General features: G+C 40.0%; 1 protein-coding gene across 4 annotated transcripts; it reads right to left on the reverse strand.

Annotated features, from left to right (window-relative positions):
* Nucleotides 1–13870: 13870 nt before the first annotated feature.
* Nucleotides 13871–30480, reverse strand: FBXO30 (F-box protein 30). Of its 4 annotated transcripts, none has more exons than XM_032184741.1 (4): nucleotides 30408–30480; nucleotides 26512–26616; nucleotides 17729–19817; nucleotides 13871–16833 (listed from the first exon to the last, which is right to left on the reverse strand). In XM_032184741.1, exons 3-4 carry the CDS (start codon nucleotides 19799–19801, stop codon nucleotides 16630–16632), a joined length of 2277 nt encoding a protein of 758 aa, XP_032040632.1. In that variant the 5' UTR covers nucleotides 19802–19817; nucleotides 26512–26616; nucleotides 30408–30480; the 3' UTR covers nucleotides 13871–16629. The 4 variants fall into 4 exon arrangements, with proteins under 4 accessions (XP_032040632.1, XP_032040634.1, XP_032040635.1 ...); XM_032184743.1 differs by lacking the exon at nucleotides 30408–30480 and adding an exon at nucleotides 28037–28051; XM_032184744.1 differs by lacking the exon at nucleotides 26512–26616.
* Nucleotides 30481–53453: the final 22973 nt, after the last annotated feature.

Below are 53453 nucleotides of genomic sequence, written 5' to 3' on the forward strand. Positions count from 1 at the left end.
AAATATAATTGTACAAGCTGTCTCAAATTTATGACTCTCTCTTTCCCCCCTCCCCCCCCAGTGCTTTTAAATGTATTGAAAATTAGCACCTACAGTTAATTATCCTAGTTAGAGATTCCTTCTTGGTTTCCATTATTTTACATTACCTGTACACGTACATAGGCACAATATTCCCAAGCTAAGATCATTATGGAAAACTTAGTGCTATAAAAATCCTGTTGCCAAAAGCCTCTATGGTTCTGAGGTACATCTAAAGAGAAAAGCTCATAGGCTCACAGATTAGTAACAGGCATTAATTTGACAAAAACTGAATAGTCCTTGAGTATGTCACTCATGACTTCAAACGTTATTACTGTGATTACAGGCTTTTATAAAACCTTACTGATCCCCCTCATTCATACAGATATATAGGTAAGTGAAACTGCTTTCTTAAGTTATCAGAACTAGGTCAAGTTTGAGCAAATTCCTCATCTGGGAAACTTGTAGAATAAATCCTGCTCTGATCTCTCACTTTTCAAGGTCCTATCCCTAAATCAATTAAATGGATTTTTTTTTAAACGTATTTATATGGAGATTGTTGGAACTAGTCCAATGCAAACTTCAAGCACTCTTCAATTGCTGTCAGCCAAGCAACCATTCTTCGTGGCATGCAGTACTTCTTTTACATGCGCACGTAGTAGAATATTGTGTTCCAAGTTCCCAAGAGCTTAATCTTGTTTAAAAAACAGTTCTTTACACTGCATACATTTACGAGTTCTTAATTTATTACTAACTACAGTTATCCCAGTGGTTAAAATATTTTTAAAGAAGAAAAGGGAAAGCTATTAGACTGGTGTGACGGCCAGTCTGAGTTGACAGGGGCAGCACAATGGAGCACTTGATGACAAGCAGTTCCTAGATTTCCTTAGCAAACATCAATATTTAAAATGACTTAAAGTGAAAGCAACAATTAAGCTCTCTATTTTCAATTATACTGTAGGTTTGAATACATAAACAGACTATTTTCTTTTTTTTTTTTTTTTTTTACTTTAGTTATCAGTGATATTGTAAATATTCACTACCTTGACTACATTAAATGGCACACAAAATGAACTATCCCTCAGCATTTCAAAGATCTGAATGTGGTAACTCCATCTGTTGCTTCCATAATGAGAACTTCAGAATATCAGTCCCAACCTAGTGAATATTACCAGTGCTATTACATCGTTCTTCCTCAATCAGGAACAGTGGCAAATTAAGTGAGGTACTGACTCTGCATTCCAAGTATAATAGACTACTTATTGTACCTTTTATCTCTGAACTACCTCATTTTCTCTATTCACTTATTTCCTTCAAAGTATATAAACTCTATTAATATACAGAAATATTTAAACAACCTAAAATAATTGACAGCGTTTTCAACTGTTACCAACAAGTGATTATGCATGTGAAAGGCACATTTAATATTTTTATTTTAATATGCAAGTTCCCTTAGAAACCGTCTATGGATACTTGTTGGTATTTATCAACCATTTGGCTGTAGGATGGAACTAAACAATTTGTCAAAGCTGCCAATATCAACAGCTTTTACAAAAATCAAGCCTGTTGCACCACGCGATCAGTTGAATAATCCATGCTATAGGATGCTCAAAGCCAAGCACTACAGATGAAATGGCAATTGCAGGCTTACCACATTCATAGACGACAATCATCTGAAGGAGAACTTCAGTGTTTTTTTATTCCAGAAAGATCTCTACTGAACAAGCAAGAGCCTTACATCTTTCTAGACTTAATAGTGCAAAAGCTGAGTCCAGTGTTGTTTGCTAACAAACAAAACTAACTGAGTCAAGGTAGCATTTTCTGTTGGAACAACAAAATTAAATTTATTTTCTGATGCTCCTCCTTTTTGTATTCTTTAAGGAGAGTACACAAATTAGCCTTCATGTCATTCTGGTCTTCATGTCTCCATACAAAATGAGGTTCTCTGACATGTTTAAAACACTAAACCTTAGAAGGTGGGTGTTTCTTTCCTCATATTTAAAAAGTGTAAAATGCAAAAATACTGGCTGTCAGTGCCTTCACTTAACAGGAGAAAGATTCAAAGCGACTCTAGGAATAAGCATTCAGATTTAGAAGTCTAAACCTAGGACTTTAAAAATTAGAGGTAACAGATAAAACAGTAACTTCTATCGATTTTATCAGCACATAAAGGATTAAGTCTCTTTAGAAATACAAATTGCATTTTCTAAGTTTTACCCTGTATTTGAGTATTTAACATTGGTGAAAGTTTTAACTTCATGAAAATGTAACTAATTGCTATTTATAAACCTATTAAGTGTTGCATATATGTAATTTAGGTTAATATGACTTCAAATCAGGAGTCCCACTGGGGACAGCCAATGGGATATCATTGTTTAGAACAATGCAAAGTAAAGAACAGATTTTGAAGGAAAAAGGAGTAATGCAAACAAACTGTTCACTGTCTGGACTAGGTAGAATTCAAGAGAGGCCTAGCATTTCCCTGCTGAACTGTCTGCAAAGCTGTATGGGTTTTGTTCAAGTTCGCATATAATCAACTCAAAATTATAAGGGGCTAATGAAATTTCAGCTAGTGATTTGGGTATTATATTTTTTGAACATTTCAAATCCTCTCTGCTTCTCACAAACACTTGCAAATCTAACAGCTTTTTCTTTAGGGACACTTCATCAATCAGAAAAATATAAAGAGAAAGCTACTGAACTCTTTCTTGGCAGCTGACTAGAGCGATGGATGAATTGCACATTATCACCTACAAGAGCTTATTTCAGACTTAGAGAACTACTTTGTGCTAGAACTGAGACACATTTTAAGCAGCAGCCAGTCTGACCTGGATTAGACTGCTTTAAAAACTGCATGGAAATAAATGGAATGCACTCATTTCCTCACAAACACCTCTTTTCTGTGAAAGTACTAATAGAATCATCACGTGCCAAAACATGAAATCGTACAGCACGTATATCCCTGTAGCTAACAAATTAAATACTGTTCTACTGAAACCAAAAATACTCAAAAATCTGTTGAAAGTTTTATTTACATAACAAATCCAGCTGGCATCATTTTTCACTCAAGTACTTCTAAGTCAGATAAACAAGTTGCTGGCAGTCTTTCCCAAGTAAACAGGTTCTGTTAACATTTCTGTGAGTACTGATGGAGAACGATTACTCTTGTCTTACATTTATTTTTCTGTATTAACACTTGTTTTGTGAAGGGAAAGAAGCACACGACTCCAGGCTGGTATGCAACTGAAGCGTTTATTGAGTATGCATTCTTGCTTTTTTATCCTTAGCGTCTTTGCACTTGCCTGTTACACTGCTTGGCAAGCTTGCTCATTGGTGGCTATACTAGTGATTGCGCAACTATCATGCTCTTATTCTGAAGGGATAAAGGACAAGGACTCCTGATGGCTCTTGAACAGGAGACGTTTATTGCCATTTTTCACTATTACATATACTTTCCCTGTAGCCCCGTGCACTGTCCACGCACCCGAATCTGTCATAAAATTGGTTAGAGACCCTCAGACATGCGCCTCATGCCAGCTAGCAATTGGCCACTGCCAAGCTCATCTTTAACACTGTAGCCAAGTTACTTTATCTCGACCTTGCTCAAGTTTTTGTTTCTACTGCTTGTTTCCTCATTATCTCTAATTCAGGGACGTGTGAAACAGCACAAAGCAAATTCCTTTCCCACAATTTCCCCTTTTTTATTTTCAACCAACCAAACACTTTCTATAGATTTTTCTATCAAGCACAGCAGATATTGCAGTAAGCAAGGTACAATAAGCAACAGGGTAAAAACCACAAGCAGAATTATGATTGTAAAGTAGCGTGCCTACTAGAATCTGCAGCAGTCAACAAGCCACTAAGTGCTAGGGATGTTGCTTCGCAGCGATGCTGCTTCTCACTTGCACAGCACAATCACACAATCACGCAATGAGGCCTCTTGCACTTCCCTTTCATACCACAGGAAAATATCACTTAAAATAAGTGGAGGTCCTTGTCTACTCCCGCGGTGAGTGGCTGAGAGAGGAGGCCCCTCCAAGGAAAAAGCTCAGGGTGTACCTAGGGGCGTCCACTCCACAGTCGATCCCACAGCCAAGCAGAGTAGTTCCTAGCAAAAGGAATGATGTTATTATAGTTTTGTATAATTACACCAAAGAGATGCATTGCAATAAGGAGCAACTGAACCTTACACATGCTGTTGCTGTTACACATCCCAGAATATCTAATTCCTGTGGCTCTAGGGGTGCTTGTGGCAAGTAGCCAGTCCAGTCTTTGTTATCTGCTGGGTTCCCCACCAGCCACCAGACATGTCGTAAACGGGTCATTAGCACTAGCCAGGGACAGGCACATCGCTTCTTGTCCTGTCATGTTGGCGAGGTTGACCCAGATGTTGCAGCGTGGTTGGATGGAGACCCAGGGCTGGCGATAGCCAACAACAGTGGTGATTGTAAGGAGGCCAGCCACGGCCTTACTCGCCTTGCTGGTACCTATCTTGGTCCATGACCTGTGGAGACACAAGCATACCCTCGACCCCAAGTTAATAGAGGCTGGGATCCCTCCCAAAGACCTGTATTTAAATTTTTTACCATTACTAAGGCCTGCTCTGATTGCAGCACTGAGGCACCGGGGCAGTCAGGGTCATATTAGTTAGCTGGTCAGCAGCTAGCTGTGTGTTACCCTCTGCGAAAATACCAGGTAATATGGTGTGGCTCCACACGTGAATAATACAATACGGGTGCACTCGCTGCTCCACCAAAAATAACACCCCCTTAAATTTTAGAAACAAGTTGTCCTTTGGGATATGTCTCAAATGTGCCCTCTCAATGCGCTGAGCAACACCTACAGTATATTGCGAGTCCGATACAATATTCAAAGGTACTGTTTTTTTTCTCTTTTTTCTTTTCTTTTTTTTTTTTTCTTTTTTTTTCTTTTTATTTTATCCTTTTTTTTTTTTTCCTGTTTTTATTTTCATATTTTTGTTTTTTTTTTTTTTTTTCTCTTTTGTTTTGTTTTGTTTGCTTTCTGGTTGCATTGCCCTCGATCACTGCATCGATTCATCACAAATCATGCAGTAATCTCCATTTCCCGCACTTCTTCTTGATGACAAACAACATGGTGAATACCATGGGCTGTTTGTCGGAACAGTATGTCCTTGTTGGAGTTGTTCTTGAACCAACTCCTGCAGACTACTGCTCGGAAAAGAATCAGCTGAGCAACTCTAGTTCCCTTTGGTATGAGCACTGGAGGAGGGGGAGTCCATGCCATTGCTTGTATTATTCCTTCATAATCCGCATCAATTACTCTGGGCAGCACAAAAAGACCCGTGGTCCCTTTACACTAAGAGGTATTTTACAGACCCAAGCATCCCAAAGGGTTCGGTTCATTACTGTGGAAACATCCAACCCAGCGCTGCCTCGGGTTTGGGCGGTGGGGGAGTCCATGGTGACATAGTCAGTGGAACCACTGGAGCAGCAGGCGGCTGAGGCTGTAGCCCATCGGTCACCATCCCCCGGGGCCCACCACGGAGGGCCGGGGCACTTGTGTTGTCACGCGGCCCCACCCGGCACCCCGCTTCCCGTTTCCCTTCTGTGGTTTTAAGGTTTGGCCCTCTGCATTATACTTCGAGCGGCACTGGCTGGCCCAGTGCCATCCCTTTTTACAGTGGGGACAGACACCAGGAGGGGCCAAACTACTCGCCACAGAGCCCCCTCCTTTCTGTGGGCAATTAGCGGCAAAATGTCCTATCTGTTGACACCGAAAACATCGCTTATCATTGCCCATTATTAATGCTGCAGCAAACACACTGGCTAGTGCAGTCATATAGTGTTCAACAGACCCCCATGATTGCAAGCCTCTATCATTTGTACCAAAGTTGTCCCATTAGGCATGGATTGCAGAATCTTTTTGCAATCTGTGTTAGCGTTCTCTATCGCCAGTTTCAGTATGAGAGCCTCTTTAGCTTCTTGATTATCTATTTGCTTGTCCAGTGAATCCCTCAATCTATCTATAAATTGCATATAAGGTTCATTGACCCCTTGTCGTATGGTAGTCGAAGAAGGCTGGCTCCTTCCTGCTTCTGGCAGTTTCAGCAAGGCTTGTAATGCCAGTTGGGCTGACTGTCACCAGATGGCATCGTTGAGCCGAGCTTGTAATCATGGGTCTATTAATGGCTCCGTCCCCATAAGCTGAGGGGCCCTGAACCCATAAGAGGGTCGCCTGACGTTCTTTCTAAATTCTGCAGTGTCTCTATCTCACACAGTTCTCTCCATTTCTGTTCCCATAACAATTTTTGAGTCGGGGTGAGGATCATGGTGGCTATTTGGCAACAATCATACGCAACCAGCAACTGACCGGTCATCACATTTTCTAATAGCAATTGGGTGAACGGCGCGTGTAGTCCAGTGTGGTCACAGTCTTCCTTAATTCTTTAATTAGGTCCCATTGGAAGGTGTTATATTCATTTGGACCGTTGGGTTGCACCTGCACCAGGAAAGGCACTCCTACCTGGTCCCCATCCTTCAGCGCATCCCGGTGCACTTGCTCCCATCCTTCCCGCAGGTTGAAAGCTCGGGCCCCCAGAGAGGCGCTACCAGGGGTGGGCGAGGTGGGAGCCAAGGGGGGGCAGTGGGGAGGGGCTCAGCGGCGGTGGTCCACAGCCCTCTTCCTTGTCATCCCCCAAGTATATGAAATTACATTGCTCTGGTGACTTTGCAGGCTCCGATCTCAGTTCGGCTGCTACTACCGCCTGAGCAGCAGCATTCTGTACTTTCTTTTCCACCTGCCACGATATTAAAGCCTCAGTCACCAGCCAACACGTAGCCATCAGTTCGGCGGTGTTAGTATCCCCATTGGACGCTGCCCCTCTTTCTCCCCCTCTTGTTCCCAAGTTTTTACATCAAACACTGCAGAGACTGTCGAAGGGACCCCTTCCTTTTGCAAAAACTTCAAAAGTTTTTATCTTAAATGCATTATATTTCACTCCCCTTTTTGTTAGTAGCTGCGTTAATAGTTTTACTATAGCCTCTTCTTCTGCAGAGAGGTTATCTCCCATGATCAGTGCACAGCCACTCACCTGTCCTTCAGGTGATGTCTTGGGGTCGAAGCTGCAGTCTGGCTGAGAGCTTGATTTGTTCGGCTGGGTTCCCTTTGGATGCTCTGTGCTGCGCTGCTCCTCTACGAATCACGTCAGGGTCACCATTTGAAGGGAAAGAAGCACACGACTCCAGGCTGGTATGCAACTGAAGCATTTATTGAGTATGCATTCTTGCTTTTTTATCATTAGCGTCTTTGCACGTGCCTGTTATGCTACTTGGCAAGCTTGCTCATTGTCGGCTATACTAGTGATCGCATGACTATCATGCTCTTATTCTGCTTGTGGATTTGTTGTCACGTGGAATGTTGGTTGTTTTCTCAACTTCCTAAATTGTTACTTTCTCTTTGACCTTGCACAACTTGTTTTGTACCTTTATCTTGTATTTTTCACTAGCTACTTTATGTCTGTGTCTATAAAGTTCCACTGGCTTCCAGACTGGCCTCCCATAGTTTCACTGTAGCACATCTTTGTTCAAACATTGCCACCTGCATAAATTCAGGGAAATAGAAACTGACATGTTTGGTATATTGATCAAACTAAACATAAAACGAACCCTGCATGAATTTCACAGAATTAATTTAGTCATAGCTTCTCACTTCATTTTACTGTGATTACATCTATGTGCTCCATAGGGAGCAATAAATAAAAAACTATTTTTTCCTCACCCAGGTTGCATTATGGATGAGTTTGTCAGAACATCCCCTTGAAGCATAACAGCAGCTTTAGTACTGGCTTGAAATAGTGTTTTAATAAAATAAATGACTTCTATTATTAATCCCATTTACACTGATGTAGAAAACAACAGAATGGCATTTAATGCCACAGAGGGAAACAGAAATGACAGAGTGAATCTGCATTTGGTTATGACAGGATCACTGACAGTATGAGCTAGATTTTGGCTCTTGGCACATCCCACAGCAACTCCTCGATCACATTATTATGGAGTAATGCGCCATTAGCTGGGTTGTGGTAAATGACCAGATAAATTCCATCAGTCTGCTCCAGCTGCGAAGTATAACATTTGCTGACTGCCATGTTGTCTCAGATCATTAATGAGTAACTCATTATACAGCACTAGCTTGCAATTATAAACTCTGTGGTCACCACAGGTCTGGGAGCAGATAACTAACTCCCTTGTTGTGGATGAGGTCCCCAGATAACAAGGTACAGCCGGTAACATTCTCTGTACTTTCTCCACTCTCTCCACATGTTATTTTCAGCTTGATCACAACTCCAAAACTTTATATCCACAGATGCAAGCAGTCACTTGAACCAGTTGTGCTTTGAAGAAAACACGCTTGTAGACTTCACATCTGGTGCTTACCCAAGTAGCACAGCACACTTCAGTTGGCCATTTGTAACCCGTTTCCTATCTCTGTTAGGCCACCACAACCGGCATGGTATACATGTACTCAACCCCTTTGGTTGTTGTTCTCAGGAACTACCATAATTAACACCAAGTTGTTCATCCAACTGCTGTCAATTAAAAAATGTCTTCAAACAGAACATTAACAAGGCAGCTGTGCCCTAACTGTCTAGAGTAGCACTTGGCAAACCTATTTTTGCTGAGAGCCCACCTGTGGTCACACTAATTTACCATTTACCTTGATTAATTTAGAAATCTTAAGTTATCACATTCTTCACCTATTTTGAAGACTCTTACTGACTATTTATTTCACTTACAGATGTTCTGTGTGACCCTGTAACACACCTATGTGCAGGGTATTTTCCACAGGTTTCTTTTCTGTGTCTTGCTTGCTTTCACAAAAAAAAAAAAAAAAAAAAAAAAAAAAAAAGAGGCAAAAAAACCAAAAAAAAAAAAAATTTCGGTTTTCATTACAAAGTAAAAGGAAAAATTAAACTTTTTTTTTCCCCAAAAACAATTACAGCTTTCCAATTGAATGATATTCGAATTTACATTAAAATACACAACCCACTTTACCCCATCAACACAATGGTTCTGCATCCCTGATGACAAATATAATTAAGGCTTTGAACACCCACTCTGGAACAAAACCCTGAAACAGAACTGTTCAAACACTCAAGTAAAAGGAAACAAGAAAGTTGGCTATTAAAAAGTGAAATCTTTTGAGTAGTGCTATTTTTACTGATTCATACTACAAGTATATATATGCATCCCAAAATTTAGAACCAAACCCTTTTTAGTCTGAGCATGGTCAGGCCCTTCTCTCCCACACGTAGCAGGAATGACGCTCGCCTGTCTTGCTGAGTCACAGGACCCTGCAGTCTCACATATGGCATAGACCAACACAGTAAACCTTGCAATCTCATCCTCCCAAGCCCTTGTAGGTTCCTTCCAAGTCCTCTTGGAAATTGCAGGTTGTAAAGACGCAGATGAATGGCATGTGTCAAGTAACCTCCCAACGACTAGAGTAGTCCTTTTTCTACAGGCACAAGATTTCTTCTGAGTGGAGACAACTACACCTGAGGAAAAAATTCCCACAGACACAAAAAGGAGAAGTGTTTCCTAATGGGTTTTGTCCTTGTGGTGGGTTTGACCTTGGCTGGCTGCCAGTAGCCCACCTAGCTGCTCTCACTCCCCCTCACAGCACACAGGGGGACAGTAAGACAGCTCATGGCTCAGCAGAGGATGACTGGTTAACAGACCAAAAGAACTAGGTTTTTGTTGACATCCGTAGTGGTGTGTAAAGACACACACACACCTCCCTTACTCCCAGAAAGACTGAGGAAGTTTTTCATGATCTCATTGTCCACTAGCTTGACACGTTACAAAGCATTTGCATGTTCATCATTTGTAAGGCAAATCAACAGATAAATGTAACCAGGCACATAAGTCCCCAAGGTCAAACACCTCTTCACAAAGAGAGGGGGGGAAGAGGTAGTACCAGTGTGCTTCACCTTGAGTGGAAAAGAAGATTTTGATATTGGTTGTTTGTTTGTGATACCCATCTGGTGTGTGTTCCAAATTACTTGAGATGCAAACGCTCAAGTATATAGGCAATTAAGTATTCTGCATTTTTTGTTAAAACTTCCCTGTTAAGTAAAAAAGCATTTTTTTTTTTTTTAATGAAACCTGGACAGCACTTAAAACTAGAAAGACATGAAGTACAAAATATTAAATAGGCAAGCACTGACATGAGGTAAGACTTGTAGGTTCAACATGACTCCTAGAAAACTGAAAAGTTTTAAGATGATGCAGATCAGAGCTATCTACAAGAATTGCCCTTCTCCCTGATCTTCAGCTCAGGATTTAGAAGGTTATTGTATTGCCCCTGAAGTGTACAATAACCACCAGAATCTTAGCAATGATCCCCCTACAATCAGAAAGACCATCAATGGTGGTAGCATCTTGTACTTGAAATGGTCTCAGCCTATTACATACCTCTAAAAGCCTGGAGAGATTTTTCTCAGCTATTTGCATGCTTGAACTAGTCAAACAAAATAACAAGCAGCTGGATCAGCAATTCTGACATCATTTAAGCTTCACCTGAAGATCAAAGGGACAATAAAAAAATTAACACTGCCAATCACACAACCTTTGTAAAGAAAAAAAAATCAGTAAAATGATGCACTTTCTTACCTACATGCAGATTTCATAGGAACAAAATAAAGAAATTGAGTTTTTTATTTACTTGTCAGGCTCTCCTACAAATGTTGATGAACACACTTTCTGTAAAGAAAAAGAAATCCATCAAGGAGAATTTCTATTTTCTAAATATTAAATATAAATGCTGCTGTGTTTAACCAAAATTACATCAGCTGAAAAATATGACTACAAGTTGCAACTGCAGTTAACTGAAGTCCAAGTCACAAGTCACTTAGACTGAACATGTTTTATAACAGAATACAGAAGCAATTTTGTGTTGTGTGTAATCCCATCTGCCGGGAAGTTAATCTTCCTGCATTGTTAAATCAAGAACAATCAAGCTGCGTCAAAATCCACGTGCACAGTGAGATACCATATGAAACTCTTCTCGCTATATAAGTAAAGCCAGTTTGCTCAGACAAGGCATCCACTCTGCCCTTACTCTTGAAACAAAAAATGAAGCTGACAGCTGATGCTCATAAACAGCTGCCACACTGCGTAACAGCCGTAGTTTTACCTTAACCAAGGTTCAAATCTCATTAAGCGACCCATTATTTCCTGCTTTGTTTGCTGCCAAGGCCTCCAGAATGACATATTGAACACAACTACATAAACGTAATACTAAAGAGCACACAACACTCAAACAATTACACAGTATGTAACTATCAAATATTAACACTTCCGAGCAAAGTCCAACATATATTCATGCCAGGTCCTTGATTGCTCCTTTGCTAAACAGTCACATAATCAGATTAGTTTTGTCCTGCAGCCTACTGCTTTGTCAGGATGTTCACGTGAAAATACTAATGCAACCCAACTTTCACCTTGCTGAGCAGAATTCCCTCCATTTAAATCACGAGAAGCTTAAAGATACCTTTTTATTACATGTTTGAAAAAGTACCTTAGGAAAAAAAGGTAAATCTTAAGCAAAAAGCATGTATTATAATCTAGTTTTTGTGGTCCACTATTTTAATATTGTAAAATACTCAGTTCAATACTACATTAGTATTGTCAAACTCAATCTTACTTATATTCATTTAATTAAAATTCATAATATATTTTAAACAATTATAATATTATATTCATTTTATGATTTTAATGAAAAACGTCAGCACAGTTTAGGATGAAACTAAGCTGACTAAACAGACCGCTGAAATAGCATTCAGAAAAGAAATAACATTTTTCTGTTTGATTCTACAAATCTTGCTTTATATGAACTGTACCTGAGGACGTCCTAGTTTTTTTTGTTTGTTTGTTTCCTTCTCTGTTTTGCAATTAAAATCATACATGCTTGTTTTACATACATTTTTCCTGTGACCGGAGACTGTTACTAGGTCTGCTTACCTATGCTTACCTACCCCTGCACGTTGCAGAATTTGACTTGTCAGAATGGCAGAGGTGGGGACTTCTGCTGTCACAGTGCATCTAACAATGATTCAAAATGTCTTCTAAATGACCGCTCTATTAGCGAGTTATTAGCAAGTGAAAGTTATCAGTCTTTTTATTTTGCTTCTTCTACTTCCGCATACATTTTTTGTTCCCCTTTTCTGGGAAATACCGATGAAATCAAGCAGATAAGTTCTCTGTATCAGAAGAACCTTATTTTCCAACTATCCTTACCAAATATTGCCACTGACATAAGCATGTAGAACCTACACCAAACACATACCTGCATTCACTAGAGAGAACTGCACTCAACAGAGCAGATTGGGGAATACAGGCAGCACTTGGAGATAGCTTACAATTAAAGCATATAATAAGAGCTAAAGTCACAGCAGGGTCACTCCTGCTATCACAGAAAGACTGATAAATCATCAGTAAAACACAGCTGCACCATGTACAAGCCTGAAACCCTCTGCACCCTCATAAACACAAGCCCTTAGGAAAGACCCTGTGCTGGGAATCGATGCCGTCACTATGTTAAGCCTATTTCTCCATTTGTTTTTCCTCTCCAGTTTGGATTACTGCTACAATATTCACCACATGCAGAACAGTCACACTATGAAAATCCCATTCTTCAAACTGTCTCTGCTTGACATAGTGTAACTCGTTTATACACACTATCTGAGTGCTATTTCCTCTCCATGCTGTAAACAACCACTACATTTTGCTCATCTGAAGATGATCAAAGATGCCTGAACAGACTTTTTGACTGAAAAAAAAAAAAAAAAATTGAATCAGCTGATATTACAGCAAGCATCAATCTCTTCACCTAATTTAAATCTTGATTTGGGAAAGTACACTCACCAGGTAGGACCCAATGAAGAGAGTTTTAGCAGTAGCAGACTTAAAAAAACAAGTTAAAACATTTGAAAGCTAGTAGTGGGCAAACCCTCAGGAATACTTGAGGCGCTATTGCCTTACATAGCAAAATATCTAAATGTAGTTAGAAGAGAGAAAAGCAAAAGGCTAATGTGCGCCTTTGTTATGCTTGTTTAAAAAGTAAACTAGCCAAAAGTTTGTAATGGTGTTTTAAGTAAGCCGTATCATGCCACATTACTCAGCACAGTTTAGATTTATTTATTTTTTAAACTTTCAGATTTATGTAGTACAGCTGCATTTTTATTTTTAAAGACCATCAGTATACTTATTCTAACAAATGGCAGGACAAGAGATCAGTTCCTGGACAGAGTCTTCCATTTTAGTGAGGTTTTGTTTTGTTTTGTGTTTTGTCTTTCCACAAAGGATCTGAACTACAATTACTCTCTAAAAGCCACTCTGCATGTTTACTTCTGGATCATTTTAAGCAACAGTTTTCTACAGGAAAACTTTATCATGAGCCAAGAAACTGAAAATGTTCTTTGCAAACAGTCATCATACATGTATACTATCTTCATCAGATAATCTCTACAATTTATTATTAAGAAAAAAACCCACAAGCGTACCAGGTATGATAAGAGTCAGTGTTGCATAGTTTAACTGTGGAAGCAAATCTACACCACATAACAATGCGAGACAAAAGCAGCAGAAATGGGCCTACAGTCTAAAAAGGAATGCCTGATTTTCATATTAAAGTGAACGTATCTTAATCACTTTCAAGTTATGCAATGTTGAAATGTTTGAAAATAGATTCCTTCATGCAATTCAATTTTTTCAAGTACTTACTGGAATCCTATAGACAGACATTAAGCACCACGCTTGAACACTGAAATGCTGGTGATAAGCTTTAAAAAACAAAAGAGTAGTCATACTAAAAGAGAAACTCCAAAAGTTTTATTAGGATTTTAACAGACATTGCAAAAAAAATATTGCATAATGATTGAAAACATAATATTTTAAACAAAGTAGCAATGTGGTATCAAGTAAAAGAAAGACTGGAACAGCTGTCTATGTATGCTGTAAGGAAGATGTACCAGGAAAGGGATACAACATTTTTAAAATTCAAGGGCAAATGTGAACAAGCCACATTTTGACAGACTGACTATACACTGTAGATGTTTTACAAACTGCATAGCAGTGTAAAGAAATGGTTTTATCCTAACTATACTGTATTCCTGCATTTGCAGCAGTTTACAAGGCAGAGATTTTGTTTACAACATCGATATTTTAATAGCTCTGGATTCTCATAAAAAATGAACTAATTTAACAAAACAAAGCCTGTATCTACATTTGAAAACAAAAGTGCATGTATTGAGAAATAGTGTTATTTCTTAAGAAGAACACTGAGTACTTAAAAAGTTCATTTTAATAGAGCAATAACAGAAACTTTAGATGTAGATCTGCACTGTGCTACAAGTGAGATTCTACTAACACCAGCTCCTATAACTGGATACCCTCTTTTCCTAAGGAACCAAGACACATGCCCACCTATCACTTATGGTTCTGGGTAGTTACAAAGAATGCCAAGTACCAAAACCACCACATTGCTGACTAAAAAAAGTATCAGTAACCCAAGACAGATGTTTTAAAGTAGATTTAGCTGTAAACTCAACCATAAACTCCTCAGCATTCAGGATCCTTCCAGTCACACAACTACTTTTAAACATTGGAGAGCAGCAGTGAGGAGCCATTAGAGCTAAAAGACAAGAACTGATGAACGCCTGTCTCCTGCCTTGTACTGAAGAATTTGTGGGTAATGAGCATTTCGATGAACTGTGAGAAAGGGGTGGTGTTTTTTTTCTTTTTTTCTTTTTTTTTTTTTATTAATATAATTCCTACCTAAAACCCAGTTGGTTTTAACCCCATTTGTCAGATTTGTACACAAATCCAGATCCTTCTTTCCACATAACCGTGGTAACAGCTAAGAATTACCACAAATATTGTTAACTTCTCTAGATGGTTTATTCGTTTCCTCCCTCCAACCAAAAAAAGAGAAAGCATGGAAAGAGCACATCTAGTTTCAAGATCCAGGCAGAGCTTCTGTTTAAGCTCTTGTAATTTCAACTCATGGCACTAAAGGACTAGATTTTTTTTTTTTCTGGGCACCCTTAGCACTCTGGATAGAAAAAGGCAGTGAATGTTTAGCTGGACCAGACCCAGAATGGGAAATGCACAGATACCAAAGTTGTGAACTGCAGCCAGACTAGCCATAAACAACTGTCCAGTACAGAATTTACAAGTAATAAATTTAGCCATTTTTGTAAACATCTCCTCCTTACTAATCTCTTATTTTTTCCTATAATGGAAATACGTACTGTATTTCTTTGTTCCAAGCTCTGGTCTGTTTCTGTTTTAGCTTTGTGGCACAGTTGCTAAGTGCAACAAGCTAGAGACACCAACATTAATACAAACAAGTTGGAAAGTCAGTTCAAGTTATTACAGTTTTGCTATACCAGGGCATTTTTCATAGCATGTATTCTCTATTCACAAATGCTTCGTAAGATCTTTTATTATGGAAGACTGGAAGCAAACTGAAGTTGTTCATTTAACGGATGTGGTTGAACATACATTTCTGATATGCCTTATGCAATTAACAAATGATGTCTCATCTTATGAAGATGATACATTTGATATACATACCAGTAATTTAAAATGCTCCTCAAAAAAAGCAGCATTTTTATAGACAAATTAACAGAAAAGGAGACAGTACATCTCACAATACCATAAAACAAGTAAAGCCCTTTCATTAGCTGCATTATAAATCCGTAACTGTTCATCACATAATTTGAATTTCTGACTGCTCAAGCAATTTAACCCTCAGCCAACTGCAGGACAAGGAGAAACATTTTAAATCAGATGTCATTGTAGGTGTGAGAATAAAAACTAGTATTCCATGTTTTTAGCTCTAAAAGTTTTGCTCCCAAAAGTGAAGTAACTGTTAATAGTCCAGAAGAAAAAAAATAATCATTTTTGACATGTCAAAAGAAAGTTGTACTAAAAATTAAGCTGCTGTAAATCTGAGCTCACTTAGATCATTGCTAAAAAGTTAAAAAAAAAAAAAAGTTTATTCTAGATCACCTTTTAACTAGGAATAGCACTAAAACACTGATTTCATGAGAAAAGACATGCTTAAATGCTGAGTGTTTGAGACATCTACTATAAAGTTTTGAATTCTTCATCGTCTTTCAAATATTTGGATTATAATTTGTTAAGAAAAATAGACCAAATACAGAAAATGTATTTGGTCAGGATTTTGTCTCACTACAGTTCAGTGTTTCCTATCTAAATGTGCATACCATTTAGAGGCCATTTTTGAAATGTTATCAGTCAACAGCAACATGGGCACCAGTGAATAAGAAAACACACCTTAGGATTCCTTTTTTAAATTATATAAGTTAGATAAAACTACCCTGTCCAGCAAGTTCCAAATTTTTCAAACGTTAAGGCAACTTTCATTACTTTCCAGCTAAACAGAATTATAAAAAATAAATGTCACTTCAAACCTTATATACACAGTGACAGAGTAGATTTAGCTAGAAAGTATCTTTAGTACATTAATAAAGTGTCACATAATATTACCGAGGTTATATCAGGTGCTTGAGTGTATGTGCAATTGGAGTGGTTGCAATATTTAAAGTACAGGTTTCAAAACAGAGCGCAGTGAACGTCCTTCTTTAGTGAGTTCTCGTGTTACACACATACATGGCAGTGGAACAGCCTCCTCTCTTCTCTCTACAGCATTATAGCTACATTTCTTCAAGTGGTCAGCCATGCTTATGATGTCTGCAAACTTCCACTCATTCACAGTACAGAAAGCTGTACTGAACCGCCAAACCTAGAAAACAAGTTGTACATAGGCTCAACATCTTTTAAGGTATCTGAACTCAGAGCAGAAAAATAAGTATTTGTGCTATACATTCAGGATGTGCTTTGGATCTATAACAACATGACAAAAACAGGCAATTCTGTATTTTGGATAGTCTCAGGCTGACTCAGATTCCAAGTTAGCTCTGAATACTGGGAAGAAAGGCAGGCTATATACATACATACATACAGATAGATAGATATTTGTCTACAAAGTAGATGCTATCAGAAGTTAAATGACAAAGTATTACATGACCATCAATACTTGTCATGATGGTTACTTTATCAGAAAATAATCCATTTGTGAAACAATCATCTTCTGCAATTCCAAATGATTGCTGCAGATACTCTGCACTTTGGAGGGGGAGCAGGATGCAGGAAGAATGAAAAACCTAATATATAAAGGTCACTTGAAGTTTAAATTTATTTATTTTACATATTTAAGGCATTCAATTCCATGGCAATGGATAGGATCTGAACAGTTGCACAAAAAAGGAAAAATTGCTTTAAACAACATAAAGGCAAGAGACGCAAATTTTAGACAACTTTCTCACTGTCACAGAATATTTAATATTAATGAAAATGAAATAGTAGCTAAAACCTCAAGTTTTCACAAGATTTTAAAAAATTAATTTCCACCAAATAAAAATTGAGCAGACACTACTATTACTTCTTGAAGGGTGTGGAAGACTCAACCAACCTGCTAGCCATTTTGGCTAATTGTTCTATTTGACAATGTATTTCTTGAAGGGGTATTATTTCAAAAATTAGTAAAAGCAATAGTGACGGGAAAATACTAAGAGAAAAAGCAGAAACATAACCAATTAAGTATTTTTATTTCACCATCAAAAGAAAATATAACTTACCTTTTCTTTTATTTGCCAAGAGGAACTTCCATCTGGGTACTTTCTCTTCTCCCAAAGCAGTATCACCATTCCACGTGCTTGAAGCAAGCTTCCACACACATCTCTCATTAAACGTGACACTCTTGAAAGCTGACATAAACTAAAGCCATCTAGAAAACTAGCGATGTGCTGCAGAACCTCAAAAGGTAGACTACTCAAATGGTCATTGTGTAGTCCAATTAAACAGCTTTTTGCTGGTTCTACTAATACTGTAGATATACAAGGCTGAACTCCAAATGACCGTAAGTGGCGGTCATGAATAATTTTTGCCCCTTGTGTTGAAGGACAAAACCTTCGTTGAGAATATGTACACCCATAATAGGCCAAGGGACACCTCTGCTCCATCCAGCCATTAAGGCCAGCATGAATGTCACCATGCACATTCTTAAAATGTGAAGAAAATTCATTCCTCCTAAACAACTGTCCACAAACAAATGTAAACATTGAACGCTGTTTTGTTTGGTATCTAGCCACATATTCTAATACCAAATCCAGTCCAAGGGTCTGGAATGGACTTGGATTTGAGAGCTGTGGGTTGGCATGATCACACGCAGAAGCTGAAGCTATTTCCCCCACCATCGTATTTGTGGCCAATATAGCTGATGGGAGAGAAAATGTTTGGGTCCCAAAGTCAACGTGATACACATCGACAGTGCGACTTTCCGATATCCCCCTACCTCCAGGAGAGTCTCCTAGGCAAAACAACAGAGCTGCGGTGATTAGATCAATCCCCTGAAGACCCATGGGATCTTCTGTTATCTCCAAATCTGATGTATCAACAGCTTTGTCTTCTTTTGGTGCTGACCAATAGTGATTAACAAGGAATTTGTATGATCGATGCCGCATAAGTGAAAATGCATCTACATTTCTCAGTCTTTCCTGCTCCGCCTGTCTCTCTAAAATTTCTTCTTCATTAGCATGGGGAAGTAATATATGATTAACATTACCATTAACTAAATGATCAGCTGGTATTACTTCTTTAAGTTGTGCTGTTACAGGGAAGGAGCTGCAAGACTGCAATGCTTCATCATCACGAGATGCAGTACATTCACCATTTGCTATACTGGATGGTTTTGAATTAGAAACACCGAGATCTTCATTCTGGTCCGACACCTTTGAGCACTCGTTTTCTACATGAAAGCCATTACACAAGAGTGAGGAGTTACTGAGGTTTAGATTTAAGTCATGATTTTGTACTACATCGTAACAAATATCACTAGAACCATTTTGCTCCATTTGTGAATTTTGACTCAGGCTATCCAAGTCAACTCCCCCAGCTGCTCCTATGTTTTCTTCATCTGGATATTCATGATCAGCCTTATTATCCTGAATAACGCCATTAGAGGCTTGTTCTTTAATCTCAGCATCTTCTTTCATTTCATGTGAAGTGCAGAGCTTTGAATTTAACATGCTAATGTCCCTGGTTGCAGTGTTCAGGATATCCAGAGCAGCAGCTAAACTCCTCGTTGTTTCTACAGTAGCTTGATAAAGTGCACCATAGGACTCTTCATCTACAGGTATCAAGCCATTTGAACACACCGTATCTGGGGTGTTTGTTTTGACAGAGGATTGTTCTCTGGATTCCGACATCTGATCAGCTGCTTTTGACATCATAGTTGCTACTTTAAGTGATTCTAGTAACATGCGCTGGTCTTGAAGGGCTAAAGCCATATCTAGCTGCTCCACTTCATCAACGTCTTTACTCAGATTTTCGTAAGATTTTCGGTCTGCGTAACTGACTGGCCATCTATTCCACTCCATGGTGCAACAAACCACGCTTGCAGGACAAACTTCTAGATGATCAGCAATTTTATTACGGGCTACTATGAAGGGACATCCAAAGCCACTATTCAAGCAAGGCACTCTTTCAAGTGGACATAAAATGCGGTGTTCCTCAGCTTTACATGAATGAAAAACTGCTCCACAAACCAGCGGGCAGCCTATCAAATCACAGGAAATGCCAGGCTCTGGTCTGGTCATACAACGACGGCTGACACAGTTTACGCAGTGTACATGTTGCTGATGTTCCTCCATGATTGTAAATCCAATTCTGAGTGAAGAAAAGGGAGACAAAAACACGAAATATTAACTCAATATTGTTAATATTTAACAACAGTTATTTGCAGTTTTGCATTCTTCCGGTATATGGAGAGAGATATATTAACACAACGTAAACTGATCAGAAGCCATTTTTAGAGAACACGTAGGTGATATTTTATCTTAAAGAAATGGTGTTTAAAACTTCTCCCAAAAATTTAAGGTAACATATTTGTATCGGAGTTCAATGCAGTCTATGCACATATTCATAAGATATGAAACACGCAGCTTGGAAAAAAATATGGTATAAACTTCCCTGGGGAAGAGCTCTTTACTCCTGCCTGTTCCAAATAGATGATTCCACTAAAAACAAAGCATGCTCATTGACTATGGCTTATTACCCCAAATCATAAACTACAGAACTTACACTAGAAGGTGGCAAAGGAAGCCAGACTCACTCTCATTTGAGCTAGATCTCCAGATCCTTAAATTAAACAGAGGCATCCTATTGCCTGCTTGCTACCACCTATGCTTCCAACACCTTCTTCATGTACTTCTCCTCAAGGCATGCACCTCAATCTCCATTTGTATCCCATTCTCACACACACACAAATCTAACAGGCAGCAGTCCTTTATAACAGCTCTTCACTGTTTTTATTTCATCTATAGCCTGTAGCTCCTCCATAGTTGTTATAGAAGTTTTTGATTAAATGTAGCAATTATACCACACAATGTATTTCTCTCAAAACCTTTACATCAAAACTATCCTGTCCAACACTGCCCCCTTATCTATACACCTCCAGTTCAATCCACAAAAGGAACTTTTGTTAATCCATCCTCTGACCTGCCCTAATTACAATACCAGCAGTTCAAAGTGTAAGGGTAACATGGCAACTTTACATAACTAGGCCAAACAGCAATAAAAATCCAAATAAAATTTAATTGCATGATCTATCATAATATACTGATGTAAACAGAAACCCAATTCTTCATTGTCATAAGGGGGAAAAAATAAAGATATAGCAAGTGTTACATTTTTGTACCATACTTCAGGAAGCTCTGGAACTCCTCAGAAGGTCACAAGTGCAGACCAACTCAAAGGACCAATCCTTCCTCCCCCTGGGCTCCAACAAACTCCCTTGCAGAAGTGATACCACTGGGATTACAGTTCAGAGATACCAGAGTGATTTACACGGAGCCAAACCTCAGAAGATTGTTTCAAAAATGCATTGCTCAACTCCATCTTTTCCTCACTACCTATACTCCAAAACAAAGGTTTTTTTTTTTTTTTTAAATATAGAATAAAGTGCTTGCAGAATTTAAATTTAATTTAAAATTTATTTAAAATTTAATTTAAAATTTATTTATTTAAAAAATTAGAATTTAAAATTGCTTTTTAAATATAAGAATAAAGTGCTTGCAGAATCAGATTAATAGAACAAAAACAGTTCCTTATTTTATTCTGTCTCACAAATGTACTCATGCAGTGTTGTAAGACTAAACACTTCAGTTGTAATTTATTAGAACTTCTCAAACTAAAAATAGTCTAAGCTGTAAAAATAAAACTGATTAGTATTATTCCTTTTGTTAAAACTGAAGGTAAGAGGAAAGAAAACTGCCTTTCAGACACTCCACATTGATTTATTTAAAGCATTTAAATAGATTTTTATGCAATGCTTCACTCAGTTGTATTCTTTCAATGCTTTGAAATTCATGCCAACTTTAAGTACCAATCAGCCCTCATCCCTCCATCCCTCGTAATCTGGATAACTCAAATGTTTTAGCCACCCACTCTCCTGAACACTAACAAAGAAACATATGTGCTTAGCAGGCAAAACACAGCTGAATTTTCCCCACCATACCTTAGTATTTGAGTAACAAATAAGTTGCTTCATCACACATCATCAGGTGCGCCAATCGCTGAACTCTGTGACTGACTGATCTGCTAAATGTTTTAGCAAAACCTTCTGGCGCACAACCCGCTTTAACCTTGCTATTAAGTCAGGTGGCATCTACTGCAAAGAGCCAAGAAAATGTTCAGAAAAGAATCAAAAAAAGGGAAACTTACTGGACTGGGAAGGCAATTTAATTTGTAGTTCTTCTACCAAAGTCCTCTTTTTAAGTCATTCCTGCCAAATACAGCAGCCTAACCGTTGCTAGACCAAAAAAAACTTTTGGAATTTTGCATCAAAGCTAAAACCAAATTCTAACGTTCCTGGAGTCAACAGGTGAGCAGAGATCAGAAGGAAGCTCTCAGGTTATGTGTGAGCTTTAAAGTGCTTGACACAAAATGGAGATAGCCTTGAAAAAGACAAATGCTGGTTGATAATGCAAAAGCCTTCAAGAAGCCCTGCCCTAGCTTCATATGTCTAAACACAGTCATAAAACAAACAGGTAGCAGCAAGGCTTAATTTGATCAGTGACCCACAATTACGTTTAAAATAAATAAATTAAAAAAAGATCTACTTTGCAAAAATCTATGTCCCTGCTCATTTTAAGATGGCCAGAGCTGAGCCGTTCCTAGACCAGGAGGCAGGTTTGCCAGCTAGAGCACACCCCTGTGCTAGCTCTGACTGCTGCCTTGCTTCTGGGCCAAAGCTGGCTCACGCTCAGACTGCTCAGAACGCAGTCAGAGCTCGTGTTTGCTGCACCATTTGTGTAGACATACCCTAAATTAGTCAACCATCATTAAATACTACCTTTAAATAGCCCATGTGAGCTTCCACAGAGGAACATTCTATTAAGACAGTAAAACATCCTCCTCCCTAGCACACTATCTTCGTCTGCAAGCCAGATTGTGAAACCCGAGTGGTGTGATTATACTGGCTTTTCTCAAGCTCCAAGACTCCTTTCACACACAAACTAATATTCATCGAAACTTAATCATCTTGTACAAGCAAATGAAACTTCAAAGAGCAAGAAAAGGAGAGAGAATCTGGTAAACACATTATGAAGACTGTATCAGACACCAAAAGACCATGTTTTACCAATAGATGGATGCTAATTTAGATCTATAACAGATGTTTGCAGTTGTTTGTTTCTTTATGAAGTGGTTATGTGTGTGATCACAGAAATAGCTGAGATAACCTATCCTCTCACTTCTTTGTACATGCAAATGTAATTAGTCTCTAAAAAAGGAGGATATTACATGTTGTTTCCCTTAAAATTCAAATCCTTTGGCTCCTTAATTAAATGTATGATCTTTCTGGACATCAGTAGACCATCAGCAGGACATTCACTAAAATTTTGCATCCTGCACAAGCCTTCACAGCACCTACTGCAGAACTTTGATTTAGTCAGAATATCATATTTATTTATAGCTTCTTATAGAGACCATACACACACACACAAATAAAATGTGCTTTTCATGCATTTTTCAATTTGAGTACCTGGCTTTCAAACTCAATGAATGTTTTGGGCATTAATGAGTTCTGGGACTTTCCATGAGGCTTTCAATATAATTCAATTACCAAAACATAAAGGAAAACCAAAGGAAAAAAAATCAACCAAACTACCCTATCAAACTGGATAAAACCTCATGAATGAGCATATTTATTTACCAACAAATAGTCACTTCTCACTCGATTTTGTAAGCTAACTTTGTGAACCACTGAACTTAGCACCGCCTTGATGCAATAAAAAGGGAAGACAAACAAGTTTTTTGATACAAAGAAGTCCAAAGCTTTTAAATTACTCTGATACTCAAAATCCTAGAAAAACACCTGTCATTAAAACACATATCAATAAGATTTACTGTCTATACCCCATTGTGTTCCTTGCCACAATTTGGTGAGAATACAGAAAGTCACATCCATGACTACAGCAAGAAGGAACAGCTGTCCTTTTCTGATAGCACAGTGTCAGCAACTAGGTTCAGTTCATATGAGATGCTTAAGTACACACACTTGACTGTTACTAGCAGAGAAACCTAAAAATACATCCAGTTCCAATGAGGTGACCAGTGCTCTCAGAATTTGTGCAATCACTTGATGTTATTGTACATACTATACAGTCAGCTGACCAAATCAGCCAGAACATGCTTTGAAAATCTGTCATAATTAAAAGGATTAAAATTCCAGCTGCTACAGCCACATGATTTTCAGTTGCTGTTTTAACACAAACATTAAAATAGCATAATAAGAGTTTCAAACAGACACTGCACAATACTTCAGCTGTGGGGGCTCTGTCTCCTGTACCACAAAGCATGAGGATCTGTACTCAGTGTTACCAAACCCAAAGTCTGCTCACTTATTCTCCCCCTACATGAACTCTTTGGGATGAATAAAATAGGAAATAACAGCAACTATTCCCACAGTCAGATGCTTTTCATTCACCAAACCTATAAAAGCTTAACTATCTTTGAACCCCTTCCCTCTATCAAATTTGACTAAATAATAGTCCAACAGGTTCTTAAATTACTGGTTCTAGGAAGTAGAACAGAGGTACACAAGCAGTACTACAGGTTTAAACTCCTAGGAGCATCCAAATCCACCCACAAGCAGCCAAATACATGCAAACCATTCTAAGAAATTCCCTGTTGTTTTGGAGATCATACAAGACAACCCACTATTCCTGAACCTTCCATCTTTTACCCAGGTCTGTGGCTAAAAGAGTAGGTAAGTCTGGTAAGATGTGGAATCTGCATTTCAGAGAGTAAAGTGCCAAGTGAAATGGAGATAAAAGATATTAAATAAGAAAGAGGAAGAAAGCAATATAAAAAAGAGCTTTAGAATATTCTACTAGAATTTGTAGTACTATAGATAACTACTGAAAAAAATATTTTAGTTCTATATCCTACCATGCATGGGAGAAGTATGTCATTAATCCTGACTAATAAATCTAACTACAAAATATGTTACCTTCTTGAAGACTGAGAATTGTGCAAGCTTTTCTTCTCACAGCTACCTTGTACAAGATGTGTAACAATTTTCCTATCTACAAAACAGCCGCATTAACTTTGTTATACGCAGGTCATGCTCACTTTTTTTTTTGTGGGTGTTTTTTTCTTCTTGGTTAGCTTTAGGATTTGATGAATATTTTTTTGTTTTGTTTTTGGGGGGGGAGAAGGGAAGAAGGATGTATTGGTTTTCAAATAACCAATGGATAACATGAACTAGGGGTTCAGCAAGATCTCTTCTGATGCCATTTCAGTCAGGGGAATAGCAGTTGCCACCACTACTCGTTGCCATTCCTGCTTGAGGTGAGCAACAAAAGGCAGCTCTGACTCTAACCATCAAAACTCCATAAAGGCTAAGGTTAAATAGCCCCATTCTCAGGCTTCTCCAAAAACAGTACAGCCTTTATCCTCATCTTAGGGAGCTGGGTGCCTCAAATCTTACTCTAAATGTCTCTCTACAGCAACAATGGACAACAGAGCAAAGTTAATCTAATGCTACACCAATTTCCAACTACATTTTCAAGTGGCAAATTCAGAAGCACAACAATAGACATTACAAACTGCTAGTTCCTCATTTGACTAACATGACTAACATGTGACAAATTTAGAAGGTACGTACCTCTGCTGCAAAGGTAACAGAGTAGTACATGTGGCCATCTTATAAAGTCTTACATATGGGGCAATAGTTCTTTTTATTGTTTTTCTGATGTCAGAGAAATTCCTGACATGGACTTTATGAACCCTTATATTTCTTCAAACTGGTTTACATCACAGACACTTTCAGGAAGCAAAGTTCTTTCAGATGCCACACTTAAAACATCGACCTTATGGGATACAAATACTTCTGATTATTTTGTTAATCACTGAATACATAACAAGAAGCTTCAATTACTAAAGCTGAAACTACTCGACAAGTAGGATGTTCCTTTCACCATTATCATCACAGGCTATGGCAATTTACACATATTACACAAAGGAGGCACCAAAAGGTCAGGCTCAAAACATGGCTTCTAATTGCAAGGAAAAACACAGGGCATACATATTCCTGCAAGATCCTAGTTTTATCAAGAGATCATCTAGGATCAAAGGAACAAGCAAAACCTTGGTATGTACCAACTGCTTTGTGAAGCATAATTCAGTTACCCATCTACCTCAAAAAATAAAATAAAATCAAACTAAAACAAATAGTAGTGAGCATTAGAACTATAAAAAAATTGCAACTTTTTACATGCCAACCTTACCTTAAAAAGAAGAGCTTTTCCACATCTACACCTCCTTCCCACCCCACCTCCCCAAAACCCCACATCCTATTAAAGGAGCTGACCTGTATTTTGCATTCTTTTGAATAACACTTTAGGAGTTTCTCTTAGCTTAACTGCAACCCATCTTCCTCTCACTCATAGAATTCAGTGAGGTATGTCCTCCCAAATCATTGCAGACAGAAAATAGATCTGAATGGGGAAAAAAATCCCAAAAGAAAGCAATACACTGCTTTGACTGAAGTGGACCCACCAATGATGCCCCATGTGTTTGGATTACTTCCAGTGTACAACAGATGCTGTGACAGAATGATCCAACACTTTCCCTATTGCTAACAATCTCCAAGAATGTTGAAAATCAAACTCTGAACTACTAGGTTTCTCCTTAGAGTACTTTTGTGACAGATCTGCCATGCTTTCTTTTAATCCTACACAGTCCCCGAAGAAGACACCAAGAGGCCTCAATATGCCTTTGGCCTCACACTGCCACAGGACAACAGCACCAGGACCAGCTACGCTTGCTGCATGGCTCGGGCACAAAAGCACTCTACCTGTTCGGCTGGTGACAGGGCAGACTCAGCTAGAGAGCCAGTAGATCTCATGTGTAAGGGACTTCTGTACTTGAGCTCAGCACGACCCCTGGACTGCTGCTGACTCTGCAAGAAACGAGATCAGAAACACATTTTGATTTCTGGTGTACAAACTACTTGCTGTATGTACAATCTTCTGAACAGGTCACCTGCTTATACTATCTGGAGCTACAAGTCATGAAATATTTTGAGTTTTTTAGGAAAAAAATAAACATGTTTTTAATAGACTTTACAACTGCAATGTGAGTTCTGTCATTCTAGCTTTTAGTTAGCTGTTAGTCACACTAGACTGTTACTCACATTTAAGGCTAGACAAGACTTTTAAAAGTTATTACGACAACCTGCTTCACTTTATTATTTGGTTTGGCTCACCAGAAACCTTTTAAGAAAAATATGCATGAAACTTAAATTAAAGACTGCAACAGCTGGAGAACTAAGAAAAAAAAAAAAAAAAGATATTTCAAGTTGCATTATTTTATAAGCTGCATTTTATTCTAGTTAAAATTTGTCCAGCTTCAGTCTTAATGTCTTATGTCTTCAGACAATTCATTAAACAGTTGCTTAATATTAGAAAGCTCTTTACTGTAACAGGCTTATTCCGTGTGTTCATATTCATTAATTATTGTTAAAACTTAAAGAGATGGAACAGAGGTTATATACTCAAAGAAATTATGTTATCCTTGTCCCCAGACATCATCTTACAAATCCTACAGAAAACCAGAAAAAGAATCCATTTCTGAGAAATCAGAACCTAAACTACTGCAAACAAATAATGCAATCCATATTACGGTAGGTAGTTTCAGCCACCCAAAAGAAGCCAAAAATAAATCCTTCTTCTTAAATAATATTTTAATTCATACATGTTGCCACAGAATTCCTGACCTCTGTATGTTTACAGAGATCTGGCCAAAAATCTTTGTTAATATACTACTTCAAGTCTTACTACACAAGTTGAACCAGTTCCCATAGCAAAATAAGAACGCAAGTTTAAGGTAAATGGAACGTGAACACAACTGCTCTCCAAGAAGACAAACTGAAATGCAGATGTAATGTACTCTGCATGTATAAGGGTGGTTTTTGTCCTCTTAAAAACATATTCTTGTTAGTAGCACAGAGCCTGACTGGTGTACAGCAAGAGTATTTAGTACAAAAAAGTTTTAACAGGCACCTCCACTGCATCAGATAATACCAAAGTACAATGATGGGGGCTGTTCTAAAACAGTTTGAAATTTTTAAAGTAGAACAAAAAGAACTGGAGAAAAAGATCAGAGAAGGTATTAGGAACTTTAAACTATTCCATTTCCAGCTACTTAATTTTGTTATAAAGTGAAAGACTTTTATCATACCTATTTGACTTTTCCCCCTTCTAAATCACTTGGTTTTAAAAGCAATGTAAATAATACAAAATATCCATTTTCAAAAGCATAAAGAAACAAACAACAACAAAACAACCTAACACTATTTTCTGAACAGAACAAAAACTCACCTATCTCAAATAGTTGATGACAAGAAGCCGGGAACATACCTCGTAAGTAACGCACTACACCAGCTCTTTCAATGTTTTTAACTTGAATGAAGAACTGGAAAACACAGCTCTGCACTGCAAGTTTGTGCAGGGTTTGTGGACATACAGTGAGTCACCAATCTCTGATCTCTAATATAATTTAGACTGCCTTCTCCAAATGTCAGCGGGCACGAAGCTATTACTTTTTCCACAGACTCCAGCTGAACATTCCCATCCAAATACATTCCATGGCCGATGACAATAGTGACTCAGCTAAAACAAGTTTTTGTAAGAGCATTACAGCTATGAAAATACTGCACACTCCTAGAAAGATCCTATTTGCAAAGAATCTGTCGCTCCAACACACTTCTCTACCCCACAGGATTTTTGGAAAACTACCATTTCTACTAGAGATACTTCTAAATATACAAACACAAAGTTTAAACTTCAAAAAAAACAAGCATCACATCACTCACCTTCTGGCACCTATGTAAGTGTGCCTAAACCAGGTATCGCTACCCAACAACCAGCCTGAACCGATAACTTCAGTTTTATATAAAGAGCTGGAAACACACCAGTTAGAGTTTTACCTCACTGTACCTCTTGTTCTCGTGGCTTAAGTTTGCACCCATCGGGGTTTCATTGTGATTTCACACTAAGAGTTCAGATCAACGTTTGACGTGTGGTAAACAGTGCTGTCTACTCAATTCAATATTCTACAGATTGTAAAGGTTTGCAGCAGAGTATTTTAGATTCAAGTGGCATTAACAGATAATAATGAAACTAGAAAAAAAAAAAAAAGGCAGACCAAATGTCACCTCAAAAACTATTAAAAACAGTATCTTGCAAAGTCAAGATCTGGAGCTCCCCTTCCATTTTAATTGCCTTGGCCCGTTTTAGAGCAGTTTATATTACAAGACTTTTCAGTCTTTTTCCTTCATTCAATATTGAGTCTAGATAGTGCACAGACACTTAAACCTTACGTAGGATTCCTCTGTAACCCTCATTTAATTTTAAACTCTCCCTTAACTATTTGTGGTCTTTTCGGGAATACTTAAACTAACCATCTCACCTACAAAAAATTCGAGTTATGTTTACTCTCATTATACAGATAAGGAAATTGAAAGAGAATTGTCACCAGTACAATGATCACCAGACACATGATTCTCTGGCTCTCATCTCTACACGACTGGATCTCATCGCCAGAGACAAACAGCATTTGCTTCATTTGAGACGGAGCTCGCCAAAGAATCAGGTCTATCGGTATGAAAGAAATTATGCCCTTTTATTATTATTATTACTATAATTGTTTAGTTCAACCGGATTGAATACAAAAGCATATGTTTGTTACTGATCTGAAATCCACAGCAGCTGCAGGAGTTGACTCAAAGACAAACATTCATGTGCTTAACAAAGGTGCTGGGAAAAGCCCTTTGGGACACAGGTCACAAACTGGATTGCCTACGAACACGCAGAAATCTTGCCCAGAAAGTTTCCAACCAGGTACTGCTAGTTAGACTCAGCACCTATTTTTTCCCATTAAACGTCTAACATCAAAGTAGGAGGCATGAGCAACACAACCCAAACGTAAGAATTAATCGAGTAAGAGAATAATTTAGTACCAAACAGAAAGAACATCCAAGAAGCAAAGACACTGCTGCTGCATAGTCTTTGCCCATTCTGATGGGATTTGCTTATTTTCTAACCCCTTCCAACTCCGGAAAGGAATGAGATGGATACCCCATGAAGCCTCAGCTAGCAATACAACCCCCTGAATCCCATTTCTTGTCTCAGTGAAGCTGGACCAGTGCGGAAAGACATACACAGAGATATTCAGAAGACGGGCTAAGGTTGCCAGCGCATTTTTCAGATTTACAGCTTAACCTGCTGACCAACCGAGGCCGTTTCAGTAACATTTCTGCACTTCTGCGAGAGAGGCTGCCCACAGCCGCGGTTACCCGGCACCCTGCTCCTCCCGCATCGCCAGGGGCTGCGCGAACCTCGCCCCCCAGACCCCCCAGCAGGCTGCAGGGCAGCACCGACACCCCGCGGGCTCCTACAAAGGGAGGGGAGGCAGGCGCCCCTCCTGCAGCGGCAGGGCGAGCGGAGCACGGCGCCGCTGCGGCCGCGCAGGCCCGGCGCAGAGCGGGGCAGCTCCCCCAGCACGGCCGGCAGCGACGCGAGGCTGAGGAGCGGCTCCCACCCCCCTTGGGCTGCCGCTGCCCGCCCGCCTCGCACCCACCCGGGGCCCCGCGCCCCCTCCGACGAGGCCCTCCCCCCCCGGGGCTTGCTCCCGGCGGCCGCAGGCCCTCAGCGGGGCCGGGCTCGTCCCCCCCCGGCTGCCGCGGCTCACCCGTGCCCGTCGCTCGCCGGGCGGGCGGCAGGGAGGGAGCGGCGCCCCCCGCGCCCTCGCTGCGCGCCCCCGTCCCCCGCCGGCCTTCCTCTCGCCGCCCTGCCCTGCCCTGCCCTGGCCCAGCCGGGCTCCCCCGCGCGGCCCCGCTGCCGGCCGCGCCCCCCAACGGACACGCGCGCGCGCGGCCGCGGGGCGGGGAGGTGGGCGGGCGGGCGCGGCCCCGAGGGGCGGAATGCCCGGATGTCGCGCGCGCGCGCGCTCCCGCCCCCTCCCCGCCCTCCTCCACCACCATTCCCCGGCTCCTCTCGCGCGGCGGGGGCGTTGCTAAGGGCGGGAGGCGCCTTGGCGGCGCCGCCCCGGTAACGCCTCGCAGCCCGCGGGCTGTCGGAGCGCCCTTGGGCGAAATGTTTTGTTTTGTTCTGTTTTGTTTTGTTTTGCTGTATTTTCCTAGAAACCCGGGCCGCCTCCCACAGGCGCAGGGTGCCGGGCCGGCCTGGGAAGGATCCGTCCTTCGGAGGGTGGAGGCTGGCTGCTAGGGGGGCTGTGGGCGGGTGGGAGATGGCCTGGGGGTTAGGGCTTCAAGGGTCTGATGGTCGGAGTGCTGTTTATCTATTTATATATTTATTTTACAATAAACGTTTTTTTGAGTACATATAGTGTGTCTTCTGGTACTAGGAGAAAAGCCATTTTTATTCACAACATACACGTTCCCCCCCCTCAAAAAAAATAATACTAATGAGAGCATACACAGAAAGTACAGATTCATATTAGTTTGGTAACTCACAAGAAGTAGCTTTACTTTTGACTTAAATTCCAGTTAAACACCTTGTTTGCCTACTCCCAGCTTCCAGGCTGTATATTCCCACGTCGTGCACATAGACTTCTGTTGAAGAGCGAGCCTATGTGGAAGATTGTTGAAATCTCTTGGGTTTTAACACAGCTTCAGTGGGGAGTAAATAAATGAAGCGGCTGTTACAGGTTTGGACATTCAGAATCAAAAAAAAAAAAATAATAATCTTCCTTTTTGCTATGCTAAAAACAAGAGAACATGGAAGACAGATGTAAGTCATCACTTCAGTGTTAGGCACGTAAGAGAAAACCTAAGATGACCTCAATAGGAGGCATCATTGCCAGTGCTTCCTTTAATAAGCACTCTCGGGTTTGCCTCACCCTTATACTACAGCCTTGATCTTCCTTGATCCTGAGGACAGGCCATTTTTTTTTTCCTTTATAGATTTGATTACAGGATCAGGACATAGGCATCTAGCCATGTGAGCTCCAGAAGATGGTAGGGATTGGCTCTGTGACTCACAGAAGCCAAACAAAATAATTTCATCTTCTCAGCAGGCAATTAAACAAATTGCTGGGCAGAATCCTTGTAGGCAGCCACTGTTTTTCACAACTGCTGCTTATTGGTAACGTCTTCAGTGGAACAGGTGAAGTTTGCTTTGCTGCTGCTTCTCACCACGGTGGAGTGTATAGTCTGTGGCTGACAGATCAACCTGCAGCAACAGTATTAATTACAGAGGGTGTTGTAGAGCTTTTGTCTCTGATGGACTGCATGCTGGAACCAGGCTTCTATGACAGAAGTGGGACTTTTTTTTAATTTTAATTGTTTCTTTTGAGTGAGGAGAATGAACTTCTGTGGCTTAGACTATTCTCATGACTCAGCTGAATCTCACCTGGTCATTCAAGGAAGAGTCTCCTGCTTCTCTCATGCTTTAGTGCATAGGCCTGCTCACTGTCCCTGAGCTATCCCTTTCTGCCATACTTGATGACCATCGTTGTTCTCATGAGCTGCAATTTGAGGTAATAGGGCAAGTTAGTTAGAATCACACAATTTGGCTTAGTACCATTGCCCTACAAGCCAGAAGGTCTTTGAGGATTCAGTGGGTGACCAACTGTAGAGGCTATTTTCTTCTGGCTTAAGTCCAAAATGAATGAAACTTCATTCTGGTTACTCATGCATGGAAAATGAGTATCTGTATATCTGGTTCAGTATTGGTCTGTACATGACACTGTTGCTGAAGTCAGTGGAAGAGGGAAGTGTAAGCCGATTCTTGTGGCAGCGTAATTCAGTTCTCTCCCCTAGTCTGAAGCAAAGCCTGTACCAAATGCCAAGGCAGTTGCTGAGGTGTGCAGACAGTCTCCTGTAAACTGCCAATGGTACATGAAATAAACCAGATTTGTTCCCGAGGTTATAAAAAGAGTGATCTGTTTGCTGACACACTTTCTAATCAAGGTGAATAATTTAAGCACTTTCTAGTTTCAAATCCTAACAAATCACAGTTGTTTTTCACTGACAACTATTTGTCTCTGGAAGTTCTTTCTACATGGAGTTACAGGAAAAAAAGAAAAAAAAAAAAAAAAAAAAAAAAAAAGGAAAGAAAGAAGAAAAAAAGATTGTTTCCAAAATGCATTTGCAAGTAGATCTACTGATGCTTGAACATTCATATTTAGCAGTGTGTAAAAATAAACAGCTGAGATCTGCCCACAAAGCGTCATATGTAATTTGCACTGCACAGCTTTGAGAGCAGAATGTTTCCAAACAACAGAGACCTCAAAAGAAGTTTTTTCTACCTCCTGGGTTTGTATTTTCAGCTTAGGCCCATCAAGAGATTTGATACTTACTTTAATACCTTTGTGTTTATGCATTTCCAAGCAAAGCCTCTTCTCTTTAACAAGGCAGCCCTTCTATCATTAAAAAGCCTATAAACTTGAAGTGCCATAGGAATTCAGGTTCTCTTTTGAAAAGATTTCACAACAGTAACAGTTACACTTTTAGATCTTCCGGCATATGGATTGTAAGAGAATGAGCTAGAGAAGCTCTTGTGAATTTGGGGGTTTGGAGTTGTTTTGCATTATTCCATCTTCAATATGGGAAGAGGTTTTTTTTGGTAGGATAGTCTAAACTTTCATCCGGTCAGATGTCTCGATTTCAGCATAATTACCCGCCTACCTGGTTACAGCCAGGGAAGCTGTGGTGGGTGGGTACCGCGTGAGTTTGGTGGGAATGTTTGGTACTCTGGCCCAGGTACTGGGCTATAAATACCTTCAAGTCGATTTAGTTTTAATCACATCAGACTGGACTCCCTTTGTTGGCTGTAGACTTATGAACAAGCAAGATAGAAAGGATCAGTGCTTTTTCAGAGTGGAAAAATCCTCTGCTGTTGCATGGAAATCTTTTTTTTTTTGTTCAAGACAAAAGTGAAAACTTTCAGATGATGGTTGTGTTTGGAGTACTTTTTCATAGGTTAAACAAAAAACACTGTATGATTATTATTAAATTACACTGTTTATAGTGTGTAGTATAAATTACACTGTTTATATTTCAGATATTCTTAGTAAACTACACAGGTCAGAAAGTAAACAAAATATTGAAACAGTTCTCTGACACCTTCAACTATGTGAAAATAAAAACCATAAGTTTCTGCAAAACAAAGCTTAATTAGATCTTCTTGTGATTCTCTCTCATGATAATTTAGACTGAATTCTGGAAGACATTACAGAGAAATCAGCAGATCATTAAGCTATTTCCAAGTTGTGAAAACATGTCATTGTCTGCTGTGCTGGCAGAAAAGGAGATTGTCTTTTTAGGTGAAAGAAAAGTTTTCCAAAGATTCCAGCCATGATTAAAACTGCCATCAGTGCTCCTCCAAGGACTAACGGTTCAGTTGTAAGAACTTTCTTTTTATCTGGAGAGAAAACAAATGCAGGGTTTACAGAGGAGTGTCCTTCAATGAAATCTAACTAATAATGTATTATCTTAGGACAAATCATGTTTCCCCATTTCAAAAGCATTTATAAAAGAACATTTTTCAAGCAAAATGTCAGTTCCGAAACAATGTGTACTAGTCCATTCAACCTGGGTGAAGAATACTCCCCCAGAGACTCTGAGGAAAACAGCTAATGATGTAAGATGTGAATTTGTGCAAACATTATTTATTACTTACCACATTCTCTTAAATTTTGCTTTTATTTTCAGTTGTTATTCAGGCAGGAAGATTAGAGGGGGTCTGTTAAAGGAGCTAAAGGACAGTGCCATTCTTCTAAATAAAAGATACCCGGCGCACTTTTGTTCTATACATGTGCAGGGTACAGTCATCTGGGATATGATGCTGCCTCTTCAGCTCAGGGGTTGCTTTTGTGGGGAGGAGGCAGTTTTCAGCTCCATGAGTCTCTCCTCTTGTTTCACAGGGACTTCATCCTCCGTTACTCATCTGGGAGGACGAATTGGTCTCCAACCTGATGGGAAGACTCCACCATGAGGCGTTGCATCTCCCATTATGGGTGGCAGCTGGGCTAGACAGTGCTTTCAGATGGAATGCTTCCTTAAGTTACCCAACAGTGGAATGACAGGGAACCGGATGGAGCAGTGGCTGATTTTTGGAAGCAGGTAGTGCTGGGGCCTCAGACTCCACATTTGCAAGGAGCTCTGTGAAAGGCCAAGATTTACATGGGCACCTCTCTGAGCTCAAAACAAGTTTGGCCTGGAAGCCGCAGAGCTCAGGAGGATCATTGTACCTCCTGAGTGTAATAGCACAAAATCTGTTTTTAGTGGACATGGAGTTCCAGATCAAACAAATAAAAAGAATAATGATATAACACCTATATCCAATGTAATTATCTTTTGGACTAGCAAGTTCTTTATATAGCTGCACTTCAGCAATATTTAGCTGGCAATATTTTTATTTATTGCATATGTTTTGGGATATTCTTATCATACACTTTTTCCATACTGCACGACTTTTCTGTTTTCTTTGATTCTCAGCTGCATCATTTGCATCATAAATAAAGATGCGATATGAGATATTCTGCATTTTATAAGTAAAACAGAGGTTAGCTAGCCTTGACTCAGATGATTAATTCTGAAAACTTTGCAAGATTGAATTAGCCTCTGGTACTTTTCCATTCTTTTAAGTTTTCCCTCACAAAATTGAATTGATAAATGACATGTAATGTTTATCTGAGGGGAAAAAGAGCTCACTTGTTTATCTGAGGGTCAAGTGACAGAACTACATCAGGTGATTGAACTTGGGAGTACCACGGAGGGCTGCAAGAGGAAGCAAACTACTGCTTGTTGTGCAGCCCTGTAGCTTATTTCTGGCTTTGGCAGCATCACGATAGGGAAGAAAGAGCAGACAGAACTGGAATGCAATTACAGCCGGTGGGTCCCCCAGCAAACTGTCAACAATATGTGTCACAAAACTTCTAGCTTCAGTTTTGATCACCGTTTATGCACAGGAAGGCATGGTAGTTCCCAATCATTAGGACTGATCAGGAAGCAATTAGTCATTACAAAAACATCTGGCTGCGTTGTGTCCATACGTGCTAATCCAAAAGAGTACACTGGCAAAGAAATCACACTCCTTCATGATGTGCATGAGTACATTTAAGTTTTTTACAGTAGATTTCAACTTTAATCTCCTTAGTGATAAGAATCACACTTCAAAGCAGTGTCACTTCCTTTCATCTTTTTTATTTTTTAACCTTAAAAACATACAGGTGAGTTGTACCAGGCTGTCTAAAACATTACATTTTAAATGAGCCATATTATAACTTACTTACTTGGAGTTGCTTCCCTGTTGTCTCCTAGCTTTCACTTAATGGGACCATGAGACCATGTGACTGGGGAATGGAACTGTATCTCTTTTAGTTCTGGTCATTCTGCCATAGTTAGTACAATTCTAATAAAAGAAATTGCAAATCATCAGACTTGTATATGCTTCTCTAAAAAAAGTCAATGAATTCATGCACAAAACCGCTTGTTTAGAAACAAAAGGTCACCAGAAGGTTACCACAGAGCTCTACCTGTCTGTGAGGTCCTATAGAGGAGCTATTTTCTTTCAGGAGAGGGCTCTGACACCTATGTGTGCAAACCAATACATCATGTACTCCAGAGACACAAGACAGAGCTTGTCCTGAAGCCAGAGCAGGAGTATCTGCTACTCAGAGGACTTGCAGTGGAACTCTAACTTTTTTTTGACAACAGGCTGGTTCAAAGTCATTTGAGGTCAGTAGTGGCCTGAACCTGCAGACCAAGTCCAGGAGCTATAGACAGTCTGGAGAAGCTTGCATGGGCACAGCTATACCACAGGTCATTTTCCACCACTCCAAATCAAAAGGTTTATAAGAACTGAGTATCATTCACAAAGAGATTCTGTCTGAGAACAAAGTCTTAGTCGCACATGCTTGTAGTCATACAGGAAGGTACACTCAGCAACAAGAACAATGAAAGAAAGTTACGGGGTTTGAACCTGAACATTTCAGTCTAACACCTCGGGGTTTTTTATTAACTCCTCCAACTGTACTTACATTTCAGAGCCATTACCAGCAATGCCAATGCATTTGCTGGTCACATCCTGAATGATAAAGGTTGCTTGTATGTATAGAGTATGAAACAATAGGATGATAAAAGACATACTTTAGCAATTGAAGTCAGGCTTGAAACATACCTTTTAATTCACAAGCTTGAAAGATTTCTTTTTCTTTATGTCTAACTTTTGCAGATATGACAAAAGGAAATGTCCACATTTGCCTTTTCAGGCCTATATTTATGTCTATAGTATATAAAGTATTATATATTTACTATATATATTATTTATTTTATATATATATTTGTCAGAGCTTACTCTCTCATGTGGAGCAACTTTCTACATGCAACTGAATTTCTCAGCAACATTCAATTTTAGTGAATGGCAGGTGCAATGACAACTACTGTGGCTATTACAAAAAACAATTAGTACAACTGTTGTCTCTTCATGACAAAACTGGAATGGACCTATCATGAGCAGATAAATCAGAGGCAGTTTTGGCATTGCAAAGAAAGACACAAGGCTATCAATATGATACTGAAGAGAACAATTCTACTAGGAAGAAAATGTAACCAGGAGAGCAATTTTACAATGAATGCTCAGATTTAGAAGTTTATAGCAAAAGCAGTGTACAGTAACACTGTATTTTTAAGCTCTTTGTAAATTTGGCCTTTAATAGTATTTTCCCTCTTTCCTCTCTTTCCGAGCAAGCTCATTCAACCAATTCTCTCTGCAAAGATAGGCCACTTATTCATATTAAATGCTTCTGCCTGTAATCACAGGTCAAATCTGGCATCCTGCACACTCCTTTTTTCCAAGGACATAGCCTTCCCTCTCTCCAAGCCCCATATATAGTGATCTAGTTCTTGAGAATGATGCTGGGGAACTCCACTGAGCAAAGCCAATGAATCTCTCAGCATCTTGCTTGGACCAGGGAAGGGAATTCCCAAAGTGCTCAGTCATCTGCGGAAAGACCTTGATATGCATGCCATCGTCCTGGTACAGAGATGTCCAGTTCTCCAAAAAGAGTAAATTTCAAAAACAAGGCTGAGGATTAGGGAAGAACTTTCACTATCCATAATAAAACAGATCAGGATTCAGAAATTCTACCCCTTTCACACCCTTGCTACATACCCAGGACTGGACATCCAGGTCAGCTGCAGAGACAAAAATAAAACTTTGCTTCATTGGTTGGGCTCTCAGCCCATCATTCCCTCCAGTCACAGCTGTGCAGGGAAGTTACTAGGGCTTTAGCTATCTCTTCTCCTTCATAAACACATGTGCTGGAGGTTTGGGAATGTCCAGTTAAAGATATTGTGCAATACCCAAGAAAGAGATCTGCAGAAAGAATCAATAGGCATAGAGCTTAACTTGTAGCCATAAGGTTTCCAGTGGCAGGCCAATTTCTTGTCTGGAAGCAAGGGAATGCATCTTTTCCGATTTATAGCCCTAAGACACTGTAAACACTGAAAACTGGGTAAGACTGAAGAAGGCCTGTGCTCATACGTAGACTAAGACTTCATTGTCACTTTGTTTCAAAACAAACAAACAAACAAAAAATCTGCATGGCAAAAATCTGCCTTGCTCCACAAAGAGAAAATGGGGTCAACTACAGTGAGTCGGTGCTGACCATGTCAGGCTGCACATTTTGAAAAAATGGCCATGCATTTTTAAGGATCTCTTACTGTCCCCCACCAGTTTTACTCATATGGGTGAGTAACGGCAACAGAGCTATCATTATACTAATACAAATAAAAGGAGATTCAAGTCCCTTTAAGACAACTACTGCTGGATACCTCTCTGTGGTTCCATCAAGATGAGGTCTGCAGATAAATCCTGCAGGAAATGCTGAGGAGCCTTTGGGTTTCACAATAGCTATGGTCGGTCACTATGGAGTATGCCCTGCTTGCCATGGTGCCATAACATCCTTCTTTCCCCCAGTGTGAGATTAGGCTAGGTTAGGTCCTATTAGAAAAATTGAATAAATCAGATGCAATGGTTAATCACTTATTTATGCCCTTAAATGCATTAGTAAGGTGACATTGGATTGCCAGATTTTGAATCACAAGATAGACTAAACAGTGATTTAATAGGATCACATGTTTTTAAAGGTTTTGTGCTTTGTCTTTTTAAAGGAAGTCTATGCTGTCGTGTGGACAGCTTACGTAACAATGTCTGAAGCAATAAATAGCATTTGTATCCAGAATCAGAAGCATGCCCTAGTATTGTTTTTGTCAAACTTTGCCTGTTGGGTACATTTGAAATCTTGTGACTTTCAGACCCAGCATCTGGTTTTGAGTCAATCTCCAGAACATCATTTTAACTTCTTCAATTTCTTCCCTTGCTTGATGCCAGCATGCTGGCATTTCAGATATATCTTTTTTTTTTTAAAAAAAAAAAAAAAAAAAAAACCACAAACTGGTTCATAAAATCTTGTTGTCACGAGGCAGCTGCCATTAATGTCTAAACATCTACCACCTGAAACCAGTCAAGAATATATTGTATTTTGTGTTATAATATCTCACAAGCACTGAGAATATTGTATAACGTTTTCTCTTCTGATCTATGGAATATTTTTCCTCTGTGCTTTGTCTAATAAATCTTCTTGCTGTTACCATAATGCTGTAGGATTCCACAACATAAACACTTTTAAAGGAATCTGTTCTTCTGGATGGAATATTATATTGCTCCCATTAGAAAACTCCTCTTCAATTTCAAGAGCACATAATTCATTACTGAATGCTTGTAAATGTCATCTAGTTGTAACTCCTCTAGGAACAAGTAATAGCCTGTGCTTTCAAGTCCCACATTACATTGTCTGATCAGAGAGAGACAAATTCTTTGCTGTTTGTTTTCCTTTGGGACTACAGATGTATAATTCAAGATATAAACTACTATCAGTACAGATCATTTTTTTTTCTATGCACAATGCTGGACAGGCTGCTCTAAAAAAATAATACAAAGTATCAATCAAAATAATATAGACAAAACTCATATTGTTTTTGATGGGACTTTTGTCTGCTTAACCATGGTTAAATAGTTTGATATATAGCTGTAAACTTAAGGCCAAAATACAAACCTTCACTATGGCTCCTTGGTTGCATTTCTGCTGAGTCACTGCACAGGCTTGCAGTAGGAATTATTGTTGTAGCTGGGAATACAAGGGCCCCGTGGCTCAGTGCCTTGCTCAGGGCTACACACCAAGGAAATGACGACAACTGGGGTTCAGAAACTCCTGGGTGAAGAACCCACTCTCAGCTTTTTAGGGTGACCCAGCAGTAACATAACTTTATCTTTGTCCTCACATCACACAAATACAGAAAAATTTACAGGCTTGCAGACAGCTGCAGTATTGTAACAAATCTGGACTTTGCAGTATAGGAAAATGTAGTTGTAAGAGACACCAAGAAATCTGAACATCTGGATCTTAAACATTGCTTCCGCTCCTTCTCCATTCATTAACATAGACAGTGTTTCATCCTTGACAAGTTGTGGGCAGCTATATAAAATGAAAGTTATGGAAAAGTTAGATACAAAGGTCACAAATCTGTTCCTGTGGAACTGATTGTGTCAGACATTGAAGAGATTTAACTAAACTGCAAGATCCGGTGGTGAGACTTGATATTCATCCATCCCACAGAATAATCAAAATTAGAACTCCAGGAACCCAAATTAGATTGAGAAAAGTAGAAGTGAGAGTTTACTATTTTTTTTTTTTTAATAATAAAGTGGTTTATTATTCAGAAGAATATTTAGTAAAAGATATTAACACCATTTCACTGTAGAAAGCCCCAATTTGCACTTCATTTTTAAATAACTATTTTGAGTTTTCACATCACTTTATAAAAAAATTTTGGTTTTCCAGACTTCACAGAAGATACAAAAAGTGAAGGACTGCAAGGAAAAACATTTCTCTCATTCTTTTGTATCATCTCTTTTCTTTGAGCAATGGAATAAGACGGGGAAAAAAAAAAAAAAAAAAAAAAAAAAAAAAGCAAAAAGGAGAAAATGTTGACCATGTGCCCTATTTCAAGCCGTACTGAATTAATCTAGCCTCCCTCTCTGCACCAAGTCTCCTTCAGTAAGTTCAAAACTTACCTTGAAATCTGAGAGGCATCTAAATACATGCCAGCACAGGTCTCAAGTGGGCACAGACATACCTTTGGCTTTTTCGGTGGAGCATCTAAGAGAAATCAAGCTCTAGTGCCTGCCTGTAAAAAGGCTAACCTTGGGTAAATTAATTATTATGTCCCTGGCCTTCACCTCTGGGCTTAGTGGCCAAGGGGGCAGCTTTGGCTCAGCTGCAGCAGGAGATGGAGCAGGTCCTCTCTCTGCTGCCATTCCTGATGCTGCACTGCTTAGATATTGATGTGATGTAACGCTGAGAGGGAACAAAGGTCTCAGAAGTGTTTTGATGCCAGTTGAAGTGTTCAAGAGAAACACTGGGTTCATTTCAGCTGCAATCAGTCTTTGTGTGTGACATTGCAAATAGCTGGCTTTATAGTAAGGAACATTTGACATCATTGTATACATTTATTGTATTCTAGGGAAGAATTCAATATTGTAAACTCTTGGTATCAAGAAAAAAGATTATTATTTTTTTATTTGTTGGCGTGATTTGATGGAAAAAGGATTAAAAGGAAAAAGAAATATGGTAAAATGTTGCCAAAATAATTTATAAATGTTGTTATTTGACATATTCTCAGAAGGTGGAATACTGAGAATACTGATTCCTAATGGCAGGTGTAGATCCAACACCTTATATTCTGTGTTCTCTGTCTGCATTGCAAATTTCATCATATCTTCCATATTCCAAAAATATGTAGCTTAGCCAGAAGATCTTGCCTATAGAGGAGAATTGGATCACAAAGTAAGCAGACTATAACTCCAGGAAACATCGTGCCATCCTGAATCAAGATGTTTTGCATCTGAGATTTCATGTTTTAGCATTTTTAATGAAATATAGAAATAGGCAGTATATTTGGAGAGGGGCAGAAAAGAGTGATTGTCTATTGCAAATAAATTTGCCTCCAAGGACAACTTTTTCACTAGCTGAAATGTTCAGTTTCTCCTATTTCTTTATTTTTGGCTTTGTTTGCATCCTGCACAGGTGTCAGCTTTTCTACACACAGTAAAATTTACAATTCACAGGTGAAACCTGTGATGATCAGTGTGTTGAAAGGTTTAACAATAAAACTGCAAGACAGGCCATCCTAAAATTACTGGAATGCAAATCATTTGAGTGCTCCCACCAAGAAGTTCCATTAAGTTCTGTAATGGATTAACGTGCATCCAGTTACAGGTCCAAAGGGAAAGGGCAGACATTGTAAAGATATCTGTCATGGGGGACAGCTTCTGCTAGCTTACCTATTTGGCTCATCCATCAGTAACCTGCTCCTGCACCATGGTACAAATTAGGATCTGCTGCTATTTAAAACATCTTTTTTCTTTTTTAACCCAGAGGTCTCAGCTGAGCTAGTAGGTCAGCAGAGGGGAGGATTTGGAGAGGAGTAAGTGATGAGCAGCTGGGAGGTAGTAATATCTTAACCTGGATCAAGAGCAGCTGATAGTTTGTCAAATTGCAGCCCACGTCCCCACAGTCTGCAGCACCAGCTATTGCTCATCCCCTGCCTGTCGTTCCATTCATTACTGGCAGATAAACACATTAGCTTGGTGTTTCCGCTCAAATTATCATCAGTGAAAAGGCAATATATTTAAATTATTATCAATCTTCATTTTACTAAATTGTACGGATGAATTGCAAGCTCCTTGTAGAAGCTTGTGTTTTGCAAAGGTTTATGGATTGCAAATATACATTTATCCAAATCTACTCTTGCACAGTACAAATCTACATTTAATTAACATGTTTAAAGCTTTCTTTCCTACCTTCATTAGCTAATAACTATTTTAATGCATTCTTAAATTCTGGAAAAAAATCACATGGGAAGTTATAGTAATATTAAAATATGTGTAGCTGCATGGTCAGACTGTGCATACAGCTCAGCTAATGAACTTTTAATAAAGTTGGCCAATACACAGAGCTTCTTCTCTATGGAACATTTATACTTTGACTTTTCCTTTTGTCATGAAGTTGAAGGAGAAATTAAATTTTCTCCCATGAAGTGAGCATTCAAGAAAACATTATTTGAAACTGTCAAACAGCTCTTGTTGAAGTATTTCATCTCATAAAGTAAGGACCTTTGCTTGGAATAGTTTCAACCTTGTTCATAACCCATTAAATCAAAATGAAACACACAGAATTTCATCAAAGCAATAATTCTTTCGATCATTTTTTGAAGTCAATATAGTACTTTGAAAAAAATAATTAGCTTAATGGCATGTTTTTTTCTAACAAAATGTATGCTGCTCATGAAAAATTCAGTGAACTCTGGTATCAAAATAATGTTTAATGCATGATATAGGAATACAAACCTGTCTTCTGTAATGGAGTACTGGGCAACATAGGAAGGGTCTTTTGTTGGTGTAGACCAGCAGCTTTCAATTTGAATTATTAAATGCCCATGAACCTTCAAGGGGACAGATATGTTTTTGTGATGAATATAAATCTTAAGCTCCAAATCATGTTGGCGCCGTCACCTAATTGGTGCTTGTGAGAAGCTCAACAGAAGTGAGGGTAGTTCTTTTTAGATGAAAATTCATGCAGTGTTAACTGATTCAGATTTTCACTTGAGTTGATACATTTTTAAATATGACAGTTCTTTATAATACATTCCCTTGAAATTCCATTTGGAGAAAGGCTGAACCCAACCCATTCATCAACTTCAGCAACTAGTTTAGGAAAAGGGGAAAGAGATTTTGTTGAAATCTTTTTCCATCATTTTTTCAAATGTTTTTTACAATTGAAAATGCCAGCTCTCATGTTTAAAATAGTACTTTTTTTTCAGAACTCTACGTTTCACTGAAAGTTGAAAATGGATAAATGGGGAAGAATGAACAAAAGCCAAGAACCAAGGGCTGAGAGCTTGAGGTAGTCACAGTGGTGTCACTGGTGCAGCAGAAAGAGCAGAGGACCCTGATGGCAGGACCTTCATGATCTTCTCTGCCTTCTTCCTGCATCAGCTCTCTGGCCTCACAGAAAACATGTTTACTGTAGTCCTTCCAAAGCTGTTTTCTTCAGTGCATTATTAATGAGCATTTTATTTTATTTTATTTTATTTTATTTTATTTTATTTTATTTTATTTTATTTTATTTTATTTTATTTTATTTTTTATAAAAAAAAAAAGGTGTCTAACAACTGAAATTATTTCTTCATTATATCATTTAATAATCTTCCCTTGGTTAAATGTTGATGTCGAGTGAATATCAGTGAGAGCTCTCTTACAATCATTGTGAAGCCCAATGGTGTGTTAGCTGTTTGGCATCACTGCCACACTTCCAATCCTCCCCTCAAAAAAGTATTTGAAAAAAGATTTAGTCACATAACATACCAAATTTATTTTGACAAAAATATCATCCTCCACAGTCGAAAAGGGTATAGGAGCCCACATACCCTCAAACTTCAGATCTTTGTACAACAACACTGAGAAATTCCCATCTTCTGTGTTCAGTGTAATTGTTCTGTGAATGGTTCAGATCAATTACATGGTTAAAGTAAGACAGCCCATAAATGGATCGCATAAAGCACTTCTGAACTCAAAAATCACTCTTTGCATACTTGGTTCAATAAATTTTAATTTTGAATATCTTTCTTGTGTGTTTGAAGAGCCTCTTACTTTAAATAAACAAAATTACTGCTTTTAAAGCAGTAAAGCACATGAAACAGCATATTTTCTGAACTATGGTGATGCCAGACATGCTGTGCTTCTGATCCTATCATTTGCCAGATGATACAGGAAAATTAGTTTGTTTCAGAGCCCCATCTAGCAAAGCCATAAATTAAAACCCAAATCCTACTCGAGTCACTAGGACACATGTGCTGTATCTGCAGCATGTGTTCAGTGCTTCGCTGAATTGGGATCTGGGGGGGGGAAAGCTGCCCCGAGCAACTCACAGACACACAGACCCCAGACATCAGGTCCAAATGGATCTGTGCAGATGCTGTAGGATGCCCGGGTTCAGTGCTCCCAAGGCACACAGTCTGTGCAAGTGTGTGACCCCTCCATGTCGTGGCTGCACTGGCTCTACCACAGCTTTGTGCACCTTCTGCAGTCCCTTCCCCAGCATGCCACCCAGCAGCTCCATGCTCAAGACCACAAGGTCACTGTAAAAAGGAGAGGTGGCCGGCCCAGCGTACCCCGTGTCTCGTCCACGAGCAGTGTTTATGGCTAAGGTGACTAACCCCAGCCCACAACGCCTGTGGCCCAGCACTGCGTGCACGCATTCAGCAGACGCCATGCCGAGGGTGTGGAGAGGCCGAGGGTGTGGAGATGGCTGTGGGGCTTGTCTGTCCTCACCCAAGGGGACATGCCTGACCAGATGTTTGCAGGTGTTTGTCGCAACCCCTGTGGCAAGTTCAAGAACCTTCTGACTGTGAGACTTTGATCTACAGCACCCTGGAAAATGTAGGGAAAATTTGTAAGGCTGTGTGGCCTAAATAGAAGCCACAACTGAAACCAAAGCCCCAATGCATCAAGCATCATAAGCACATAAAGCAATAGCGAGACTTTACAGTCTGAAACAGACCAAAGTGAACCCTATTAGCCTCAGTCCTTGATAGAGCAGATGAGGAGCTGAGGCGCAGCATGATGAAGCAATTTACTCAAAGCCAGACAAGTGCATGGCAGAGCCAGACAGCAGATGTGGGACTGAGACAGCCCAGGCCTGGAAGCCATGAGTCTGCTCTGGGCAACGTCAGCTGTCTGTGGTCCATCCACAAAGCTTCAGATGGGCTCTGGTGGAAGGGCAAGGTGGGTCAGAAATATCACTCGACCATTTTGCTGTCTGTCTTCTTTAAACAGAACAGTTCAATAGCTCCAGTTAGGAAAAAAAATTACGTGATGTCAACAGTGATCTTATTCTCCCCATTGGGCTTTTGTGCCATGTAACTAATAGGGTATTGGCAAGCAAACGTAATATTGATGAAGGCTCTTGCAACTGTACTGGAGCAGTTACTCTGTATTGTGTTTGTGAAGACAATATGTGCATCATTGGAAGTCTGGAAGTTAATAAAGAAACATTAGGAGACTTGCCAGCAGTTGCTGTTTATATGAAACCATCATAATGAGAACATTTCTATCACTGCACTCCACGCAGCACCATTACAAGTAATCATCATTAATAACAATTATGTTTATTTTGTTAGCATTTAGACACAAAAAGAGCTCTCCTCCCACTGTGCTCTACACAGACTACAGATAGCCTGCGCTGGAGAGTTTCATCCTCACGTACAGGCCTGACTCTGGCTATGCAAAGGGAGATGGATTTCTGTCCTTTAAATCCCCCAGAAGATGGATAGCTGGAGGGGATCTTAAGCCAATACTCCAGGTTTGCTTTTGCTCTCACACTAGCACATCCAAGGGGCACCTCAGCATGTTACAGTGATGCACCTAAAGCAGCAGACAAGAGTTGTAGGGAATAAGCATTGAGCTGAGCAAGTGTTGGCATGGTTCAGGCAGCTTTACTGGCCAGGGTCAGCCATGGTTGATAGAGGCACAGTTTCCAGAGGCAGCGAGGTTTCACACATACTGCATGCAAAGAACAAGTAGATAGAGAAGGAAAACCTTGGCAGTACTGACAGAGAGAAGGGATCTCTCTCTTCCCTTTAACATCCTGATATTGAGCTGCTGGCAGCTCCATTGGCATGTTGGTGTTACTAACATCGGGCTGTCTGTTCCCAGACCACAGCCCATGGCAAGATGGGTGGTAAATGCTGGGGGGAGCTTGTGAGGGACCAAAAGGGAGGTGAGGGAGATCTGTGGGTATCGCTGCACAGGGGCCTAGGGGAGGGCACTCGCCAGCCTTGGCCAGATGAGGACCCAGAGAACCTCATCTGCAGGCCAGCTTTTAATGTGAGCTGGGTTCAGATGAACTCCATGGTCCCTTCCAGCCCAGCTGCCATGGGGATGATTCTCTGAATGCTTGGCAGAGGACGGAAGCTGCAGCAGACTTGAAAGCAAACACAGCATCGTGGTGGAGGCACTACCTGAAGCTAGTGCTGCAGCAGTGGAGCAGAGGCAGGAGGTAAAATGCAAATCCTTAAGGAGCCTGGCTTTGTTAGCTCTGAAACCAGAGCCACCTGAGATGAGAAAATGAACATTCATTAAAGTAATTTCAAGCCAAGAGTTGGCTCCAGACATGATTAAACTGACAGTGTGTTAAGGTAGCAGAGACAAAAGGACCCATAACCTTATTGGTGATAGGTGTTGAAAATCTAAAACCCAGGAACTTCAAATGCCCCTTCTTTCTGTATGAATAACATCCAGAGAAGTAGCTGTTGGGAGTGTTTTTCTCTTCTTTTCCCCAATATGCACATCTGTTTATTCTGACTTTTTTACATATTTCATTATTTCAGATTGCAAATTATAATTATGGCTATTAATTCAAGGAACTGGAGAAAGCTGCTGTGCTTCATTTAACTTTTCTATTAAGTTACACCTTTGGTAAACCTCCTGCACTTGGTCTTTTAATAGCTGTGAATTTCCTTCTTTAATGTATATTCCGAAACAGCATATATAGTAAGTTTTTGTTCTCGACTGTAGGAAGATCTATTCCCGTGGGCTTTGGGCAACATCAGCTTTTTGATTAGTGTCTGTCAGTCTTTTAAAGAAATTATAGTTTTGCAGCATAGGCCCAATTACTTTCATTACCTAGTGCTTTCAATATCTTATGGATGATACTAGTTCTTCAAACCGTGCATTAAGTTTACGGAGACTCTTCATTGTCATCACATTTTCTGGAAATATCAGCAGTTCTCATGAATATTAGAGTGAATAATAAGAAACTAGTACAGGGCGGCAGCAGCAAGAAAAGACAGAGAAAATGCAGAACTGTTTGCTTCAGCATCAAACACGTGCTATTCTGTAGCTTAAGCCACCACAGCTGCAGCACCAGAAGAAATAAACATGGCATTTAGGAAAAAAAAAGGTTCCTTTCCAACAGCAGGCCTTTGTGCATATTACCACTCTACTTCCGCAGTCTGTCAGATCGGTTTTAATGCTGAACACGTAAACATTTCCTTTTTCAGTACCATGGCATTCAGTATTGTTCAGGTGTAAATCAGAGATCTGGAACTAAATGATCATTTTTAACAGCTTATTATGTTTTAGCATGAGCTCATTTTTATCTAGATGGTCATTACCTTATTCACACTTATTCCAAGCTCTGAAACAGAACATTTAATTTCTAAAAAATTGAGCAAACAAGGAGCAAATAATTATTAATAGGAGCTATTAATATGTCCAGAATCTTGAGATGAGGGCTTGGGTCTTTTTTTCATATCAGGCTGTCAAGACAAACTGTGGCTCAAAGAACCAGAGGATGCATAGTTGATGGCTAAGAGTTGCCCTCATGGAGAGAGGACTTTTATATCCCCATTGCCCCAGAATTTCTTTGGTAGCTGTGTAGATCATCCAGTTAGGCTCAGTATACAGCTCTGGAGTAATGCAGGAAAAAGGCAAATCACTCATTTCTAATCGTCTGCCTGGATCATCTGGGCTGGATGTCAGACATAATATAACCCTCCAAGTGTGATTTACGGAGTTACAGCATAAAACCTTGCTCTGTTCTTACTGTTTGGTTTATGTTGCAAAACAGTTTTCTTAAATAACAGATAACATTTCCACTAACTTAGATGTTATCAGTATATTTAGACAAAAAAAAAGATGGTTTTGAATCAACTGACAAACTTAAGAAAGAAAAACAAACAACCAAAAAGTTGTCTGGATAAGAATTAAATGGATTTTTTTCTCTGGTAAAAGAAGCAGACCAGCAAACAAGAACATTTTAAATCAATTCAAATGTTCTTTTTTTTTTTTTTTTTCTCTCCTTAGGTTACTTGCAAAATGAGAAATTTGATTTTAGAGGCAAGTAACATACTTATTTCTGAAAGTATCGGAATATTTTTTGACTTTTCCAACATGAAATAGGTCATTAAAAATGTCGGAGCAAAAATTTCAGTATTTTCATAATTCTGTTCTCCTTGGTTTTGACTGAAGCATGCTGCAGAACTCAGCTTAAACTTGTGTATAGCTTCTGCCTCCCTTCTTACCACACAACATTTCATTTTTTCAACCATGTTTCATTAATGGCTAAGACAATAATAAATTGCCAAGCAGTAGGTAAGAGGTCAAAGCAAGACAGTAAACACCATGTGGAGATAGTAAACACTATGCAGGTGTTCACTCTACAGCTCCAGCAAAATGCATGCAAAGAAAAGCCAGATCTTACCATATTTGTGTGCTTTTAAGCATCATCATACCAGATGGGAAACTGGTCTTATTGTGTCCTACAAAGTCCTTGGGAAGATCAGGCTGTGTTAAGCTAAAGAGGTTTGCAGGTGTACTCAGGAAAGTGATGGAATGGATGCTCTTTTACCTTTTTTTGTTTTAACCTGTTCTGTTTTTTCACCATGTTAATAGCCTGGAGTTGTCTCCGTGCCACCACCACCAATTTTTGTTTTCTTTATTGACAAGGGGAAGGATGCTAGAAAGAATTAGAGAGAGAATGATTCTGCTCTTTCTTCTGGCACAAAGAAGACTAAGCACCCCTTTGCCCACATCTGTGCCTCATTCAGGGACATGGTGTACCCAGAACCCAGACGGGAATGGCCTCAAGCATCTTTTGGGTTTCTGTGTCAGATGCAGGACACTTCTGTCCAGACCTCAGCAAACAGTGTGAGGAGCAAGTCCTAATGTGGAGCTCCTATTAGGAAAATTGCAACTCATTTTTCAGGTTCTTCCCTGTAGTGAAGCTCTCGGTGCTGGAGCTGGTGAGCAGCAGCTCACACACCCATTTGCAGTGCATGGACTGACTTAGGTGCCTGTACATATGCCAAGAGAACCAGAAAGCTCTTAAGTGCTTACAGCTTTGGATGGGATAGGGAAGAGCACATGGTTTAGCACTGACTGTGCTACTGAAGGGACGTTCCTGCCCCGCAGTATGAGACATTAGTTTTGATGAACTGCCCAATACAGCTGCTGGAACCAGAAGGCTCTGGAGGCGTCTACTCTGACATCAAATGACACCTTGGCACCGCTCCACATAAGTATTGCCCTCAAATGCCCTCGTCCCATCCACGTTTCACCCTCTTTTACAGGTGAACCAGCAGAAAGGCAGCTCACTGCCAAGTGCCAGAAGGCTTGGTCCAAAACAAGTCTCCTGGAGCACTGGAACAGGGACACGCATGCTTGTCCAGGGCAGATCGGAGGACTCTCCTGTTTATCATGTGGGAAGAACAGCTCTTAAGCTGAACAGTGATCTGATAGAGGAAGTTCCTGCTATATTTCCCCCCTCCGTTGGAGTGTATATGAAATCTCTACAAAAAGTAACAAGGAAATACTGAGTATTGCGTTACTAATAGATAGATGATATTCAGCTTCACATTAATGTTACAACAAATGCAGTTGGTGGAAGAGATGATCTCCAGCAAAAGGAGATTTTTAATTGCATGATGACTGATCTTCTGGGTCACACAGTGATAGGGCTGGCAACAACAGCATGCAGCATTAGCAAGCACTGTGGTCTCTCCCTGTCTTGCAAGCAAGGGCCAGTGTCCCAGCCACACCTCAGGCTCAAGGCTGGTGCTCAAATCCCCAAAAGGGCAAACAAGTCAGGGAGCCTTTTAATTATTCTGGGCAGGGTAAGGAGAGCCTTGTGTTTTGTATATGACCTTTGCAATTGTTTGTAAAAGCTCCAGCATTCTGAAAAACGAAGGGAAGATTGTTTCTCATGCTTTCTTGGTTTGCAGAGGGAGAGCCCCAGCTCGCTGTTTACCACTGACTCACCCGCTCGGTGTTGACATGAGCAGTCCACGTGAGCTGCCACCGGTTAATTCCACCTCAGCAGCAGCAGCTCCTCCTTGCTGCCAGCTAACCGCTGGCGCAGAGCGACAGCCACTTCTGCCACAGTGCCTTTCTGCCAGCTTATGAGCTGTTCTTACTGTCACTGAAGCAGCTCGCAGAAGCTTTTCTTTACTAACTGCCTTCCAAAATGTCACAGTAGCTATTGGCTTTAACGTTATATTCTGGAAAGGAATGAGGAACTGCAGGAAGCAGAAAAAGAGGATAAAAGAGGTTTCTGCTTTGAAGGGATGATTGAGTCATTGAATGGAGAAATTGAGGAACAGAAATGCAACCATGCAGTGTTTGTAACCCAGAATGTCTCTGAAATTTAGATTCAGGTACAAGGGTTATGTAAAAGACAGGTCTCATTTACTAAATATTCATCATCATCAGTTTACAGAGTGGCTCATTTACTCTTCACTTGGAACAGAGGCCCAAGCGTTTAATTATCAAATCACGCGTGCCCTGGCGCGGGAGACACAGGCTGGAATTCCCAAAGGATGGGAGACAGCTGCTCAACTCCCATTGCAATTTCACTGACACTTAAGGGAATTAGTGCAATTAGCAAACGTAAGGCAGAGGAGATTCTCAAGCTGACATTTTTGCACAGGAATCAAGGGAAGCTAATTTTAATCTTCGTGCATGTAGGTTTTCCTGCAGAACAGAATACTGAGAGCAGATGCTGCCATAGACTACACATATGTTTTTCTTGGAAGAAACCCTATGCTCCTGTGAAATAGTTAACAGGGGCCTGATTCTTCTCTCATTTCTGTAAACACCCAAATGTTTACAGCAACATCCCAATGTTAGGTGTTACTGTACCAAATCCAGATGTCCCAATTCAAGCAAAACTTTATAAAGTGGAAAGGAATTCTCTGGATAAGGCAAGCTGCAGCTTGCTCTCGATGGATGTAACCAGAGCCAAAGTTTACTCTCAGTTGCATTGGCAGGAGCACAGAAACTCCATAAAACCCCAGATTTACAGTGGACTGACTGACAGCAAAATGTGTCCCAAGGTACTGACACTTACCCGAAGGAACGAACCTGTTTAAACATCTCATTGGAACTGAGCAGTGGCATACCCTAACTTTTGACTTTTTCCCCCTGCTTTGACTTTTTTTTTTTTTTTCCCATATGAACACCTTACACCTTTGTTCTGTTAACACATGATATTCCTTATTCAGGATACCATGGACACCTGAGCAAAGGGAAACTAGATGTAGCACCATTTCTACTTTTCTTTTTGCCTTAAGAGGAAAAGGTTGCTCTCCAAAACACCAGCCGTGCACTCCCATTTCTCTCGTTACTGCTGCATGTCACATACTCCTGTTCTCCACCTCTGAACGAGGGTTAGAGCTCTCAGTCACCTCCAGTGTGCTCTCAAGTCTCCTCAAGCCAGGGGCTCTCCACAGCTGAGCTGTGGAAGCAGCACACAGAAGGATGCACAGAAGGATGGCCCCTGCAGGAGTAGCCAGAAGGCTCCACTGCCTGTATTCTTTCTCAGCCTTTAGTCACATCCTCAGCAGGAAAACGTCTCCAGCTGGCTGACGTCTGGCCAGCAAGTCTACCAACGCCAGAGGGATCCTCTGGCTCCTTCACAGTGAAACCTGGACATGAAAGGGATGTTTTCAGGGTGATCCACTGAAATCCTACTTTCCATTTCTCCTCCTATACATTGTGCTACAGTATTTAAAATTAAACGGTACTCTGACAAAGTGGAAAACTTTGAAAAAAATTAGAGGGGGACTTAAAAACCTCTCTTCCTTAGTGCAAGTGCTGGTACAGATGACTATCATAAGATATTGTCACCATCTTAAAAGCCTGCATGTTATTCTCACCGGCTATTTCCTTTCAGTTCAAGGAAACCCCCAGTGTGGACTTTCTGTGAGAACCTCATTTAATAACTGGACCCTAACGGGCCTCAGTGCCTTCCTCTAACATACTTAACTCTTCATTACTTATTTATTCCACAGAGTACAAGAGATCTATAAAAGCCTTGAACAACTGTTCTTGGTTGCTGTAGTCTTTTGCTACAAAACCTGGCTATTTACATCATAAGCATTTCCGCACAGCAGCTGTAAGATGCTCTGCTCTGTATTTCTCCAAGATGTGGTGTTTCTCCAAGTTCATGCAATCTTTCTTCCGAAGTGTTGCTAGAACAGGCATCTCTCCAGGAAGGTTGATGGGCACCTCAGCTGAGGCAGGCTGCTGAGAGCAGTTAACTGAGGTGTAGGTACACAGGAGACGATCTTGATCTGCTTGCACACAGCAATGGAGAGCGCTGCAAGAAACAACTGAGCAAGTGGCAAGCATCAAAGCCGCATCAGTACCCAACAACACAGCAGGAGCAGGATCCTGTTGAGTGCCAGCAGGTGCAGCGTGCAACAGCTTGCAGCAAACGGTTCCAGCGCTTGCTGTGCCAACAGCGTGGTGTGAGAGGCATCCGAACAGGAACGCATCTGTCCTGGCCTCCTGTGAGGCCGATCTCCTCCGCTGCATGCAGGAGGCCGGGGGCTCTGGCCTCCTCTCTGCCAGTGCCCGACTTTGGGCGAGTCCTTTCACCAGACTCGTGTTCTATGGTGCTTCTCTGTGTTTTGGTTGCAAGTCCTCTCTCCCTGTGGAGCAGTTCTACTAGCCGCTTACCTCAACAGAAAATACCCCATTTTGGATTTGGACGATATCCCAAGCATTTGCACAGTGTCCAGAGAAACAAGGACTGGCTGGAGTACTGACTTAATACTATCCAAAGATACCTTATTTTTAATACAATTTC

The sequence above is a fragment of the Aythya fuligula genome, chromosome 3 (assembly GCF_009819795.1).
Source record: "Aythya fuligula isolate bAytFul2 chromosome 3, bAytFul2.pri, whole genome shotgun sequence".
Taxonomy (NCBI): domain Eukaryota; kingdom Metazoa; phylum Chordata; class Aves; order Anseriformes; family Anatidae; genus Aythya; species Aythya fuligula.

Bases quoted from the DNA above. Each gene is read 5' to 3' on its own strand.
- FBXO30 (XM_032184744.1), bottom strand. From the start codon at position 19,801: ATGGAGGAACATCAGCAACATGTACACTGCGTAAACTGTGTCAGCCGT. The intron at 16,834-17,728 runs GTAAGTTATATT...CTTGTTTTCTAG, and splicing joins CTTGGCAAATAAAAGAAAAG to GTTTGGCGGTTCAGTACAGC.